This window comes from Ptiloglossa arizonensis, chromosome 12 (genome assembly GCF_051014685.1).
Source record: "Ptiloglossa arizonensis isolate GNS036 chromosome 12, iyPtiAriz1_principal, whole genome shotgun sequence".
Taxonomy (NCBI): domain Eukaryota; kingdom Metazoa; phylum Arthropoda; class Insecta; order Hymenoptera; family Colletidae; genus Ptiloglossa; species Ptiloglossa arizonensis.
Window position 1 is genome coordinate 13,979,901 of NC_135059.1, and position 60,948 is coordinate 14,040,848.

Sequence of the window (60,948 nt, forward strand, 5' to 3'; positions counted from 1 at the left end):
CTCGCGCGCTCTATCGTATCTAATTATCGAGAAAACGACTCGATATCGTCGATAGAACCGGGCCAGCCTCGATCACCGCGACCGTTCTTCCTCGACTCGGCCGTTAGGTGCACGTCTTCGTTGACTTTTACCGCTCGTTTCGTTTTCCACGGGCATCTCGTACGCTCCGTTACGCGTTACCGCGTAATCGATAGTCGGAGCGCAACGAGGAACCTGCTTCGTCTACGCGCAGTGACACGCCGAATGATCGATAAGGTACGCGGTCGGTGGGATCGATAATTGAGACGCCAAAGCGCTCGGCGCTCGAACCGCGGCGGCCGCTTTATCCAAGAAGCATCTCGCACGGTTTATAGAAGCTATACGAGTTAATGGGCAGGCATATCTATCCGGAAGATCGATACCTAATTAGGTCGAGTCCCGCGGGGATGTACGCGCCGTGTACTTTCGCGTATCGGGTCTAATTATCGTGGAAATTGAGCGGTATCATTGACACGTAGGAATAACCCGGCGCTTCGGATCCGATGTATTCCGACGGTTATGACGGTAATTGCGGTTTTCCACGGTAGGTGTTGAGTCGATCTTCGGCTCGTCGACGCCGAAGGAAAAGTAACTTGTTACCCGGCTTAATTACGACCGGGGCATTAAGATACACGATGGCGTTCGACGTATCTCGACGCGCATCTTTTTGTCGACACGCACTTCGGTACACGCCAGCCTCGAGGTAAACGTCGACCCAGATATCCGTTGTCGTACCGTTTATTCGTTTCTTTTTCTCTCTTCGTTTCGCTATTGAGCGTGCGGCGCGCCTGGGTCACCTCGGACCCCGAAAGAACCGTTCAACCTTCGAGCCCGGTACCGCCGATATCGAGAGAGCTACGATCGAGTAACGCTACGTTTCCGAGTTACCCCTCGGACCCGGAGCGCGAGATCTCCTCACCGATCGTTGTAAACACCGCGATCCTCGGTGTCGCGAGTTCGAACGATCGGTGGTAAAAAGTTCTCTCGAGTTTCGTTTTCGCGTCGACTCGCGAATCCTCGTTTTCTACGGGGCGTCCCTCGTCGAGCGCTCGCTCGCTCGCTCGCTCGCTCGCTCGCGTTCCACCGTCGAAAAAGCCCGCGTCCGACGTATAATTTCGTGGGCCGTTCAAACGTCGAAACTCCGGCGAGAGCCACGAGGGAGATATATGACCGAGCACCCTCGTCACTTAAAAATCTTGCGCTAGACTCGGACCTTTTGCGCGTCCGAGAGTTTTCGGCCCCCGGGCTCGATCGTCTCGCGTGCACCCTAATAGGCAACTTCGACGAGGTGTTATTAAAGTACGTTTTAATTGTTCACCCGTATTCTGCACGTGGGAACGCGCGTAGAGCAAGGTTTCTCGAGCCACGTCGAGCACGTTTCCACCTTTCTTCCTCGTACTCGCGAACGAGGGGGACAAACGGAACAAACTACCGATTCCCGTACGATCGAAGCTACGAAATATCCGAGAAAATACCAACCGGTGTTCGACGAATATCGAGCGGCGACGGGCTCCGACCGAGAACGACGCGAGACACCGAGAGAGACCGAGAGAGACCGAGAGAGACCGAGAGAGACAGGGAGAAGACACGGCGAGGAATCGAGCCAAGAATGAATGGACTCGGTAACGTTATACGTGGACCGGTAATTATGACTCCTCTGATCACCGACAATTACCACAGTTACCGGCCTCGCGGCGTTATCTCGACCGGTCCATCTCCGAGTCGCCGGTCGTCTCGCTCCGAGAGAAGGAAGCGAAACGAGACTCTACGAGAGAAAAACGAGCGGACGAACGCGCGGTACGGTTCAGTTGCTGGAATCAATCATACCGGGAAGAAAATGTTCGAAAAATCCATCAATTATTCATGGCGATTGCCGGCAATTAATAACGATTACGCTCGGAATCGTTCGTCGTTCGTTGCCGGGGCAATTTGCATGTTCGATCGTCTACGGGGAAACGGAAAAATTGACGTTTCAATCGGGCCTGTTGCTACCTCGGTGACCGAGTACCATTACGATACGAAATTCCGTGATCGTTTCTCGTAATTTTTTCTTCGAAGTTACATTTTCCTGTTCCTCCGCGCGGTTACGCGAGACATTCGCGAACGAACGAAACGCACCCACCTACGGGCCATCCCGTTTACTCGACCCTCTCGAAATCAATTTCGACGCGTTTCGTCGATCGTTCGACTCGCGGACCGGTACCCTCTCCGATAAAGGAAACGACGGAGGAACTGGGAAAAAAAGAAACTCGATGGGACAGGACCATCTTTTTCTCATTACCGCGACCGGTAATTGGCGAAGAACCTTACCGAATCGAAAGGAAACGAGACTCGTTACGCGACAATAACGAGAACGATTCGTCCGGGTTTTTGCCAATTCTTGCCGACGATTGGTCTTTCTGTCCGAGTTCGAGTTCGAGTTCGAGTTCGAGTTCGAGTTCGTACAAACGAGTCGTACAGTGGCGCGGAATACTTTACAGAGTTCGATCGTTCGATTCGGTCGAACGGAATTGTTCTCGTTGCTGTCCGGTCGTGCGCGAATCGAGCGTCGAGGCGTCGTTTTTACGAGGAATCGCGCGATCGGCAAAGTTTCGAGACAAAGTTTCTTGCGACGAGAATCACTTTCCGACGAACTGGTTCGCTCGATGACCGATCGCGCTCCGTGTCCCTCGACGCTTCTACCGGAAGTAACGCGATTTAATTCGTGTACGATGGCTCGAGGGTTTTATCCGCGACCGCGTCCACCGGCGATGATCCGTTAACGCGATCGTTCCCGTAGAAAAATGTTCGATCGATCGGAAACGCGACGACCGAGCGACTCTTAGCTGTATCGAGAGAACGCGCGTTACCTTACGCGCGCCCCTTTTTACGTCATCGATGTTCCAGATCGGGACGTTACCGATTCGTCGTCGACCGCTTCCGGTTGTTCGTTGGCACGCGCGCAAACCTTCCCATTGTACTCGTGGTTCTTTCTCCGTGTTGCGCGCGTCGATACATTCGAAAAATAGAACGCGCGACGCGACTCGACGGAGAACTTCTCTTGGCTCGGGCGAAAAAATATTTATAAATAGACAGGGGAAACAATAGCGAGGGCGAGCGCCCCGAACGGTGGAAGATTCGAGGGCAGGTTAATTAGACGCGCTGTCAAAATTGTTATATTTTCGCCAGTCATTGCGCCTCGCGCAGCAGCGTTACATCGGTCGAGGGGATATCAGATCGCCACGCTCCGATGTCGGCTATGTAATTCGCTCGGGCGTGCAGGCCCGTCTGGTTTCGAGCAAGAAGAGGGCGCGGGCGGGGAGTCGAGCGGAGGATAGAGGCGCGGGAGGGGAGAGACACGAGGATATTCAAATGCCGCCACTCTTGTATGGAAATACGCGAGATGTAAAGATGACGGTGAGATACGCGAGTCCCGTCGCGGAGATATTACCAGCTGCTAACGCGTCGACTAAATCACCGACCATAATACGATACCCGGCCGGCGGTGTTTGCCACTTTCGAGACGCCGGCCACTTAACCTCGCCTGTATTAATTCCTATAATAGTCGCTGTAAATACACCTTCTAACGAAAATCTCTCGCGGCGTCATTAACGCCGACTCGCCGAGCGGTTTTCGCGAGAGCCTCTCGCGTTCGCTTGAAAATCTCGACCGTCCGCAAATACGACAGCTTCGCGAACATTTTCTCTCTCGCTTACTTTTTTCCCTTTTCGTCGTTCAATTGAAGCGATCTCGCGATTCAGACCCCCTTTCGGAGTCTACGAGTCGTTTCGAGGCCCCGTAACGAGACGGCTGATTATAAAACCGTCGCACAATATGCTCCTGATGAGCTCGCCCCGCTACTCGCGAACACCACCCCTATTCACCGGAACCTACGTCGACCTCGACGACGACGACGACGACGACGACGACGACGACGACGACGACGACGACGACGACGACGACGACGACGACGACGATGCTGTTGCTGGTGGTGGTGGTGGTGGTGGTGCTGCCGCCGCCACTGCTCGCGTATATATAGATGTCGCCGCTGATGACAGAGCGAGGGCAATAATTATTACAGTGCGCGAATCGCGATTACAGGGCAGCCCGCTCGGTCCCGGCTCGGGAGAGAAGAGTCCAGCTCGGCCGACTCGTCCATCGACGTCGACGTCGGTGCATCCAACCGCCGCGACGCGGATGCGTCTCGGCTAGAATCCGATCCCACCTACGTATGTACACGTATCGGCGGAAACGGCACGAACGCGCCCACGTATACCGTCATTTGCGCCTCGATATCGATGTTTATGTACCGATATATCTCGGCCCCGTCTCGCCGGAGTCGAGATTCCCCCTAGAGCGGCCAGCGTCTCTCCACTCGACGCGGCACGGCGTCGTTGCGTTTCTTTACCTTTTTTCTCCGCGTACTCCTCTCCGCGAATGTTGCTTTTCTTTTTTCATGCGTCTCGAGTAAAACGATCGTCGACTCGTCGATTCGTTCGGTTAGAATTTCTTCGGGCGATCTTGAACCCCCTCCGTGGGTTCCCTCGCGATCGCGATTCGCGTTTCCTCGAAATCTCGAAGGCGCCGCGCGAGAACCGGCGGCGTCCAAACGCGCGGTGCCGTTCGGGATCCACGATAATCATCGCGCTCGCGCGAGACCTCGTGGATCGACGCGAATAATCAACGCCCGGTCTACAGATTTAATTCCGTAATGAGAGTAAACATCAATATTTATCGCGCGGTAGCAGGCTCAATTTCCCACAATGTTGTAACGAACACGATCAAGATACGTCGATAACTTCGCCGCTTTATTCCATTGTAGGTAATTACGCTGTTACTCACCGACCATAAAATCCCGATCACGTGATCCTGGTGCGGACATCCGTTGAATATTTTTCTCTCTTCGACCCGTCGGTCTTTCGTGCCTCTGTCTCCGTCTCGCTCCGATCGTGGAAGCACGAGATCTGCCCGGCTTGCAAAGTCTCCTTTCGTACCAGGAAGACAACGGACAAAGTGTGTACTCGCAAGGTGTTGCGAGAGATCACCGATCTCCCGCACCTTTCTCCATTGTCTTCACCTGGATCTTTAACCCCGGCAACATCCACTCGATTTTCGTACCGCGTAATCTCCTCTCCTCGTCTCGTCTCGTCTCGTCTCGTCTCGTCTCGTCTCGTCTCGTCTCGTCTCTCGGCGAGCGAAATCGCAAAATTCGTATCGCGGTCGCGGTGGTTCGCGCGAGAACGAAAGGGGTCCTACGCGTTTCCCTCGCGCTACCGCATCCGAACGATGCGTCTCTCCGGTTGTCGCAACGTAACGTTCCGACATTTTTAGACGGTTCGTTACTCTCCTCGAACGCAATTCTATATTTTGTGGCAAACGAACGGAAAACAGAATCCGCCAACGACGAAACGTTTCGTTACGCGGAATGGGCAATCGTGGGTAAACCTCGCTCGAATTTATACAAACTTTAAGACCTGCCGATTTCAGTGTTATCGCAGACGTAATTGGAAAACGACCGGTCCATTTCGAAAATTGATTCGTGAAAATAGGCAAAAATCGTAAATTTCTATATCCTATATTTTTTGAACAAATTCCGAAGAAAAATACCAACTCGGGCTCGATCGTAACGTAGGTAGTTCGTTTTCGTCGTAATCCGTTACCTAGACTACAAAAAGTGGTCGATTTCGCGTGAAACGACCCACATAGCGTTCACCTGTGAAAAATTCAATTTTACACGGACGGTGTGCACACCTGCGTTGCAGCTACGTAGCTGCGTTTCGAACGGAAATGTATCCATTTTTTGATATCGCGACACGCAGGAAACGCGTCAAGGAAACTTCCGTTCTTAAATCGCTGGAACATGTTTTCGCGTGGACAACTTTTCCGATCAATTTTTACGCCCGAATGTCCTTCGGTGTCTCGCGTGATATTAGATTTGTACGCGTGCCGCGAGAAAATAATAATTTGCTCGAATTTTTTGTTACACCGCACGAATGCGTTGGTTCGTAGTACTTCGAATTCAACGCGGATGTCTGGCGACGTTTATTAAACGAGAACGAATAAAACGACAAATGTACGCGTACACGCGAATTAACCATTTAACGACTGCCCTCGAGATAACTCGGCCAACACGGTCGCCGAATAAACAAGCAAAACTACGCTTAGCGACCGCAATAGTAAAAAGTAAAAAGGAAGAAGAAACGTAATATTCCGATACGATATTGTCAAACGTATTTTCCTAACCGCTTTCAAATGTACGAAAAGTAAAATGAGAAAACATTGGATTTTTCGGATCGACTGCTGGAAAAAAAGAATCGTACAGAAAAGTGGTCAGTAACGCGCAAATCGACGTTGTTTGCGCAATATCGCGGGAAAGGTAAATACACGGATTCACGCATAGTTTGTGCATCGAAGCAAATGTCTCCGATCTATTCGTCTATCGACGCGAGTTTCTCTTTAGACTTTTCATTTCTATAATAAAAAAGCATACGTACAATATACGCGCAGCTCTAATATAGTATTTGCGATCGACGCGTTGTTCGCGATGTTCGAGTAACTAAAACTTTCGCGCGAGTTAAAGCTACGGAACGAATTTAGGTGTTTCGAAGCTTCGCTGCGCGTATCTACGAAACACGCTCGACGATCGAACTTTAATTCAATAGCTCGGATTCGAGGCTACGGCAACTCGAAAGACGGATATCGGTCGAATATTGGCAAAAGTCGCAACAGTTCGGAAAATAATCGTTCGAAAGTGGTGTATATCGATTTTCATCGAAAAAGTTGGGAGAATCGAAAACTTGCGACCGATACGAACACGTATATCGGTTTTAGCCCGTGCTAGTTTCGGTTGCGGTTCCGGCGGAACCGTGATCGAAATTGTTTTCACTCCCCGGTTCGTCGGTGTCTCGACGGACACCTCGCGTTAATTGTGCGCATAAACTGGAACGTTCGTCGGTTGGCGTCGAGAAACCACGGTGCTCTTTTCGTCGTCGGTGGTAGACTCGTGCGCGCGAACGACCCAGGCAGACGTCGGACTCGAAACGAGGGGGGAACGAATTCCTCGGAAGGAAGGGGATGTTGCACAGGGGGTACCGATTTACGAGCTCGCGCATCCGCTTGGCGCGAGCATTATTGAGATTAAGAGGCGTCCGCTCGGTCTTTCGCTTCGCCGAAATGGTTTCTCGATCGTCGAAGGAAGCCTCGCCGATCCGGTCGGAAAAATTCGCGGGACTCGGCTGCACCGAACCGGTGCGGTTCGAATAGCGCGTTCCTGACCACCCAACGAGCATACGCGAAACAACGAATCTCAACGAATCGCAACGAATCGCAACGAATCGCTACGAATCGCTAAATTAATTGCACGTTAACGCGCACCGGTTAACGAGTAACTCTCGATTACGAAGTTTGTCAACATCACGGATTTCGCATCGCGAAGATAATTGCTCGGCGATTACGCGATCGAGTCGACGGTTCGTGGGGTTCGCCGCGACCTGTGCGGTCTTCTCGCGCGCGTTCCTCTCGACGTGGATTTTGCTCGATGGTACCACGATCAACGTTATTTACGTATAGCGCGAAGCGTATCCCTCTTGTCGGCGGAGCGTTACTCCTTACTTTCGACGAAAAAGTGAGCCCGAGCAACATCTCGAGGTCAATGTCCTGGAACAATATTCTTTGTATTCCTTGGAAAAGAATAATTCGTTTCGTTGGCGCGTTCTTTGGTCGATCGATAAAGACCGAACGAGTTCGAATAATCGAAAAACGAAACACGCGCGTAGATGTAGGTACGGATCGATCGTAAGTGGCGAAAGGGTTGACAAGAACGCGTATCATTTTCAGCGAAACGTTCGCGTAGGTAAAAATTGCACGTTTCAAAAATTACACTTTCACGCTCTTTCGTATTCTTCCGTCGAGTGAAATTTTAACAGGTACATCGGATACAGATATCTCCGAGAGAATACCGGTCAGCACCGGTCGCGATACGCGTCGGTATCTCCGAAGGGGTTAAAGGAGTCGCCGGCCGTGTCAACGATCGGTTTACGGAATCGCGGGCGCGCGTGTTCGTTCGAAATTCACCGCGCGAAATAATAACGCCGCGCGGCTACAACCAGGGAAATTTATCCTCGAATTACCAGCGGAGAATCTATCGACGACCCTCGAACCGCGATCGAGCGCAAACAGGTGCAACACCGGGCGGACAATACGTCCGGAGCCACCGGAGCGGATGATTCGTCACCGGTCCTCGCGTAGCGAGTAAACTGTACAAAGTGACGCGACCGATCGGGGATTGGTTTCTCCGTCGATCGCACGGACCGGCCGGTATCGATTTTCCGTCGCGCGTACTCGAGTCGACGCGGCACACCGAAAGCGGAATGTGCGCGCGCGCGCGCGCGCGCGCGAAAGGGTTAACACCGGTTTCGGACAAGCGTGGAAACGATGGACTTTTCTTCTCAGCTGGAAGAAAAAGAAACCCACGAACGTCCATCGTTTTCACGCTCGTCCTACATCGATCCAACTCGTACGGGTTCCGGACCAATGGCGATCCGCGGGAAGACACCCCGAGCGCGCGTCGTCGATCAATTTCGCGGCAGTTTGCGAACCGATCGAAATCGGTATTCGAAACGATCGAATTTTCGTCCATTCGTTGGCCCGACGCGACACCGAGAGACCGCGACCGAGGTAGCGCGATCTTGGATCGCGTTACAGACCGAGGCCAGCCGGCCGGGCCCCTGGTTATTATCGAGATGACAAATAAAGCATTTTATACGCGGCCGATAATTCATCGCGGCCACGGCCGTGGAATGTAGCGAGATGTTAAATCGATAAAGTGTTTCGCGTCGGGGCAAAAGACCGAGCGAAACCGAGAACGGGGGGAAGGGGCGCAGGGAGAGGCGAAGAATTATGAGAGTTATTACGGAGTTCGTCGAACGGGGTCTTACTCGTCCGGAGCCGACCGAGAGATCGCGGCATATCTCGTGCTTCTTTCTGCCCTTTCGAGGAAACGCTCCGACGCGTCCTAGATGCGCTCGCAGTTAACGGATACGGAGTCGCTCGAAGAAGGCTCGCGCGTTGTAATTACATTCATTTGGCGCAACACCATCGCGCTCGGTTATTATCGACGTCGAACGCCGAACGCCGAACGCCGAACACCGAACGCGCGTATCGTACGGAGAAGGAAAGATCGACCCTGGTAGGAATTTCGAGCGGTTCGGTGTTCGCGCGAGCGAGAAAAAAAATTACTCGAACGCGGCTACTTCCAGTTACGGACAGTGCCCTTTACCGGGGAATTGATATTTCTTTCTCCCCGCGATAGCACCGTTTCGATCGCGCGGGAACGAGGAGAAACGACGTTCGTGCGACGCTAATCCCGCACCGGCGGCAAGTGGTTTCCGAGAAATCGGTGTGAAATATGCGAGCCGCGCGTGTGTCGCACGCGCATTCGCGCAACCGTCGAGTTCGTGCGAGGAGGGAATCGCGAATCGGCGAACGAGGGGAGATTTACGGATCGCGTTTATGCAAACAATAATACCGGCCGGCCGTGGAAACGGGCCGAACGGTATTCGAGTCGAGTCCAGTCCAGTCCAGTCCAGTCGACCCGCAAAGGATATCGACGTACAAGAATTGGCGCTGTTGAAGCTCGAACGTCGAGGTTAGGTCGTTCCCTCGATGATTCACCGGATAATGGAGACGAATGCGGCCATAACTCCTCGTCTCTGTGCAACGCGTGTATACCGAAACGCCGGTCTCGCCTATTGGCCCGATACGGTGCACCGGACCCCTGGCTTTTCGATACGCTCGACGTAATTTTCCTCTCGTTTTCTTGTTTCTCGTTCGGGACGTTATACGCGATTAACCGGCACACGGTCGCGATAGGTACGATCGCGTCGCCGTTCAACGAACGAGGGAATCGGAGCGAAGCCGGCAAGGGTCGCGCGGCCGAGACTCGCGCCCCGAGTATTGGTTCGGTACTCGGGGCACGAAGAACGACGACGAAGACGACGAAGACGAGGAAGACGACGACGTACGCTATTCGCGCCCACGTACACCGGAGTACATAGTTCCAAGTTTCCCTTTCCACGTGGCACACTGGTAATTACCGCGCGCGCTACGGTCTAATAACGAGTTGCGCCCGGGATGCCCTCTATTCGCTCGCGAGTAAATACTATAATAATACGACTAATGGCGCGTTATGAATTACAAACCGGACAACGAATAAAGTATATACGTATCTACGTAAGTGTTCGCGGAGGGGTTTTTCGTGCCCCCTGCCCCCTGCCCCCTGTCCCCGTTACGGGGAGGTCTTTTTTGCCCGTATTCAGCGGTACCTGTTGCCCGTTATTGGCTTCCATTACGTGCACGTGGTTAGCGCGCCTACTCGCGGGAACCGAGAGAAAGGTCGAGCAGGTGGCGGTGGGGGGGGGGGGGGGGGGGTTTGACCGGAGGAACGCGATAAAACGGAGAGTTTCGTCGAATCGTTATCGAAGGTCCGTCGAGGGCCGAGGAGCGATCGCGGTACCGGCCACGTTCACCGGAGGATAATCGCCGCGCAATTTCTTGCCTCTTTGCTTCGGAGCGGTTTCACACCTCGGTCGTTCTTTCTCCTTCCGTTCGGGCGTTCTTCTCTCGGTCGGCCGCAGAGCCCATCGAGCTGCGCGGCTTCGAGGTAAAAGGTTAACTTGATAACCACGCGGTAACCGCGGCCTAACCGCCGGCAAGCCCGACGGGCCGAGCGCGCACCGTACGAGAGAGTCCAACGCGAGCCAACACGTACGAGCAACTACCGTAAGAGCCCTCGGTGAGCTACGTCGTGTTTTCCCTTCGCTACTTAGAGCCCGTGATTGCGGTCGCAACGACTTACCGTGCCACTTTAAACGGCTGCATATTCCCTCGGTAATCGCACGGTCCGCGTCTTCGTTGAACAATCCGTGGCACGAGATATCACTTAGCCCCGGCCAGGTGCATCGATGCTCTTTCGCGAGCTGCTGCGCTCCGCGCCGAAAACGGTTGCCGGGCCGTTCGAGCGCCTCGTACCCTCGATACGGTTCGGAAACGAGTCGACGGGAGGAAAATATCGCGCGCCGTCCACCGACCCTCGAACCGAATCCTTCGCGAAACGGACCAACCGAACCGACCGATGGAAAACCATCCCGCGAACATACTCGACCCATTTTACGCTCGCGTTCCCGCGTCAATCTAATACGGATATTATCGATACTTCGTCCCAGGGGGTGTGACGCTCGACGCTCGACGCTCGACGCTCGACGCTCGAGTTTACTCCTCGCTTTCCACTTAGCGGCTACACGATCGTACATCCTGTTGCATTAGCGGCCTATTTGTAAAGATCGAAGCCACCCGCGGTCCAACGGTGCCGCGAAGGTGTGTCCGGCCGGGAGGCGATCGTTCGCAGCGTGCGCTCTCTCGGCGGGGGACCGCTCGTTTCTTTCCTCTCGGTGACTCTACGATACGACGTGCCATCTTCTCGCTCTCGTGCCGCTCGAGACCGCTCCTCGGCCTTGGACTTCGCGCCGTTGCGTTTACACCTAACGGACGATTACCGATCGTGGAACTCTTCGATTCGAGACGTATAGATCTTTCGCCCAACTTTCCAAACTTGCGGTCGAATCGCGCGAGATTTGAAATTCCTTCGCGCCGTTAAACGAGTAAACAGCGATACGATCGAAGGTAAGATCGGCGCGCCCGACTCGGTTTTCTCTATCGTCGGGGACCGATCGCGAGGATCTCGGTACGCGTCGTCGAGAAGGTGGACGCGCGATTCGAGGGAGCGGGTTCGGAGCATCTTCGAGCCGGAGAGTTCTCCGGCGGCCCTGCTCCTCCCCTTTTCCTCCTTCTTCCGGCGCTCTCCCCCGAATCTTCGGCTCAGCCAACGGCTACACTCCGCCTTGGCAAGAACGGTTGTACGCGGGCACTGGGAGTAATCAATTAATTTACCGCAGTGCAGTGCGCAGGCATCGGACCGACACCACCGAGTGGCTCCGATATCGGTCGAGATCGAGTCCGGCGAGCCGGGACGGATCACGGGGATCCATTAGCTTTTATGCGCGCGTAGAGGGCCGTCGTACCTACGTAGATGCTGCATCGAGATAACGATCCCGTACCGTCTCGATCGCTCGAGCGTCGCGATAATTAGAAAATTAAATCGTCCGGTTGGTCCGGGACGCCGAGCGCTCGCTCGCTCGCCCCGGTCCCCCGAAAAACGATCCTCGCACCTGCCGATCTACGGGGCGTCGAGGAAACCGCTGGACCTTCTTCCGGGAGCGTGGCTCGCGCGCGAACGATCGTTGCGATTTACCTTTGGAACCGCGTACCGAATTCCATCGCGATCGGTAGAGGTGCACGACCCGCGTTCCTCGGCCCCGTATTCCTTTCGGCTCGGTACGCTACGCTCTCCCTCGAATTCCTCGCGAAAAGAGTATTCTTTTCGCGCGGTCGACGAGATCCCTTTGCCCGTCCTCGAACCGAAGGAGCGTTCGCGAAACCGGATTTCTTGGCCTCCGCTTGTTTCCCGCGACGTTCGCGCGGAAGGAAGGAGAGAGCGCCGGTAGATTTACTACGAATGCAAAGAGTCTCCCTGGTCGAAAGCCGGGGAGACTCGGCGATATCTCGGCCGGTCCACAGATAGGCTCTGGAGATAACCCGAGGGCTGGTGGGTGGTTGATTTAATGCCAAGGTGGCGGCGGTGTCGGCGGCGTCGGCGGCGGCGAGTAACCCCGAAGCGAGGGCTGCACGGACGCGGGGGTGACTCTCTGATATTTTAATACGACGGGGAGCGTGATGCTCGGTCATCCATCTAACCCCGCGAGAGCGGTCGGTGCGTGTGCACGCTCGGTTTTGCATACACGGATATCACGATGCATTCCGGCGGTAAGAGCTGGCCGTGCGCGGCCCGGGGGACCACCGCTCTCGTTCTGTAACAGGAAGGAAGACAGTTTGTTACCATTATCTCCGTTCCTGGTTCCGCACGTAAGAACGCCGCGCTCGCCCGAGCCGGGAGTTCCCCGACGTATTCTCGAGCGACTCGTTCGCGTCCACGTCCGCGTCCGCGTCCGCGGCCACCGTCGATCCGTAGACTCGTTGACTCGTTTACGAAAACACGCGTCCCTTCCGTTTTACGGAAACGATCGCAGTTTCCGAGAGCGTTCGCTTACTCGTTCCGGGCGAAATCGGTCGAGGAAGGGGCCGTGCGAACCGGCCGGCCTGCCGGGCTGCCGACCGGGGTGGATCCTCGTAGACCGCGTCTAGGCAGAGGAGCGTTTCTTTCTCGATTAGGTTCCCACATATTACCGAGCCACCCCCGCGACGTCCGCGTCTCGGGTTCTCGGTTCGGTACATCCGTGTGCGAGACTCGCTCGCGCCGGCTTAAGCAACGTTTCGACGTTGTTTTTTGTGTCTGGCGGGCCCTTCGCTGGCCAGGTCCAGGGTCCGCCACGATTTAGTGGCCCTAATTGCAGGGTTCGGCTATTTAATTACCGGGTTTGGGCCCCGCCGCGGCCGTCCCTGCCCCCTCCCCCTATACGCCCGGTCAAAATGCGAGTACATTCGTACGCTGGCACACGCAGAGACGCGTCTCGAGCGAGACTCCACCCGCGAACGGTCGGACTCGATCGGCCCGATTCTCTCCTTTCGCGCGGACGCCGCGGAAACCGAGGAGTGAACGGCTCGTAGAATTCTAGCCAGGTTTCTCGGTCCTGGCTCCGTTCCGCCCGGAGGATTCGATATTTTCCAAACGAGGCGTATCGCTTTCCGTCGAACCCGCAACGCGTGTCCATCGACCAGCCACCATTTTACTCTACACCCACGTATCGCTTTACGTGCCCCACTCGTCGCGCCTCCTCCTACCACGAGCCTGCAACCGAACATATATCACCTTTTGCTCGCACCTTGGCCCACCTTCCCGCGAGAGCCCGCTGCTGCACCGCCACCGTGGCTCCGCGCCATTTTGGTACCCACCTCTCGAACCCCGCGCTACGGCGATATTTGCCAACCGACACCGTTCCGATTCAACACCGCGTGGAGAAAACTCGTACGCGTACGAGCTCGCCCGTTCCTTTTACGGAGGATCGAACGCGTAGCTCGAGACACGGTCCGTTCGCGAGAAGAGGGTCGACGAGCGTCGCTTACGTCCCCGCTCTGGTCTCGGGTCTACCGGTTCCCCCTTTGGTTATCGCGCGCACCGTCGCTAGCGACCGAGGACGATGACGAACTTGGACTGCGGTGAATAGCGACGATGCGCGCAACGGGAGGAGAGACCGCTGGAACCGAGGATCCCGAGACACGAGTCACGAGTCACGAGTCACGAGTCACGAGTCACGAGTTTCGACGAATTTCCAAGTACGGTGCACGAAAGCTGGAGCGTTCCGCGCGTCGCGAGCGCGAAGCACCAGAGGGTCGTCGTCTATCGCGAACTCTCGAACAAAGAGGATCGATGCGTCCCACGCGAAAACGGCGCGGCGTAAATTTTACGCGAGCGTGCGGCCGATTCCTCGTTCCGATCCTGGCTAATAACAGGCTGGAAATCGGCGAGAAACGCAGACGGGCGTCGCTCGTCTACCGCGCGGGGCTACCAAACGATCGATGAGTCCATAAAGCGTTCGGTCGGGTCCACCGCGGGTCCTTCGTTCGGTGTTGTCGATGGTGGCGGAACTCGTCGATCGCCCGGGGTACGCGGCAGGGTTAAAGACGTGTGCGTGCCACGGTTTTTTGGCCGCGGGTGACGCGGTGACGAGATGATGACCGACCCCGGACTCGGAATCATCGTGATTACCCCGCCCGCGTAACCCGTAATGCGGACCGAACCACCGGAGCAACTGCCACCGTTGCCGTGTACTCATTTTCCTTTTCTCTTTTTCTTTTCGAGTTCCACCCCCTCCCAGCCATCCGCTCACCCGGTTCCTCGCCGTTCGAACCGGGTTAGATACCTATTCCCGATGCGTTCGCTAATTTATATCGTTAACCCGACGGGAACCGATCACCTTCATTTTTCACCGCGCGAGTCCGCGACGGCTCCGGGATTGTTCCCGATACCCGTGGAGGAGCCACGACGAGTCTTTAGCCGCGCACGAACGGGCCCCGATCAACGCCGCGCGAGACCGAGTCTTCCAACCGGAGAAAGATTTCCCTTTCCGCGGGAAACCACCGCATCTCGATGTCTCTTAGAGCGCCGCGACCTTTCCTCCGAGTCCGTTCTCCCTCGAGGCGCGCGGCACCTCGAGATCGAACCGGTCGCTGTTACCTTCTCCTCCGCGATAGATTTACGCGTGCGTCGATTACATCGGCTCGGTTCGAATTTTTCTACCTCGTTGCACCGAGTCCGCTAATCGCGAGACAGAGAACGAGCCTCGCGCGATTTCGCGACGGTGCGATTAACACGGTTCGCGATCGAGTCCCTCGAAATCCTCCGTGTCGGGGTGTCGGCTCTTTCTCCCTTCCGCGTAATTTATCTTCGTTCGGTATCTCGCTCGATTCGACTCTCCTCGCGATGCAACCTTTCGCGAGTAATCTCGGCGCAAGGTTCGATCCGTCCCGGCGGTCTCTTCTGGCTCGAGCTACGTTTCGCAACGGGGTACTCTCTCGATTGCATTTTGCGCCAACTCGAGCTCTCGAAAATACGTTTCCCGGAGATGATTTTTTCAAATTGTCGCGTTAATCGCGCAACTCTTTCTTATTCAGAGTGGACGTTTCGAGAGCGACGCTTGGATCTTTCGACCCTGATACTCGGACGATCTCGATTTCTTTTCCGGCCCCGTCGACGCAATGCAGGTACGCACCTACGATAATCAACGCGAAGTAATGTCATCGCGACGTTCGAGGTAGGACTTTTCTTCCCATTTCCCGTGATGCGCGCGCGAAATTTCCCTTTGCTCCGAACGCGAGTCGGCAACGTTTCGTCGTTCGAAAATAATTAAGGAACGAGTACCGATGCTCGAAAAAATGTACGGGGAGGTGGAAAAAATTCCGGGTGCGCTCGGCGTTGTACTCGACGTCCTATCCCTCGCGTCCCCCTGGATCCCCGACTCTTTTTTCGGACGTTCTCGGCAAAACGAATGTTTCCCTTTCCGGATGTCGAAAAAGAGGGTTCGAGGCGTTCCGGAGATACGGGTAACGCGTAAATTTTCCATCGAACGATCGCCGGCCAAATAAATTCCATTTATCGTCGAAGAGCTTCGATTCGGTCCCGGTGTCGGAGACGCGGTCGTCCGCGATTCTGGACATTCGGCGAGTCGATTAGCCGGGCGCGGTGCAACCGGGGAGGAAGACCCTTCCTTCGGCCCTTGGGAACGCGCGAGAGTTTTAATTGTAGGCCGCGTCCACCGTAGGGGGAGGCTATTATTCTTTCTCTCGTCGGTAACGCGCCGATCCGCTTCACCGGGACTCGAAGAAAAGAGAAGAGAAACGGGAAAGGGAGAAAGATATAATAACAGAGCGCCGGCCCGCTCTCGCGGCTCGAAAAGAAACGGTCGTCCGTTCTTTTGGTTCGCTACGCTCGCTCGTCCGTCCGTCCATCCGTTCGTTCGTTCGTTCGTTCGTTCGTTCGTCCGGCAGTTTCCTATCCGAGAGAGGATAACGCGCGAGTCCGCCGGCGGCACAATTTTTCATCGTACGGTGCGCGCACGCCCCTCTCCGCCCACCTCGTACCCGCCGATGCCCCTCGTTCGTCATCCCTTAACGCGATCGGCGTTTACTTTATTTCGGAAAAGCCCGGTTGGCGCCACCTGGCCGGATATCGAGACGCTCGCCGGTGGCTCGACCCGCCCGAAAGGGGAAACCATCGCAACCGTCTTTCGAACGATCGAGTCCTCGATTACCTCGCGGTGAACTCGTTCCGTTACCAGAGGGAAACGAGACTCGTTCGACCCTTTCGCCGCGAGAAGGCCCTCTCGACCCATCCGAGACCCCGAAGTGGAAACGCGCCCCGAGGTTCGCGCGTAGCGACGAAACTTTCCTCCCTCGCGATACGCGACGGAACGAGGGGACTTTTCCTCGAAGCGGACTCGGGCGAAGAGAACCATCGAACGACGAAAGAGGACGTCGAACCGTCCGTTGAGAACCCCTGCCACGGAACGATCGGTTTCGTTTCGAATTTCGAACCGAATTTTCTCGTGGATCGTTGCGCGGATGCGCGGATGCGCGGATGCGCGGATGCGCGGATCGGCCTCGAGCACGGTCGGCCGTCCCAACGAGAGGCTCGACGGTCGAATTTTTCTCGCTAAATATCGTTGCCCGCGGAAGCACGGTGTAAGATTACTCCGCGACGAGGGGGCGGCGACGGTACCACCGTGGCTCGCCCGGTCTCTCAAAGGGAACGGAAGGGTGTAGCGGGTGCACCGTGCCCGTGGAAGGCGTAAAATAAAACTCCGACGATCGACCGCGGGCCAAGTTTAAAGAGCGTCTCGGGATCCCTCGATCCTCGGGGAGACGAGAAGAACTTTGTCGGCGGAGCAGCCTCGGTGTCGGCGAAGCGATCCTTTGGGACCTTCCTTTAACGTTTTAGCCGCTGGTGAATGGAGATCACACGCGGTTCCCACTGTATCGAGTTACGGACCAAGGGAGACGCGCACCGAGAACGAGCAAGAAGCATTATGGCTCCGAGGGAGAATACGAATCCATTCACCGGGAATCGTCCGTTCACCCGAGCGTTCGTGCTCGCCGTCTCTCGGATTCCTTCGTTTCTTCGCCGTCGTTGAAACTGGCTCGCGCGACTCGCGTCCAAACGGGAAAAACCGGCGAATCGTTCGAGGAACGAGACAAAGGGAGAAGAAAAATCGAACGATCGACGTTGCTTCGAGCTGGACGTTCCCGGGAATTCTTCGACCAACGATCGCGACCGATCGAGCGCGGAAAATCCTGCCCGGTAGAAAGCGAGGACGATCGTCGGTCGAACGTCGCGATTACGATACGCGGCGCCGTGCCTCTCGAGCAACGGCGTGCCGCTCGAACGTTCCCTCGGCGCTGTTCGAGAACGCTCCTCTTCGATCTCGCTTCGGAAAGGAACAACTCGATCGATCGAAGATCCAAACGGAGCGAAACCGAACCGAAAGTAAAATCGTTCCCACGCGGGAACAACGATCGAATCTTCTCCCACCGTTTTCAAACGCGAGGAAAAAACGCTTCGTCCTCGCGAGTCACGGATTCGCGCGGAGCAACCGTCCGGATCGGTGGGCCGGTAATTAATCGAGGAGTTCGCGATCCCCGGGGTACGATCGTTGCATCGGCAGGGTGCGCGCGTATCGAACGGTGAAAAGTCGCGCGCATCGACGCGGCACACGTAGCTGACTTACGAGCGTTACGGATAGACGACGCGTACGCTATCCTGCTATTACGTTACGCTACGAGTCACTTTATCGCGTTGATCTCCCGCGTACGCGGCCGCGATTTTTCCGAAAGGTTCTCACCTGCTTTTCAATCGAAGCCGTAACTCCTCGCCGTGGGAGCCCACCGATGCATCGGCCCTCGTCGTTCGACTCCTACCGGCCCGATAACCGGCTACTTTCCAAACCGAACCGAATCGAATTACCTCGCGCGCCCGAGACGCGGCGACGAACGCTCCGAGTCGATTCGATAATTGAATTTTAATTGCCGGGCTTCGCCCCGGTGAACGATCCCGCGCCGTGCGAACAGGATACGCTCGACGCGTGCTTCCTACCCCTCTCGAACGGACGATACCTCGTTAACCGGAATCACCGCGGTTAGTTTCCAGCGGAGCGACCACCTTCGCGGAATTTCCATTAAACTCTCCTCGGTGCCGCGCACGGAACCCTCTCTCCCGGATCACGAAGAATCTTTCTCGAGCGACGGACGCCCTCCGAACGCTTTCCGAGATAAATCTGGAAACTTTGCCACGGAAATCGCGAACCATTTTCACCTCGACATCGGCCCCTAAAACGAAGCGGTTCCGTCGCCGGCCGTCGAGGAGACGGACGAGCAAATTCCCCGCGCTCTCGAGGGGTTCGCGCGCCCCTGCGACGATCGCCCTCCAGAGAACGAACGACCGAGCGAGAGACCGAGCGAGAGAGAGAGAGACTACGCAAAATCGAGAATCCCGTCCCACCTTCCCCGTTGGTCGTAACGACGCGCTAATACCGCGGACCAGCTCGACGTTATCCGACCAACCGCCTCCCACGCGTGACCCCGAACGAGTATCGGACGCGAGGGGGAACCAAAAGAAAAGAAAGGCGCTCTACGGTCGGAGGAGAAGGGAGAAGAAGGGAGAAGAAGGGAGAAGAAGGGAGAAGAAGGGAGGTAAGGGTGGCGGAGCTCGAGGGCCAGAAGGAAAAGCAACGGCAACGACGATCGAAGGGAATCCCAGTGGAGGAGGAACCAACGAGAGGAACAAGAAGAACCCGAAGAAGCCGAAGAAACCGAAGAAGCCGAAGAAGTCGAAGAAGCCGAAGAACCGGGAGAACCAGAAGAAGAAGAAGAAGAAGAAGAAGAAGAAGAAGAAGAAGAAGAAGAAGAAGAAGAAGAAAACGACGATGAAAAAGAGGACGCGACCGCGGCGGTAAACCACGTGATCGTAGCGCGTTTTAATTGGTCGGGAGCGCGGTCCGCGGCACGATGGAGGGAGGACGCGGCGCACAGGGAGAGAAAAAGAGGGCCGTGGGGACGGAGAGGGTTCGTTAGGGTTGCCACGAGGATTAGACAATCGCGAGGTTGCGAGGGCGGGCGCTGCTTCTGCCCCACCAGCAACACCTTCCACGATGGAAACACACTTGTGGAGTTCCCCGCGGGACGCGCTTCTCCCGCTGCACGCACTCCGCGTATCCGGAACCTATACGCCAAAAGACGAGAGCCTCGACGGCGGCGGCGGCGGTGGCGGAGGTGGCGGCGGTGGCGGCGGTGGCGTCGTCGAGGTAGGGACGGAGGGAGCGGGAAACGGAGAAAGATCCGCCTCTACTCCCGGCGGAGGCGCTCCTCCGCTACGTGGGGGACGAAAAAGCTCAGTTATAATTGTTGCACGCCGCGAGCTGCACCTTCGAGAGCCACCTCGCGATTTAATTGTAACCTCCTTCCGCGTTGCACCGGACACGCATCGCGAGTCGTCCTGCGAGTCGTCCTGCGACTCGTCCTCGACCGACCTCCTCCGTTTGCCTCGCTGCGGCGAACACCCGCGGAGAATTACTGTGATTACCAGGATATACGAGGGGCCGGGGCAACCTTCGAACGGACTACCGATGCCGGAGAGCGCTACCACCGACCGATCGAACGGACTCTCCGCCGGACGCTTCGAGGATCTGTAACGGGAGCCCGATCTCTTCTCCCCCCTTGGGAACAGCTCCGATCCGCTCGCGAAACGCTCACGAGGTCCACGCACCCGCGCGAGACATGTTCATCGAGCGCTGCTCCGTTCAACGTTTCACGGAAACACGCGCTCCGAATCACCGCACGCGGAGCTGACCTGTGACCGTCGCACGCGAAACACCAGCCTCTCGACGGACCGGTTCCTGCGCGAACCGTGCCGAACCGTGGCGAACCGTGGCGAGCCGTGGCGAACCATCGCCCTCGAACTGAAACGAGACCGCTTGGAAAAGGTGTTCGACATGAATTGCGCGTATCAGTACTCGCTGCCCGCTCACCCGCAGAACGTCGTCGCCATGCCGCCGACGGCTGTCCAGCAACCTCTCCACTCAACGGACACCGAATACCTCGAGGTAACGTACGACCACTTGGACTCGTTCCTCGATACCCCTTTCGATCTTTTTACCCTCGACTAGCGACGTTTCGTCAAACGGTCGGAACGATCTCGCCAACCTGGCCGCGACGGTACCTTCGCGAGCCTCGAGCCAACGACATTCGTCCCGGAACTTTCCGTCGCGCTGCTCTCGTCGTCTCGTCGTCTCGTCGTCGTCCCTTCTTTCGACGACATCCTGGGCGGTTCCGAAACATCGGAACCCTCCCGTTAAATTGTTCATCTCCCGAAGAAGCGAGAGAGGCCAATGCACGGGGCCACGCGCACACCCGGGATTCTCCTTAACGCGTTGCCGATTCATCGGCTCTCGTTGGAAAATTCGATTCCCGCGATTGCCAATCGGATCTCGGAATTCGATTTGCGCGAAGCTCCTCGCTCCCCGAATCCTAACCGTACGCGGTTCTCGGCGGTGAAACGAAACGCGGCCCGGTCGCGGATCGAATCGCGGCTCGATGAATTTGCGAACCGGCCGCGAAACACGGCGTCCTCCTGACTCCGAGGCCCTCGTTAACGAACAAAACGATCGTTCGCGGGCAACGATAAGTAGGAGTCGATCGGCTCGCGTGAAAGGTCGAGGAAGAAACGTCGACTTTTGCGCCGGCGAGGCGAACGAACCAACGAACCAACGAAGAATCGACGGGACAGAGAGAGAGAGAGAGAGAGAGAGAGAGAGGGAACGAAAGACGGAAAGAGCGACGTAGCTGGGGGATATTAATATAAGGGCTCGATACGTAATTATAGTGATTACCGTATTGCCAGGGGGCGGACGAGGGCGTCCCTCAGTTTGCACGTCATTTTGCAATCTCAACTTCCAACGAACATGCGCGCGAATTTGTCGGCGGTCCTCCGCCGGGCTAATTGTTTCCCCCTTTTTGCGCTAATTCTTCACGCTCTCCTCTCTCTCTCTCTCTCTCTTTCTTTCTCTCTCTCTTTCTGTCTCTCCGCGGTCCTTTTGTTCGCGAAAACGACGGTGCATCCTCGCGTCACCGAGCGCGACTCGCGATCGAAAGGACGACGAGACCCCTAGCGGTTGGAACCGCGAGCCGAAAATATCGAGCGAACAATTTTCCGCGCGCCGAGTCGCGAACTGGAAAGAGTCCAGAGAATTAGAATACTGCGCGCAAGAGGATCGTGGACAAGGTCGAAAAACTTTTCTACGATTTGTAATTCCCGACGTCTTTCCAGCTTCCCGTGGTACGTACGGCGCGGAGATCGTTGCCAGTGTTTCGACGAAAGAGAGGCTGGATATTTGTACGGTTCGTTGAATCGGCGACAACGGTAACGAAAATATTGGAGCGCGCGTCGAGTAGGTACAGTATACACGTCGTCCTGCATCGACGCGATCGATCTCTAGATCAGCGGAATCGGACACGTGGGTTTACGATTGCTCCGTAACGACCAACGAATCGATACGTTCGCTGTACGCGGAACGAAAAAGTTCTCGTACCTTTCGTAACGCGATCTCGATAAATCGTAAGCGACGATCGTCGAGAACGAGTCCGCGATTTCGTGGATTTCGATAGGGGTATTCCAATTTTCTGGAACGCGAGCGCTTATCGGGCAAATACGGGTATCCCCGGTGGGGACACCGGGTGGAGCAAGGGCCCGGTTGGCTCTGTCGTTCGCCGTGCAGAGACTCCGAATCTCGGTATCTTCCAGCGTTGCGTTCGAGCACGTTTTCGCCGCGCAACTTCTCCATGTTTCGCATAACCGCGTGGTTCGTTACCGTCGCGATGCGTTTTCCCCGAACGACCTACAATTATTCGCATTCCCGTTAATTACACCGAGTACGCGTACACCGCGTCGTTTTCGAATTATCCCGTCGCGTCCACGGGCGCTATCAAACCCTCGTTTCCATTGTTCGCCTAATAGCGTTGTTTGTAACGGTGGCGAGGAACGCGTGAGTTTTTCACGACCGTTTATCGCGATTATTCGCCGCTCGCGTTTACGCGGCGCAACGCGCCCGATTCCGTGGCCGTCTTCCGCCGCGTCGCGGAGCACCGAGAGTTCCTTGTTTGCGGATTACGCGCCGACGGAACAACCGAGGGCACCGTGAATTACGGAGGATCGGGCCGCGCTACCCTCCCCGTGGAACACCCCATAAATCTGCTCGGGAGCGTCTCTCTATTCCGGACCGCGATGTAGACGGAAACGCGAGCCGTACGCCGGCCCACGGCCGGGCCAACGAGTTCGTAAATCACTCCTAGACAAGTTTCTCTTCGCCTTGTTTCGCGGCGAAACGCGTTGCTCGACCTTAAAAGCCTCCGAGAGGAGTGCTCCGAAACGCGGCTCCGAGAGACGGATCGCCGAGGACCCTCGAAACGGGCACCCGGTGATATTTATTCGCCCGTGGCCGATGTATCGTTGCGATTCTTTTCGACGATCGGAGCACCGTGCGCCGCGACCGGAATAACCAGAACGATGAACTTTATCGCGTACGACGAGCCGCGTGTCCGCTCGAGAGCAGAACCGTCGCGAGTCGGTCTCCGGAGTGTCCTCGACGCTTCGAAAATGGATTCCCGACTTCCAGTTTTCCTAATTCCCGAAAAGTTTCTCGAATCGAGTCTTTCGTCCTATCGTACGGACGTACGTAAACGTTTCCGGGCAACGAAACGACCCCGAGAAATCCTCCAGTCGGTTGAACACCTGCCGTTCGGCTCGAAACCGGCTATCCGCTCCGAGGAGGAGCGAACCTTTCTCGTTCGCGACTCGACGACTCGGTTCACTTTCGAAAAAGGCTCCCCGATTCACCGTGTCATTCCACTTTCAACGAAAAACGTCCCGTCGAGGTTACGGTACGGTTCAGCCTCGTAACCATCCGGGCGTTCGAGCGTCACTCGATGCTAAGAAAGTTGCAAAGATCCGTCTCGTTCGTTGTTTCGAATCCGGGGGGATTTCGCGTTCAGAAGCGAGTCCACCGCGTCCACGATGAACCTTCGAACGAAACGAATCTCTCCTCGACGCGTGTACCGTGATCCCGAAAACGTTCGCCATTGGAGAGTTAACAATCGCGTGCAACGAACGAAGCATCGTACGGCTATATCGTCCGAAGAATGTTTGCGCGTTATCGCGCGCTCTTCCATTACGTACTCGGCGCGAGTGTTTGATTTATGAAACGAGGATCGGAACTGGTGGACGCAACATCGCGCGTCGACCAGGTAGGTTGTTGAAACGCGGCTTTTTAACCGCGACTCGACTATCGTCGGTCCGTGTACGGGTTCGGAGAGGGAGAGGGAGAGGGAAAGAGAGAGAGAGAGAGAGAGAGAGAGAGAAGCACGTTGGAAACGTTCCACGATCGTCGACGGTTTCGCTAATTGCACCGATTTGGAGATCTCGCGGTGGCGATAAATGGTAAACGCGTCGAAATCGTCCGCGTGGTAACGTAGCGGCCGTTCCGTCTCAACGAACCCGATAGCGATAGGCCAAACAGATACCGGACACGGTACGTGGTTATTAAACCCGAAGCACCATCCTCCCCTCTCGTTCTCCCTGCCCCCCTCGAGCAGTCTACCGACGAGCTTACACAACGATACCGGTACGGCTCTTGGTCCCGGTCCGGTCCGGTCCGGTCCGGTCCGGTCCGGTGAATCTTCATTTTCGACGGTCCCAGCCGCTATACGCGAAGCTGGTTCCTTGGTAATTATTAGTCCATCAGCATCTCCCGATGGCCACATGGCCGTATAAGAGGCAAACCCCGAGCTGGTCCCAACGCGGACCATCCTAGCTTCGCGAGGCCGCCCTGTCATTATCCGCCCCCGTCAGGCCCGTGGGCCCCATTTCCCTTTCAACCCCGTTCGGGCCCAATCAGCGATCCGTCGCTGCGCGTCGCGCAACCTCGTTTCGTCCCGTCGATATCGCTCGATCGGCTTACCGAGAAAATCGATTCGTCGGCCCGATCGACGCCGGACACTTTTCCTACCTCGGTAATCCACATGCGTGACCCCCGTAATAAATTACCAGCCTCGTTTTTATCCAAAACGAAAATCTAAAGACCGTCGCCGTTGCGCGAGGGACGCGGCCCTCGATCGACCGTGTCGAAGAAAAAAGAAAAAAGGAAAAAGAAAAAAGGAAAAAACCACCCCTCGAGGAGATACCCGCGCACCCTCGTTCGCGCGATCCAATGCCGTTTGCTCTTTCAAAGGACGTTAACGCCCGGTTTCTGCTCCGTTTTCATTGTAAAACATCCCTCTCGCGCCCGTTCACCCGTAACAGTGGCCGGTTCTCCTCCGACCTCGGGGAGGTGGGGCGGATCGCACCTTTTGTGGCCCGATCGCACGCGATCTACGCATCATCGTCTCCGCGAGTCCCCCCGAAGCGGAGAGGAGGGTTCCTCGATAATGCCCCCCGGCGTACGGCGAAAATATTTCCTCGCGACTTTTTATCGATTCTCGAACGCGAGCACGGACATTGCGCGAACTCCGACGCGACGCGACGCGACGCGACGCGACGCGACGCGAAATTTGCCAAATTCTTTTCAAACTTGTCTCGAACTTCACCGAGACACCGTTCGATACCGCGAACAGAATTCCATAGAACGGTATTCCAACGGAATATGTACAATGTACGTCGCGCGTGAGTCAACGTGGATAGATTTTGTAAATTTCAACATTTTTTCGTTTCTTCTTTTCCAAGTTTTCCGCACGATCGTCCTTTACCGAGACGGTTGAACCGTGAACGAAGAATGAAATTCGCGTCGCTGGATGTACGCGTTGTCGTCTCCAACGTACGAGTCGCGGTAACACGCGAGGGAATACCGCGCAGAGTTCCGCAGCTCGTACGCCACTGTCTCGCGAAAATGGTCCAACGTTGAGAAAGGAACGGTCGCGAGCGCGTTAGGAGGAAATTGGTCGCGGAAATGTTGTACACGAGTCGAATAACCGGGCTTCTTTCTCCGAGGACGAAGGGCGGTTACGAATGGACCGCGATTAGACGGTCGCCACGGTTCGCCTCGGTTCGCCTCGCCGAAGTGGCGCCTCGATCTTCTTCCATTATGGAAAATTAGGATCCAACGCGGCCGTTCGCGGGCAACGGCGTCGAGAGGCTGGGTTCGTCCCGCGATCGGTATCGAGCCGCCGCCGCCGCCGCCGCCGCCACCACCGCGCAATTGGCTCGCCTCCGTCACCGAAAACCCGAACGAGTTACGCCACTGGCTGAATCGGGCCCGCCGCTTCGTACAGCCCGTAGTCGATAGGATTTGAAATTCAAACTCCTCGATTAAAATCACATTAGACGCTCGTAAGACGGTATACCCGTCATCTTCTTGCGCTCCCTTTGCATGGATCTCCCGGATCCAAGGGCAGCTCGCTCGCAGCGTCGCAAATGTCGCTGTAGATTAAGCGATAATTTATTTCGAGGGGGGGATAAAAAGACCGACGAGAATCCCCTCGCTGCTTTTTCCAGATGCGTTACGAGCGAGCGACGTCGTTTGGCGAATCGGCGTTCCACTTTTGAATCGCGAATCTCTACCCCTCGAGTTCGTCCCGCGACCCGTAATTCGCGCGCCAATTAAATATTCTCGGTACTCGGTAACGACCACGACCAACGCTTTTCCGCCCTTGTTGCGAAAACGATCGATCACGATTTTGTCTCCGAGAACGCCACCGTGACGAACGAGCTTCCCAAAGAGGTAGGTACTCCGATTGTACTTTGTTTCGTCGAAGAGCGTAAAGCGAAAGAAAAGCGAGCAAAACCGGGCGATGCTCTTCAGGGCCCTCGAACGTACGTTACCGGAGACTCGGAATCCGAGTTATTTCGCACCTCTGTAAGTTTTCGACGAAATCGAACCGGAATCGACGAAACGACGAAACCGAAATTAATACCCGTAATTTTTTGGTTTCCATTCACTTTGCACGATCTTTGCGTAACTTCTCGACGCGTCTGGCTCCCGTGCGGATCGTTTCGCGCCTCTTCGTTCGCATCGCGGAAGCGTTCTCGGTTGCTCTCGATCGAGTTTCTTCGAATTTCTGCGCAAAACGTACGGACCTTCGTTACTTTCTCGTCGCGGAGTTTCGACGAATTTCACCGTTTCCACGAAAGCAAATTTTCGCGAGAAAAATGTCCGCGTGCGAGTTCGAACACAGGTTTGCGTTCTTTCGCCGACGTTTCTCGTTTCTCTCTTCGAGCCGCGGAAGAACGAATACCCAAACACGCGCATCAATCGACAACGTCGTCGGTGAACAACGACGCGAGTCTCGCGGATCGTTCTTAGACGGTGGTAAACTGTGCCTGGAATTGTAACGAGAACGCGACCCTGTCCATTTCCCAGGTACCGCACCTTCGACGCCGTTCGAAGGTACCTCCGGGAACGTTTCTTAGCGCGATACGCTCGAAAAGAATTTCCCCGATGGAGAAGCACCGCCGAGACGACACCGATCGGCATCTCCCGTTCTCGACGCGTCGATGCGTCTCTCCGGTTTTCGTATTTCGTCTCCCTTCGGTGTCTCGATTCCCGCGATCGCCGCCAGTGGAACGAGGAACGTGCGTAGGCGGACGCGCGATCGCCTCTCTCGCGTTCCTTCTTTCTCGTTGCTCGAGATTCGATCGGAAAGTCTCGTTTCGACGTAAACGCGAGTCTCTCGTCCCGCGATAGGAAAAATCGAGGCGCGAGCTCCTCGTCCGAGAACGTGGATCCGGATTTGTGTATCAATTACGCGAGAGCCAGGTCGATGAACTTTGCTCGTTTCGCCGGTATCGGATAGCGGCGTGTCGGTATTTAAATACCAACGGCGCGCATACCGTTACGTCGAACAACGAGGCTGAAGCCTAATACGACAACTTCGGGTCACGTAAGCCTCGTCCTGGAACAAGAGGAGCCGGAGAGAAGGGGGTTAGAGAGCGCGAGCGGCGGCGGTGGCGGCGGTGGCGGTGGCGGTGGCGGTGGCGGTGGCGGTGGCGGTGGCGGCGGCGGTGGCGGCGGCAGCAGCAGCGGAGGGGTTCCAGGGTTACGTCGGGGTACGGAGGGGCGCGGAGGTTTACGGAGGGGAATGGTGGGGTCGGAGGGGTCGGAGGGGTCGGAGGGGACGGAGGGGTCGGAGGGACGGGAGCGGAGGAAGGACGAACGCGGAAAGACTCGGCGAAGCCGAAACCGCTCGAAGAGAGGGCACCACCGAAGCGGTCGGGCCGTACGCGTGCCACCTCTTCGCGAGCGCGGCGGTGCGCGCGCATTTCACGGTTAAATCGGCCGTAGGGGAGGGCTGCGCGCAAGTCGAGGGCGATAGCGAGAGCGAGAGAGCTCACCGTGGCGAGAAACGACCGACCGACAGAGAGGAGAGGAGCCACGGGACGAGAGTGGGAGGAAAATCGGTGGGGATAAATAAAGTAAAGAGGAAGCGGGCACGGCACGGAGGCGGTCAGGGGCGGGGACCGGTTAGGCCTGCGTACCGCCCAACGGGCTCTGCCCCTTTTTTGCCCGGGGGCCGAAGTCCTGGCCGCTTCCCTACTACCATTCCCCTGTCTGGTCGGGGCGAAGCCGATCGGATAGCCGGCAGTCTGTCACGGGGCGAAGAACGGGAACCACGTTAACCGGTTTCCCCTAAGCGTCGCAAACACTCGTTTTCTCGACCCACTGGCTTTTTTTACGCACACCCCGACGGCCGTGGGGATCCGACTCCATGACCCTTTCCCTCGTCGCACGAACAACCGAACTACGAATCCTTCTACTCCGGTGATACCGCAAGTGAAGTGCGCGCCGATACGACACGCAGAGAGCGAGAGGATCGCGAGAGGATCGCGAGAGAACCGTCCGGTGACACGTCCCAGGGAGCAGAGTCGGTTCGAGGAGAAGCAGCCCGGAACGAGAAACCGACGGGATTCCTCGAAGCGTCGACGAGATGTTGACCGACATGACGCCGGCAGCGGCTGGTCAACTTTATCCGCAGTTACAGTCGATCGCCAAGTCGCCGGTCCACGGACATGTGGTGAGTCCACGATCTTTCATCGACCAGTCACCTCGGCTACGATCTCCGATCGCGTAGATCGCGTAGATCGCGTAGATCGCGTAGATCGCGTAGATCGCGCCCCTGGCCCGGTCCAGGGGGAGCGGACGCATCGAGAATCGAGTGTCGAGCAATGGCCGGCGATTCGTTGGCCGATCGGTGACCGTTCGAGACACGGATCTGCCTCCGGGGCAAGGGTAGCTGTCAACCGTCGATCTCCTCGGGGCAAGGTCGATCGCTCGGCCTCCTCTCAGATAGGGATCTCGATCCGTCCAGGTAGAACACGAACGGTCGATCTCGCGGATCAGGTGCTACTGTTCGCCTCGTCACCTTCGACGAAGAGGCCCTCGTCGTCGGGGCCCGATAAAATCGAAGATCCCGACGCGCGGCTAAATCGGGGGAATTTTCGACGATGACTCCGATCGATCGGACAAACTCCGCGTACTCTTGGCCTCCCCCCCCCCCCCCCCCCCCCCCTCCCAGCCATCTCGAGTGGAACGATTCACCTCTCGAGAGAAGATAACGCCTCGGTCGTATCCGGGCTGGATAAAACTTTTCCAACGCCTCGTTCGCGCGGATACCGATTTTCTCCGTTCTCGTCGCATCGATTCGTAGCTCGGCTCGACATTGTCCAGGCGCAAGGATCCTACGGACTGACCGGTTCCGTGCAGAATTGTCCGTAATCCGGCGGATCATCCCGGATGATCCATTCTGTTTTGACAGAAGCGACGGTCCCCGAGTTCGCTCGGCGAAACCTCCGAACCGTTGCCTGGGCCCGGCTTTTGTCCCTCTGCTCTCCTATCCGGATCTCTCTCTCTCTCTCTCTCTCTCTCTCTCTCTCTCTCTCTCTCTCTCTCTCTCTCTCTCTCTCTCTCTCTCTCTCTCTCTCTCTCTCTCTCTTTTTCTCCCTCTTTCTCTCTCTCTCTCTCTCTCTCTCTCGCTCGCTCCCTTGACGGACAACACGTGTTTCCAAGTCGCTCCGCGCGCGCACACTCGGCCCTCGAAGCTTCTTTTTTATTTTATGACTCGGCAAGAAGGAAGGACGCCGCGCTGCCGTGGCCTCGCTGGGATGATTTACGAGTCGATGTAAAAAAGTAATTAAATCCGTGGCATCGAAAAAGCGACGCGCACGAGTATTAATTAAGTCAGCAGAAAAGTTTCCCGTTGGTGTGCGTCGCACCGAAAATTAACCTCGCTGGAAAGTACGGTGTCTTCCTGCTCTTTTTACGCTTCGTTGTCCCCTCGCGAGTTTTCGAAGTAAAAAATTCGTCTCCGGAAAATCGAAACCGTTCCCGTTCGGACGCGAGGTTGCGACTCGCGGGTATTTTTCGAAGGGAACGATCGGCGTCGGAGGTTCGCTCGTTTCGCGACGCTTCGTTGTCTCGAGGAAACTCTCGAGCCGTTCCCGGGGACCGTGGCGAAAGACGCCCCCGCGAATGTTGCGAACGGTTCCGTTCAGTTCGGCGTTCTCGTTTCTCTCTTTTTCCGGCGTTCGGGTCGCCCGAGCACCCGATCCCGATGTATCGAGTATCCTTCGCATAATAACCTTGCGCAAGGTTCTCGGGGATCAAAGGGACTGCTGTCTACCTGTGCGCCCCGAGAGCCAATTATTCGTCCGCTCCTCTTTGTGCACCGAGAGGATCCACTTGACAGGATGCGTGGGACGGTAACACGATACGTACTTCCTCTCCGAATCGTCTTCTTATTTTTTTTCTCCGTCCCCCCGTGGTTGTTTCTCCTCGGCGTCGTTCTTCGTCGCGAATTCCCACTTCCCGTCGCAAAATCGCGTCGAGGTACTATATTTCAGCTCCGAGAAGTTTCGCCGACTCGTTCTCGCGCCGTCGGCGAATGCGGTGCTCGATCGACGAATTCTCGTCGGTGATTCGTAAACCGAATTAACGGCGGGCGTCGCTCTTCGACGCGAGCGTAACGCGCAATGATTCGTCTCCGTTCGCGTACGCGTTCTTTCGTACTCTATTTTACTCTCGATCGATCAGCGACAGCTACCCTTCGGCCCGCGCGACGCACAAAACTTCCTCGAGGATCCTCTCGAAAATCTCGCTCCACTTCACTTCCACGCCGGTAATCCGATAATCCGATTCGTGGGGCAAGAGTGTCCTTTTAAGCGACGCCCCGTTGACATTTTCAAGGCCGACAATGGACCGCGAACGGGCCCCGGGTGTACGACGCGTTTGTCGCAAAAATACGACCTTCGTCACGCGCCGGTGGGGATAAAAGCTCGGCGCGGCCTTTTTACGCGACCTAAGAGGATTTTACCCGGAGGACCGGATGCAACCAGGATGTCGACCCAATTTGTTCCCTCTCGGGGGAAATTTCCCGAACGAACCGGGTCTCCTCGGCCGACCGCGAACGCTCGCTCTTGCGCGATATCGTTCGTCCCGTCGACGAGGAGGTTTACCCGCGAGCCCCCTCGAACCGAACCATTTTTTAACCCCTTTCTTTTCTCTCTCGTCGTCGACTCGGAACGTTCGCGATATCGATTCCGCCGCGAGGAATAAGCGAATTCGACGCTCGGTCTCAATGTCGACGAGCCGTACGGTCGAACCGTCTATAAACGAAACTTGAGAGCTTTACTCTCCGTTCGTCGTCGATAGCTCGGGGAACGAACGTTACCTCGGCTCCCGCCACTGGAAAATTCACCTCTAGAAACCCAAATCGTCGATACGCAACGAGTACCTCGACGTTTCGTGGAATCGTAACGGTGCGGATAGCGATCGATCGATCGTTTCCGTTTCCTCCGCGCCACGTTGCGCCTCGTGCCGTCGATTCTCGGCTCCGGCGGTTCGATCGAGGCGAAATTGTAATACCGGTAATCGTTGGTCGATATCCACGGGGAAAAGAACCCTTCGTTGCGACAGAAATACGAGACGCGTGTGCAACGAGAACCGGTTTTTCCGAACAGTCGCGTCTACACCCGCGAAGAACGAAAGTTGTCGCGTCGTCGACGATTTCGGGGATTCATCGTTTCCGCACTGGTCGCGGAAATATTGTCTCGTGCCCGGAGACTTTCGATCGGTGAAATGAAAAAGGATCGATTCGTACCGTCGATGGAAAAAGTTTGATCGCGCTCGAGGATGTACTCGGCCCCTCGATCGAGAAACTTTACCAGCCGTCGAGGGGAATTCCAGGAGGTTCGCCGACACCCGTGTATTCTCCGTAGGAGAAAATCCCTTCCGATCGGCGTCACGCCCACCGCAGTCGGGTTAATGAATTATTTTTGTCGAGCGCGTCGCAAGTCCCGACGTGTAAACACCCTTTCGAAAGCTCGTCGGTACGCCGCGTCCCGTTGGAACCGCGGGGACCAAAAACGGCAGATGTTCGGGGCGACGACACGGCCGGCCGGGCTTCGCTCGATGCACGCGTCTCGGGAAACGGTTTTCGCGCACGATCGATCGATCTCTTTCCTCTTCTTCGTCGCTGTTCGCTTTTTTCTTCGGACTCGTTGTTCGTCGAGCGTGGTCGGTCCGGCGGCGAACGTCGGATAAAATCTCTTCGCGGTACGTTCCCCTAATTGGAGCGGCGGTTTTCCCGTGGAAAAGACGCTCGCGCAATTACGAGCGAACCGTTTCCCGCGAGGAACTCGAGCCCCGGTGTATTCGTAACGCGCCATGCTCGGTTTCCATTAAACGGTCGGAGATGCAATTTCGCAGTCTCGGTTACGGGGCGCACTCGAGGCGGAATACACGTACGCGAGTCCAGCGATCTGCATCGTTATCGCGGAGAAGGTCCGATAATTGAAAACCCTAGCCGCCCCTTCGGTCCGTAGACGGTGTTCCTATTGCACGCGCGAGACTCGGTACCTCGAATTATCGGTCGTTACTCCGGCGCGGTATCGGTCCTCGACGGAATTATTCGTCGAACGAGAGTGGAATTTTCCCCGTGGAAAATGTTTCCGAATCGGTCGCGGAGACCGAGTCGGAAAATCGTGGAAACGTTCGCGTCCCCGAGGACGCGTTTCCAGAGGACCGCGTCTACCGAATCGACGAAAGGGCCGAGCTCCGCGATACAGAGCCCGGCTCGAGGTTCCAATTTCGCGCCGATACACCCGTGCGTGTGGGTTTACCGGCCGCGTGCAACGACTCGCGTACACGACTTCCATCGACCATCATCATCGTATCGCTCGGAGGTTCGATAATTGAAAAGCCAAGAACTTCTCTCTCTCTCTCTCTCTCTCTCTCTCTCTCTCTCTCTCTCTCTCTCTCTCTCTCTCTCTCTCTCTCTCTCTCTCTCTCTCGCTCGACGTTGTATCGTCCCTGCGAACAATATTCCTCGTAGAGCGAGCGGGCACGAGCCCCCTCCCGAGACGGTACGTCGAATTACCGGCCATTATCGTGACGTATCATCGCGGCGAGCGTCATTCACCGGACCATCATGGGAAAGATGAACAATACTCGATCCGGTCAACACCTCGAGGCCTTAACGCGCGCCACTCGAGCAAAGTGGAAGAACGATTATCAACGACTCGATTCTATTAACCCGACTACTTTCCTCCTCGTGCTAAACACAATGCAACATTTTTCACCCGCGGAGATTGCACGCTCGAATCGGTTCCCGAGCTTACCGCCATTACGGACGGGAGGATCCTTTTACGCGCGGGATTCTTAAAAATTTCTTTCCTTTTCCCCCCTCTCGGTTTCGTTTCCTCCATCGATCGATCGGCGATCGAACGGCGCACCGCGACTCGGAAACGATTTTCGAAAATTCGCGCGATAGGGGTTTGCGTCCGAAATCGTAGCTAGCCGAGGATCTCGCGCGGCGAACACCTCGAGGCTCGATCGAATCGCGGCCGATCTCCGACCGGGGGGAAAAGAAGCGTGGCAACAGCGGGGATCCGCTGCAGGGGTGCCGATCCCCCGCGGAGTCGGAACCAAAATACCAAACGTTCCCTCACCGGGTACGCTGCGCTCGATGATTTATCGACTGCGCGTTATGCGTCCCATCGAGCTCGAATTTCTTTCAACGAGACGCAACAACGGTCGCGCTCGAGATCGACCGATGTTTGCGCTCCGGAAACGCGTCGACCATCCCCGGCAACCTGTTCGCATCGACAGAGAAACAGAAAATATACCCCCAATTTACCGTTCGAGTTTCTTCGCGTCCCGACGGTCTCGACGCCGCTCGGTAACCTCGCGGTGCCGAATTAAAATTCTACCTCGAAAACGCGTAAACAACGACGATCCTCGCGAGTCGCGATGTTCGATCGCAGGCTCCCTTCCTTCCCTCCCTACGACGAGAAACTGGTATTTTCCCGAGAAAAACGTCCCGTTCCTCCGGGTCTCGATTCTTCTTGTTTTCAACGCGTAGCCATTCGCGCGGGAACTCGTCTCGCTGTGTAATTATAACTGCGATTCGCTCCGAGTCGCGATGTTCGTTCGACCGAACGCCGGAGACGACGCGACCTACCCGTACGTCGATTGTACATTGCCGAAACTTGCGCGACGCATCGATACTCGTTTTTCGGAAAACACATTTTCCGTGTCGACGACGACGACGACGACGACGACGACGACGCGACGCGACGCTAGGCTCTTTCGCTGGAAAGTTAAGATCGCCTCTCACGACGTGTACGGAGCCAACGACCCTTTGCGAGCAACGTAAAAACTTCCGGTATACTCGGCACGAGAAGAAGATACAGCCGCGATTTTCCCTTTAGCGGATGCATATGGCCGACTCGCAGCTTGCTCCTCGCCCCCTCCGCCCCCCTCCTCGCCCCGTTCGGGGAATGCGCACGATCGTTGCGTGCGCCTCGCCGAGCGAAAGAGGAACCGGCGAGTTTTGAGCGACGCCTGGGATAATTGCGAGGGACGGTGGACGTTTACCGAGGAATGCCACGGAATCGATATTACATCGACTCGACTCGACTCGACTCGACTCGACTCGACTCGACTCGACTCGATTCGAGCCGCTGAAACCGTTGCTCGAAGTTGCGCAAACATTCCGACGGCACGCGTCGAACGTATTTCGATGGTGCCGGGTCCGTCCACGGTCCGGCTTTGCTGTCCGCCGTCTTCGTTGTCAACGATTCGATATGTGGTCACAACGGGCCCAAATACCTCAACATTCGAGGGTTATTTTCGCAACGCGTCGCAGATTTCGAAGCGGTCGTCTGTACGCGGTATCGCGTTGCATTTTTCCAACGACAACTGTCCTGCCCGACCCGACGTAAATAGCTTACCGTCGCAGTTAAACGAGTCCCGAAAAACGTTGCATTCGAAAAAGAAAACGTCGAAAACTTGGATCGATTTCACCTCGTTGAAAAAAATTGGCCAGGTAAGAGCAATCGTTCCTCGTTCCCGAACGCTTATTGGCACGGCATCGATTCCTTCGGTGGAACGTTAACCGTCGTTAGGTGGACCGTTCCGAGCAATCTTCAACGATTTCGCAAAACCGGGCTCGTCGTTTCTGTACGCGCATTCGGTAGTTTGCGATTCTTTCCCGCTTCTTCGCTCAATTTCGATCGGCATCCGTCGATCGAGGAACGCCGCGCGATAATTTCTGGAAGGTCGCGCCGCGTTCGCGAGCGCGCATCGTACAAATGTTTGTTTCGCGCGCGCCTATTCTCGTGAAAACGTTCCAGGTGGCAACGAAACCGTGGACGAAACCGTGGACGAAACCGTGGTCGAAAAAGGTGGCCCGAATCGTTCGCCAACGAATCGATTTCCGCGCCGATGCGTCGACGTCGACCGGCCGGATCCCCGTACGTACGATTACGTAAGAACGAAACGCAGCGCTCGAACCGGCTAGTCGAACCGGAATGGCCAACAGTTCCAACGAGATCCCCTCAATTTTCTGCATTTCGCTCTCCCCGCGTCCTTGCGAGCGGATAATTTGCATTTCGGTGCCCGCGTCCCGTATCGCTATCGCGCTCCTTCCCTACGGGGACGAATTATCCTCTCGACGTATCGCGTAACGAACCCCGTCTTCGTCCTCCGTTAGATCCGCAGATTGGACGCTTCGTTAGAAGCCCGCGACGACGTCTTTCGATCTCGCGAAACCTACGACCGACCGACCGACCGATCGTTATCCGATAAATCGGCACGTACGAACGACGTTTGCGACCGAACCGCGGTGGTCGTTGCGCGAACGATTCGGCCAATTTCAAAGCCGGTTCCCTTTGTCGAAGAAACAAAATCGAAGAAAACGTCCGCATCGTTGCATCACCATCGATTGGCCCGATCGGTATTTCGATCGCATTTTCGTTCGGGCGGAGCAAACGCATACGCTTCTTTCCATTATTTATTTATTTATTTATTTATTTATTTATTTATTTATTCGTTTATTCGTTTATTCGTTTATTCGTTTATTCGTTTATTCGTTTATTCGTTTATTCGTTTATTCGTTTATTCGTTTATTCGTTTATTCGTTTATTCGTTTACGCAGATTACGGTGAAACATTGTTACGGAAAAGCGCGGTGCAAGGATCGTTTCGCGGAACGAGAAGATCGAGGAAAAGAGTCTCGGACCGTGTGCTCTTCGAGGGCGATCGTCTTCGGGGCTCCCGTGATTCGCGGGACCTCGAAGAGCTTTGAAAAATGTAATTCGTCGAGCAGGCTCGAGTCGACGAGAGGCTTTTGCGCCGGTCATGAATTTTTACGGAGGGGGAAACGGTTTCCGAGTTTCATGGGAATAAAGAAGGCCATAAATCGTCGCGGAGAGTAACGCCTTTCTCCTTAAGAAAGTGGATGGTCGCGAGAGGTTGTCGTCGTTCTCGCGAACCGCAGCTGCCGAGGACACGTCGCTCGTACACGATCGCTCCGTCCCGACCGTGTCGAGCGAGTTTCGATCTCTCGCGATGTTTTCGCGCGGACGATAATTTATTTACGAGGTCTCGACCGGAGGGTGAACGGTGGCGGCGGCGGCGGCGATGCTTCGAGCGACCCGCGGTCGATCCCACGGACTCGCTCGGCCACTAAATCGCGAAACAATAAATCCGGGAGCGGAGTCACCCTCTTTACGGGCCTCTTATACGGGGATGATGTCCTCGGGGGGTAGCCTAATATGTCACAGTCCGTTGCAGCGATCTCTCCGACGGGGCTGTATCGTCGCGAACGAGGGTGGATCCGCGCGAGAGAACCTTTTCCAAGGGTTACCGCTCACCGAGGGGTTGGATACGCTTCTAATGGAGTGATTCAATAGCGGCGATCCGATAAACCGATCCCGCGGTACACGCGTCTTCGTGAATCGAATTAAGCGGATCGTCGTTTTTCAATTCGCCGCTAATCGACACCCTTCGCCGCGCGAACCGGGACAGTTCTCGAATCGGCACCAACGCCCGTACGAAATTCCCTCGCGTGTCACCGGAGCGGAAAACGCGACACCGCCGAAATTACTCCTACGCGGTGATTGCCTTTAAACCGGACAACACCGAGTTTCTTACATCGCAGCGAAAAATTTCGAAGCCAAGTTTCGGTAACGTCGATCGGGCCCTCGGACGATCCACGAAGAGAGGACTTTTTTTATTTATTTACACGAATCGCGATACTCTCTCTTCGCGTAGCTGGAAACGACTAGAAATTCAACGCGCGTTAGGTAGCAAACTTTGGGCCACGTTCGCGCCACTCTGGACCGTACGCGCACGGTACGCATTCGGAGTAATTCGGATCGCGCTCGTTCACTTTTTCTACGACCGACCGAAATCGAAAACTACCCGAAACGATACGGATAGTCCTTCGGCGACGGTCCTTCGAATATCTGGTAAACGCGATGCGCGTAAATACGCGAACATCGTCGACTCGTCGCGACCGCGTATCACGAGGATTACGAAACTATTATCCGGTTTCCTGTTCGTTCTAAATGCGAAGTAACGTCGGAGAGAGCAGTGCATACATTTTTTTCATTTCCATCGTACGAGTTACGTAATAATACGCTCTACTTAGATAACGAGTACGTACGTTCCGATATTAAATACGGTTAACTCGGCGTCCGATCGTAGCGCAGCGGTCGATTCGTTCGATCCTTCTTTCGAGATCGATAACGAACGGACGGAACGTTCGCTCTTATCGAGCACTTTCGGAGAAATTTCATCGTAGAAAAGCGAACGAAAGCGAATCGATTCGTACGCGGTTGATTTCTTCTCCGAGTAACCTTCGCAAGAACACATTCTACGGACGGTTGCGTTCCGGCGTCGAGATCGTTCGATAACGCGATCCATCGCGTATTCCTTTCGTCGCGTTCTATTCGATATTTCAACGCGTAAAAGTACCGTGAGAAGATCCGATCGACTCGCCGCGCGTACAATCGGTATTCCTCTCGTTGCGTTTCACTCGACCGTTTCGACGCGCGAAACTACTGCACGAAAATTGGATCTACTCGCGTTAAACGTCGTTACCGGCCCGCGCGATATTTAAACGTAACTCGGAAGTCCGCTCGAAAAGCCGCCGACGGCTCGCACACGAGCAAATTGAAACCGATTCTATCGCAGGGTCGATTACGCGATCCTCGAACTTTTGTCGCGCGTTTGTGCCTTTTCATCCCGCGAAACTTGGCTTCAACGAGCGGACTCTTCTAAACGAGAGCTCGCCGCGTGTTGCCGTGGAAGTTAACGAACGCGCTTTAGCCGGAGACCAGCACCGGGCTTCGTGTAGCACGTACGCCCGAGCCGAGAGCCGCGTTATCGCTCGGGAAATCGTGATCATTACAAACGAAACATGACAGCTGAAAAATTATTATAATCTTTGGCGGTCGGGTTAACCGTGGCGATTTGCATAATCTCGGAACGCGGCGGAACCGTGCATCGAGGAAAAGCTTGCTACGACCGCGTGCTCCTGCTCGTGCTTCCACTCGTGCTCGTGCTCGTGCTCGTGCTCGTGCTCGTGCACGCGCGTGCGTAGGATATATATCGCGAATCTACGATACGAAAGCACGATGAAGCTATAAATTGCGCGAGCTCTTGGCGGAAGACACGCGAACCAATTTTCCCGAGATCCAGCCGTGCGCATCGTTTCGCCGATAATTGCTCCGGAGGATATTTCCGCGACACAGAACGCTCCGGCTCGGTTTCCGTACGATCGCGCGATCCTTGCCAATTATCGGGAAGACGTTTTCTCCCGTAACGCGAACGTTACACGAGGTTGATTTTGTTCAACGTCGGTGTACGAGTGCCGGCTCGAAGATTCGTCGTTTTTTCGATCTCGGTCCGCGTTCTCGGGGTCCCTACCGCTCTTGGATCCGCTCTTGGATCCGCTCTTGGATCCGCTCTTGGATCCGCTCTTGGATCCGCCGCGTACCGGTCCACCATTCCGCGTTGCCGTCCTTTCGAAACGGCAATCTTACGATTTCGATGCATCTTCTCGTATTTTTATACATCCGAAGTGACGACGTATCTTCGCTACTCTCATCGGGACGATTACTCGGCACTCGACCCGTTTGGAAAACGTACAGCCGCAGCTACCATTTTTCCAGCGTTTTTCTTTATTCGTTCCGGTATAATTACTCGTTTCTAGTTACCATTTCACCGTAATATTTATAACGCGTGTATCTAATCTAAACAAATGCGCGACACGCAAGGACGTTCGCGTAAATGAATTTTTAAGATAAACGCGTCTAGAATCGAGAAAGAATACTTGAAATTTGCCGAAAACTTTTCGACGAGCACCTTCGGATACGTTACGCAAGGAATAATCGATAATCGTCCGTTTCGTTTCGTAACGTTGATTCGATCGATCACATTTTCCATTTACCGAATCGGCCGACTTACGAACGACAATTATTTATTCGCGACCGTTTATCGCTACGTCGTAGGCCAATTTATCAAACCTTTGATCGTTCGCGGTAGGAAAATAGAGAATTATTGGAAATTACGCGCAATTACTCCAACGCGTTATTATTTCAACCTGTCATCGGAGACGTTCGATGTCGTCTCTTCGTTTCAGCACGCGCTCGACGTTTTCGTATCGTCGCAAACATTTCTCTCTCGTTTTCGATCGACGTTCCATTCGTATTCTCGAAATAGGCTGGAAAATATGCCCGAGATGAGCGCCTCGAGCTTTTCAAATATCGACCGAAAATAATTCTACAAAGTTTAACTCGCAAACGGTGAAAGCCAGGTGCCTAGGAAACACTTACAAATTGAAACAATAGGATACGATAATTCTTCGTTTTCCTATCGTAACTAATGAACAGGCGGGTATAGATAAGGTAAGTGCTTCGACACTGACGGAGTCAGGGACGCGTACAATTTATTTCACGAATAACGATTATTTACCAGTTTGGGGAAAGCATCGCGTCTTTTATTTCCAGTAAACGGTATACGAGTGCTTTGTATGTACATCGTTGCGATCGTTACTCGAGATACGACGAAGCAATAAAATCGCGAACCAATAACGATAGCGTTCGACACGACGATCTCGACGATCTCGACGATCTCGACGATCTCGACGATCTCGACGATCGAGACGATCGAATTCTCGAAAAATTGTTAAGAATTTCGTTCGAAATTGAAAGAATCGCAGCATCGGATACTCGTACGTTGGGATACTCGTAAACTAACTTACGAACGAAAGATTCACGGGGCACGCGCACATTGTTTCGATGTCGGTCCCGTTTGTAAATTGTAACGGTCCTCCTGCTTTCGGTAGAAAAACATCTCTGTACGTTCTCGACTCGTTTCTTCGAACAGATTCGTTCCGTTTCGGGCGGTTCGGACGGTTCGGGCGCAACACCCTGTACATCGATCGAGCGTTCTTTACCCAATTCGGGGAGTACCGCTAGTTCGGGAAGATCGTAACCACCTAGTTACAAACGGTTGGCGTATTTGTAGAAGCGCGGTAATCGAGCGTGTCCACACCGCGGTGGGAAGGAAATTAAACGGTCTCCGTGGTCCTCCTTAGCGGTTTCTAGCCGGCCGCGTTCGTTCGTGCTCGCTACATGCGCGTAATACCTATAATCGTTACGCGTATAATTCGCGCTCGGAGAAAGCGCGCGGTCTCCTAGTTTACCGGTTACGAGCTGGCCGGGAGCGCAGCTTTTTCGGTTTCTCGGTTCGCGAGCGAACAACCACGCGGCAATTAACCACCGCGTCCTTTTCCCAGAATCTTGAACCAGAAGCGTTCGACTACGATGCAAATGCTTCCCACCGTGGTGTTGCGAGTACTGTAAGAAGTTACGAAGAACGCCTCTGAGCGATGTTCACGACGCGAGAGAAATCCGTCTTTTCGCCCATAAATTGCGGTTTCGCGATGGTAATGCCGTTAGTCGTTAGTTTACGTCAGTATTCTTCGAAGCGGTGGCCACGACAGGGGAACGGTTTCCAACGGAAGGGGAGACGGCGTGACGGTGTGACGGCGAATTTTTCGCGCGGAAAAATCTCGACAACTCGAACGTTCTTTTCCAATGTTCGATGTTTCGTACCGGTTCGAGTATTTGTTCAAACATCGTGGTATTTTCGATGTTCGAACGCTCGGCCGGAATTGGATTCTCGGGTCTCGGGTCTAGGCGCGGTACCTACGTCCGACGAAACGTACGGGTTCACGGTACGCCAAAGGTGATTTAGTGGCAGTTCGTTGCCGCGAGTGGAACGAGCGGACGCCGCGCGCGTACTTGACGGTGACGCCACGGAAAAGTTCCATTCGGCCCGTTGACTCGAGCGAAACGCGAAAATAAAAGCGATCTCGGACAGTTCTTGTTTCGAACGCGAAACCTCCTCCGGAGGTCGTCGAGAGCTCCCGGTACCACCGACTCGTATCGCGCGCATCGTTTCCAGCGATCCCGTTCTCGGAATTTGCCGGTGCGTTCGGTGACTCTTCGGTTCGAACGCGAACGATTTTACCGATTCACCCCCGGGGATTTAAAGGGTTCGTGGAAATCCGTGCCGAAAAATGCAATTATTTTAATGCGAGCCAATTGGCTTCGATTCGGGAGTAAGATCCTCGTTAAGGTACCGGGCCGAAATTGGAACATTTTTTGCCACGGAGGGTAGAAGATTGCGAAAGTTCTCTCGCGGCAGGTGCTCGCGGCAGGGCGAGCATCGTCCCGCGGTTTCGACACGCGACGCGGTCTCCGCTCCGCTCGCGAGGAGGAAGACGTCAACCGTGACTCCGGAGCCGGGACGCGGACCGGGACTCGAGCAACCCCGTGCTCGTTCGGGTCCATTTAGATTTAGCCGGTGTTAGGTGTTTACGAGTTTTTAATTGAACGTAAATATTCGCAGGTGCAGACCGCGTCTGGTACGCGGTCTCTCGTCTCCGTCGGATTCCGGGACGTAATTACGAAGAACGAGCTCGCGTCTATATCGGGCGTATCTTGGTTTCAATGTAAGCATCTCTCGTAAAAGGAGCACTTGGGTCGTTAGAAGTATGCCGCGCGGTGTAAATTTATCAGCTCGCGCGCGTTCGCTCGTTCGCTCGTTCGCTCGTTCGCTCGTTCGCTCGTTCGCTCGTTCGCTCGTTCGCGAATTTCGCCGGGTTACCGTTTCGCCTCCAGCCGGCCTCTTCGACGTCTCGTAAAACGCGGTCGCGGTTAAATTACGACGGCCTCTATCGGCGTTCCTCCCGTATCAACGACCGTTTCGCGAAAACGACGAATAAATAATATCGACCGGGCACAGGTGAGACCCGCGTGTGTGGCCACTGCCAGGAAACCCGGACCTTGGCTCGCTTCGGCGAACGTTTGCGCGTTTTCGGCACCCCGAAGCGTTCTCCGCGCCCAGGCCTCGCCCTCCTACGGTACCGTTTTTCCCTCGGCTTTCCAACCGTCGACGTCGACGACGACGACGAGGACGACGACTCGATCGATTTAGCCGGTCGAGGGGCACGACAGTTGGCCAAGCGTCCCGTCGTCGAGGTGATCGTTGACAGGTGACACAGAACGCGGCTTTTTTCAGCGACGCGAACCGATCGGCCCGTCAAAAGGTTCATCCATCAGCGGCTCGAACGGCTCGAACGGCTCGAACGGCTCGAACGGCTCGAGCGGCGCGTCGCGGACGTTCGTCCGGGCCAGATGTCGCCTCCTCGACGGAACTTCTCACAGCGTCGAGTTTTCGCGGTAATTGTGCGGGCATCGCGTCCTCCTAGACGACGAGGGTCCTCGAGATCAACGCCGGATCGTTTAAATGCTAATACCGGGGTTAATTTATCGTCCTACGATTCCGTTTCCCGGGTCCACGGGACCAACGCTATTTACTTAAACTTTCGTAATTGAAAGAAAGCCGCCGACCGGGACCACCGTGCAGCAATGCCGATAAAATATCGAATATACGGGGACGGCGAGGAGATCCTTCGGCGGCCTGATCTAGCAGCCGAATAATATAATATATCGAACGATCGACCACGTTGCTCTACCCGACCGAACAATAAAGACACGCTCGCGACTCCGCCCCTGAAGCGTCCCTCGGATCGCGATAGAACTTTTCGACAAATGGCGTGGAAAATATCGCCGCCACGGATCCTCTTCGAGATACAGGCTGAATCGGAAAATCGACCCTACCCCCCCCCCCCCCGTCAGGGGGTAATTCTACGTAAAAGGAAAAAAACTTTACGTTTCCTCTTATTTCTTGTCTCTCTTTTCGCCCAGAATTACCGATTCTCCACCCATCCTTTGCAGACGCCTAGAGAGCGAAACGGCACCTGGGAACCGTCTCTCGAACCGTTTTCCCCGCGTATCGCCGAGTAAAAATAACGAAAACGAAAATAGGAAAAATTATTCGTTGCGCGCGGAACACGCTGCTGGTTCGTAAGTCGATTCCACCCCTAGCTCGCGCAAATAGGTCACCGCGAACGGTGATAGCGATACGGTCTTTCCACTCGACGATGGAAATTCTTCTTTTACCTCGATACAATTTTTCTCAAATCCACCTCGTCGATAACGTCGCGTAATGCACATTTACCGTTTGCGCGATATCGCGCAGACTGTCGCTCGAAAAATTTGACGCGCTTCGAAGGCACGAGCGAAGCTGGCCGAATTTCTACGACAGCGTTCGATCGTTTCGTCGTAGCTGTAGTTTGGCGCTACGTTTGGCCATTTCCGAGTAAAAGTGTCGCGAGAGAAAGAGTATTTTCGAACTCGATTTTCTCGAGGAGCATCGAAGCGGCGGTTTCCACGGCTCGAATCTCGAGCGTCGATTCGTTTCGTTCGGGTGCTCGCGGACGGTGAAAGCGGTGCTCAAAGCTCGCGGAAATTCCGCGATCTGTTTACTCGGAGCGCGCGAGGGATCGAAAGAAAGGGAAGGCGAAACGGTCGAAAAGTAAGCAACCGAGGCGCACGACTTTTACTACCCTCGTAAGGTTAATTTAATTGAACGCGAAAGCAAGGTTCGCGTCCGTTGGTCGGGACGCGGCCACCTTTTCTGCGAATGTTGAATTTTATGTCCGGCTGTCGTTCGTAACTACCGGTGGAGCTTGGGGCTCGCACGGGGGAGAGGCCGCGGCAGTAAAGAGACGAAACTGGCCGTCGGTTTAGGTTGGACGTCGAAAGAGGATCCACGCCGGCTAAAGGGGGTCACCTTTCCGAAATTGGAAGCATTCTAGAGGGAGCGAACGACTAGCCGGGGCGATAGATCGGACACTCGGCCGCTAATTGGCTGCAGAATTTTATGTACCGCTAAATTACTCGATGCAAATGCCGACTGCTTCCGTCCCTCGGCTCGAGGGGCAGATACTCCAGAAGCACGCGCAACTCCGCGAACCGGTAAGATTTACGCCGGCCTCGTTATCCTAATGAAGACGTAACGGTCCCGGGGAAACGGGTCGCGATTTTTGCCCGAAAACCGATCGCCCCCTCCCCTCGAAAGAGCCCTCTTCTCGCACCGAGACCAACTCGATTCAACCGTTCCCGTTTCGTGGTTCGTTCTCCTCCAGCTTCTACGATAAAAAGGAACGTATCGCGCGAACGGCGTACGAATCACGCGGAATGTACTCGTCTCGTTTCACGAGTACCCGAGGAAACCGTACGAGTTCGGAGAACGCGAGAAACGCGTTCGAAATAATCGGCTCGACGAGATTCGGGTCTTCTTACCGATCGCGTTTCGATGCGAATCGATTCGGGTTGTCGGGTCGGTACGTTTCGACCTCGATCCCGCGAGACACGGCACGGTTTCGTTCGGTAGGTACTTTAGGTGACGTTTACCACGATCGTTCCCCGTTCCCCGTTCCCCGTTCCCCGTTCCCCGTTCCCCGTTCCCCGTTCCCCGTTCCCCGTTCCCCGTTCCCTCGCCGCGGTTTCGTCGATTCGTTTAGCCGAAACGACGAGACTCGGTGTCACCGACGCGGTACCAACGATCGCTTTTCCCGCGAAACGTACACGGCCGGTGTTTCGTTTCAGGGATCCACGGAGCGATTCCGCTAGCGCCATCGGTCTATCGTAACGGCGCCGACGAACGCGATATACCGATCGATCGAACAATAATTTATTTACGAGCTCCGGAGCCCGTTTGTCCGAACGGACGCGAAACGGAACAATTTACGTACAAAGAGAAGAGAAAATCAGTCGTCCCTAATTTCTCGCGGAAACAAAGATTCGTACTCGATACATTTTTTTACATTATACGCAACGGAAGAGTCTTTTATCTCCGAAACGATCGTTCGTCGATACGGTACTTTGCGTTCGGAGAAGCATCAAGGATTAACTTTGCATCCTCGAATCGATATTCGTCGCTACGGAACGATGAATCACTTACGCGAAAAATAAACGAAGGTTCGTTGGAAAGAAATTGGCCGCCTCGTAGGAGGGTCACGTGCACTCGGAGGGTTAAAACGATCGTATTCGACGGAATATGAAAATATTGGGTAAACGATATAGGTATTCCGGCAATGTGGGTTATACCTGTGTCAAGAGCCAAGAGACGACCGCAAATATTTTATGAATACAGAGAATACGGGGGTAGAACCTCCATTATCCCTACTAATAGAAAGACAAGGCGGTTCGGTTGAGGGAATTTTCCGATAATAGAACGCTCGTTTTTCCGACACGAATAATTCCGTATATCGGATAGAACGCCGTCAACGTCGATAACGGAAATGCAAAGTAAAAAATGTTACCTTTGGAAGGTTCGATTTCGAACGTGGATCGCGTTCGTAATTTTTATCGATTTCTTCTTCTCTCTCGAGATCGACGGACATGTCGATCGACGGACGTGTCCAGTTTGACTCGACGAACTCGTAATTGGGAAAACTTTGGTAGTTGGTTGGCGATAATCGTTCGAATCGGCGCAAGAATTCGGTAACGCGCGTTGTATTCTTAGATTCGACCCCGTTGTCCGTCGCTCGCGCGGCAACCGCGGCAATCGCGGCAACCGCGGCAACCACGGCGCAGAATCCGAAGCGATCGAGGTTAGCGACGCGACGCGACGCGACCGAACGAACGAACGAACGAACGAACGAACGAACGAACGAACGAACGAACGAACGAACGAACGAACGAACGCGCACACCGGAAGCGATAAAAGGTACCTCGTGTCCGAGCTCGTGTATCTCCCTCCGATTCGTCCGAGGGTCCCGGGAGGACGTACGGCGCTAAACCGACCACGAATTATAACCGACCGATAATGCCCGCTTAATATTCGGGCTGTCGCGCGCGACAGATTTACGAGTGCTAATGAATTGGTAGCACCGGTCGACGAGGTTCCTCGAGGCCGTGCGTTCTCCTAGACGTCGTCGTCGTCCTCGTCCTCGTCGACATCGTCGAGCGGGCAGTTTCGGTCCCAAAGCAGTCCCCCGCTCGGTCGCGCGCGGGCGCACGGACTCTGTCCCTCTGTACCCGGAAATCATTAGGTCCAAGGGCAATTTGAAATTTGTCTCGAGGGAAACGCGGGGTTCTATCGGGGCCAAAAAACTCTCCGCGTCCCGAGCGGCGCGGAAGGGCAAAAAGAGGGGCGACGGGCCGGGGGGTCGGAAGAAGGCGAAGGCGAAGGCGAAGGCAAAGGCGAAGAAGAAACCCCCGTTGCTCCCCTCCTCCCGAGGCCAGGGTCGCTCGATAGCCGAATAAATTTGGGTAGCTCCCTGTTTTGGCCCCGGGCCACGGTTATACAGCGAGAGAGGTAGACTTTTTCGGATATACGATCGGACCTTTCGTAACGCGCCGGACAGAGGCGATAAAGGGAGCGGGGACGCAGGGACGCGAGGACGGGAAAGAGATACCCGCCGGAGTCGTTCTCTCGCGATGGATTTAATTAAAAAACATAATTTAGAAGGGAGGATAACAGGTAGCTGCCGTTTGATGGGAGCTAACGGAGGACCCGCGTCGCGATGCAGCCTCGGTTCACTCATGAATAATATTATTAATCCAGCGCGTTCCGAGCGAAAGCTTCTATCCGTCCCGTCTTCCCTGTCTCTTCGTTTCCCAATAGCCACGAAACGGGCCGTGTCTCGACCCCGATTTCGAGTTTCGTCGACGCGACCCCGAACACCGCCCGAAATACCCTTTCCTCGCGATATCTATGCTCGCGGAACACCGGCGGAGGTTTCCTCTCCCTTTGGTTTCCGCGCGAGGAAATTCGCGCCTCGAGAGGAACGGTTGATCGCCACTGGGCACGCAAACCAGCCAGCCGCACGGTCCCGACTTAAAAATCCATTTGTCGAGGGGGCAGTGTCGCGGCGCGGCACAACGCGGCACGACGCGGCACGACGCGGCACGACGCGGCACGACGCGGCACGACGCGACGGTGCCCCCGAGATTAAAAGAGAGGACACCGACCGGCAAGAAATCGTAGCGCCATCTTGTTCGGTGTCGGGGGAGACCAATTGCCGGACCGGGCCGGGCCGGGCCGGACCGGACCGGACCGGGCCAAGACTCTCTCCCTTGTCACGGTAGCCGGTTGCGTGCTAGTTTACAAATTCATTTCGTCTCGGCCCGCAAACGATTCCCTTCCGCCAAAAAGTCGAGATCGACGGTTAAACGCGCGGACCGCGAGTAGCGTTCCCAGTCGAGACGATTCCATCGACGATCGCGCGATGCGTTCCCGTTCCCGTTCCCCGTCGGTGATCCAGACGGTCCAAGGATCACCTTCGAGTCGAGTCGAGTCGAGTCGAGTCGAGTCGAGTCGAGTCGCGAGCCTCCGTCCTCGCCTACCGGAACGAGCGAAACCGAGCACATTTTTTCGATCGACGTTGGCTCTTCTCCTTTCCTCGGTCCCGGGCTCGGGGCCTTCGCCTCGTTTCTCCAACGGCGATCGCTATCCGATTAGACCCGGACGCGACGCACGAGCGAGTAATAAGTTGCGCGAATAAAGAGAAAGAGGGAGGGTGGGTAGCGACGGTTTATCCGGGCGAGCCGTGCGTGTCGACGCAGTTGCATGCGGAGACCGATAAACAAATAATTAGCATCGAGAGCGAGCCGCGCGGCGGTCGTGATATCCCCGCGATCGCCGCGACGCGGCGGCCACCGGTCGCGACGACCGTATTTGCGACAACGACGTCGCGACTCGACGGTACGCGGTAACGACACCCCTTCACCGGCGGCGGCGGCGGCGGCAGCGGCGGCGGCGGCGGCAGCGGCGGCGGCGGCAGCGGCGGCGGCAGCGGCGGCGTTCTCGTGGATATGCCCGCGGGGGCCGTTCCGTCTCTCCCGCCAAAGGGCTCGCGGGGAAGGGGTAACCGCGGGCAATTAACAGGAAATACGAAAAATGTTCGCGCGGGGGGGCAACCGTTGCACACGCTCGGTTTAATTTAATCGCTCGCGGCCGTTTTTATTGCCGCGCCAAGTTGTTACGGAAGAGCTTATTTTTACAACCGGCGCCGCGTTGCTTTTATAGGAACACCAGATCGATATTAAGATTGCGCGTGGCCCGTTCGGCCGTGGTATAACGCCAGGGACCGGGCGATACGAGCGCGGCGCCCAGGAAACGAAAAACCTTTATTGCACGGTTTATGGGTATTTCGCGGCGGTGTCGAGGGGTACCGACGGGTCCCGTGGAGATAAGTCCACGGGTACGCGACGAACGCTCGGAAAAACGTTTGCCTCTAGAGTCGGTCGGTCGGTCGGTCGGTCGCTCGCTGGCGCACCGTCGGCGCAGGTGGATCCAATCAGAAAAGCAGAGTGTCCCGGAGGCAGGTGCCAGCGAGGCAGCGGTCAATGGCTCCCGAGAACCGACCGACGCTTTTTACACGGAAACCAGAAAAGACCGCCGACTAATTTCGCGTCCAGCTCTATTACCGGACAAAGACCGACCGACCTTCTTCTCAAAGTTTTTGCCCCCCAACCGCCCCCTCCACCCCCGATGTCTCGGTTTTAATTGTCTTTTCGAGGGAGCCGAGATTCTCCAGTCGTAACGGAGAACTCGATTTCGGAGGATTCGCGTTTCGATCGCGACCGTCTCTCACTCCGAAACGGCAATTTTGTTCCCGGGAACGAAAGAGGACTCTATTTGCGGCGAAGCGGACACGCGGGCCGATACGCCGGGCGAAGAAGCGCGACGCGTAGACGTCGGATGCGGTTCGCCGCAAGCCCCCGTTGGATCGACACCCCACCCGGTTTACCGGGTTCGCACCCTCGCCGTCGAGCGAACCCCGCCGTCTCCCCCTACTCCTCTTCCTCCACCTCCTCCGCCTCCGCCTACACCTCCGCCTCCGCCTCCGCCTCCGCCTCGGCCTCCGCCTCCGCCTCCGCCTCCGCCTCCGTCTCCGTCTCCGTCGCCACCGTCGCTTCCGCGCCCAGCTGTCGCGTGGCTACCGCCACCAGCCCCCGATACTGGTCCGGCCCGTTTTATTTTGCCGGTTCACGGTACCGTTTACCGTCCAACGGTATTGCGCGACGAGACTTTTCTTCTCGCGTTTCGACTCTTCCGAAAGAGGGGTGGGTCGATTCTTCGAAACGTATCGAATATCGCGGTCGGTCAACGACGCGATACTTTATCGCGCAAGAGTACTATTTTCGCGTTCGGTAACACGAACAAATTATCGTAACACGAGATTTTCTCCAACCGGTCGCGAAAACGGATCTTCGACGCGTCGCGAAACCCGTTCGTTGCACCGTCAACGCGGTTCGACGCGCATCGGCGGTCAACTCGAGCGTAAAATACCCCGAGAGGACATCTCGAACGGTGCGCAAACTCGAAAGACGGCCCAAAGAAGAGCATCGCGACTCGAGCGTCCTCGAGCGTCCTCGAGCGTCCTCGAGCGTCCTCGAGCGTTTCGCTACCCTCGTCGCGGAAATACGCCTCGCGTCCACCGGCTCTTTACGAGCGAAGATTCGAACGACGTCGGTCGCTCGCTTCTCGGAAGGTAGCCAACCGAGAGGCGAGGGAGACAACGAAGCTACCCGGTTTTAATTTATGCGCGGCACGGCCGAAGGCGTTATCGGTCCTGGCTCTGACCGCGATGGGCGTGACGTCACGCGGCCAAAACAGAGGACTCGAACCGTCCTCGAGCCGCGATGGATCTCTTTCGACCGTGCCGACGGGAGCCCGCGAAACTGGCAAACGAACCGACCTAGCCGGAACGAGCGGTCGAACATTGTGCGCGGAAAATCGACGAAGACGGCACGGACACCGCGGACCGGGTAACGGGTGTTTACGTTGCATCGGTACCTCTGGTACGAGACGCAAGGGTTGCAAGCTTGCGTAAAAAGTGGAAGAAACCAACGGAGACGGACCGGGAGAAGTCCGTGGGTTCGATCCTCGTACGCTCGGGGAGCTTACGCGGCCAAGAACTAATCCCGTTTCGCGATCGAGGAAAAGGCATTGTAGAGCCCGCTGTGTACGCGCGCCCGGCACCGTGCATAAAACATAAAAGCTTCGCGAAGAATGGCGGTAATTGACGGAGGACAGGTACCCGTACAGAGGCGAGCCCGTAAGTCGAGTAAACGCTACGTATAGTATATCGGCCGACTCGAAGGCGCCTCGCTCGTGCTGCCGACACGCGATAACGACTTCTTTTCGTTCTGCCTGCGTAATTACAGAGCGGCCAGAACCAACGGCTAATATCTCTCTAATCGATAACCCTATTAACGCGCTCTCCGCGGTTTCTCGTTACCCGATCGTCCGGAATAAATCCGTACGAACGAGCTGGAACGGCGAGTCGTATTCCCGCGCGCTCGTCCAGCCACGGAGCGCTGCCCGGATCGAGCGCAGCCTCGATCGCCGTCCAACATCGGCCTACACCGAAAACCGAACCCGGAGGAGGCTAATCGAGAGACGACGTCGTTGTCTCCACCGGGCCACTGTCATATCGTTCCGACGGATCAATACGTAGCTTGCCTACAACCTGCACTCACGAAGCTCGAAGAGGGCGTGGTCCGTACACCACCGGTCGAGAGATTCTCTCTCTCTCTCTCTCTCTCTCTCTCTCTCTCTCTCTCCTCTCCTCTCCTCCTCTCTCTCCTCTCCTCCTCTCCTCTTCTCCTACTCTCTCCCTCTCCCCGGGCTCGCCCTCCGTCTCTCCTCTATCTTCTCTCCCCTTTTCGCCGGGCTCTCGCCCTAACCGCGCGACCAGGAAGAACGATTTTGTCTTTCAACCCCTCGCGGCGCGAGCCACGACGCACAGCCGGTCGAAACTCACCGCCACCTTCCTATTCGTCGACGACTCGGGAAGCGGCCCGTTCAGCGTTCGACACCCTCTTCCTCGAACCTATTCGGAAGCTCCGGAAGCGTTTCGTCGAAAGACTCGAAACCTCGCGAACAAATTTATTTCGTTCTCAACGTCGTGGCGACGAAGAAAACGAGCGAGCGGGGCGCGAGATTCGAGTCGACGACCCGTTTCGAACGACCCCGGGACTTTTTTCAAAGAACGGAACGAGCAAAGAGGTCCGCGTTCGCCGATGACCGCAACCGTGGTTATTACCCTGGCAACCTTGCCCGAAGTCACGGGACGGGGTGACCACGGATCGGTAGGGCTCTCTCTCTCTCTTTTTCTGTTCCCCTCTTTGTCCCTATAGTCGAAGGGTGCGTTGTCTTTGGTCGGTGTTGGTGCAAGGTTGAACCGTGTGGGGGCGTGTCGCCTCGATGGCGCCGGCTGCTAATGGCTGCGCGGCCCGCCAGACTTTAATTTCCTGCCGCTTCCGCGGACCCTTTGCCTTTACCTTTCCACGTCCGAATCCGCTTCGGACCCTTCCCAGCCTCCAGCCTTTCGGTAGCCACCGACCGTCCGCTCGTCTTTCGTCCCTCGAAACGACGTCGCGACGATTCGCAGGAGGAGGAAACTCGCGTCGTCGCCGTAGTCCGTCGCGTATCCGGTGCACCCGATCGAACTCGCTCGAAATCGAGTCGCGTCGTTCGGTCCTCTCCCCGGTCTCGTTTCTCTCGGGCAATCTGCCGTCTCTTCTAGGATAGGAGCGGCAATTTAGTGTCATTATACACCCTCGGGGAAAGACTCGGTTCCGGCGAACGGCGAACGGCGAACGGCGGCCGGTGGCCGGTGGCGAGCGGGGCCGTGTTTCTTTTTTGGGTCGATTCGGCCGCGATTATGGCCCGGGCGTACAGCGTTCGTTCGCCGTATTTCGATATTACGAGCTGCGTTACCTCGAGAAACCGTCTCGATCGGGCGGGCTCGATTTCGTCGGATCGATACGCGCGGACCGAGCAGCGAGCGCCTAATTCGCGAAGCCCGGCTCGAAACTCGTTATTATCGTCTTGCGTAATCGTATCGGGAAGAGTCGAGGGCCGCAATTCCGTCGAGTAACACCTGCTCGCGGTGAACGCGTTTCGTCGTAACGAAACGGTGTACTCGAGAGAGAGAGAGAGAGAGAGAGAGAGAGAGAGAGAGAGAGAGAGAGAGAGAGAGAGAGAGAGAGAGAGAGAGAGAGAGAGAGAGAGAGAGAGAGAGAGAGAGAGAGAGAGAGAGAGAGAGAGAGAGAGAGAGAGAGAGAGAGAGAGAGAGAGAGAGAGAGAGAGAGAGAGAGAGAGAGAGAGACCGAGCCGAGTGGTAATACGATCGTTCGTTTTTCTCGTTTCAGGACCATCCGGGGCTACGGGGCACACCGTTGGCGATGCTGGCCGCTCAGTGCAACAAGCTGAGCAGCAAGAGTCCACCGCCGTTGGCCGACGCCGCCGTTGGAAAAGGTTTCCATCCGTGGAAAAAGAGCCCGCAGAGTAGCGGGAGCTCGCCGCAGCATTCCACCGGTAGCGGTGGAGGCGGCGGCAGCGGTGGAGCAGGAGGAGGAGGAGGTGGCGGCGGCGGCGGCGGCGGTGGCGGCGGGGGAGGCGGAGGAACCGGAGGAGGCGGAGGAGGAGGAGGAGGAGGAGGATGCACTACGACCGGAGTCAGTCAAAGACCAGCCGCGACGAGCAGCGCCGGGAGCACGACCGGTGGTTACGCGAGAGCGCCGGTCACATCGTGCGCGTCCACGGCGCCCCAATACGGCAGCGACCTGTACTTCCCGGGTACGGCGAGCGCCCAACCGGCGAGCGATCCGCACCACCATCAGAGCAGCCTGCTAGGGAAGGTCGAGGGAGCGACCTTGGGCTCGGTGTACGGTCGACACCCGTACGAGTCGTGGCCGTTCAACGCGATGCCCGGCGCGACTCACGGTGGAATCAAAGCGAGCGACGGCTGGTGGGACGTGCACGGGGCCGCGACCGCCGGCGGATGGCTGGACGTGAGCAGCACGGTCGGTGTCGGCGTCGGCGTCCACGCCGCCCAAATGGCAAACTACTCGGCCGACTACTCGACCAGTCTGGCCCTCGCCGGGAATCATCTGTTGACCACCGCGACCACCGCCGGTCACAATCTCCTGCAAGACACGTACAAATCTATGCTACCGGGTGGCCCGCCCGGTTTCGGGCTCCATCATCACGCGGCCGCGACCGCGGGCGCCGGCGCCGGTGCCGGCAGCCCCCAGGGTACCGGCGGTGCCGGTGTCGGTGTCGGGGTCGGCGTGGGCGTCGGCGTCGGCGTCGGGGCTGGCGGGGTCAGCCAGGCCCCGTCCCCTCGCTCGCAAAGACGTTACACCGGCAGGGCCACCTGCGACTGTCCAAACTGTCAAGAAGCCGAGAGGCTCGGTCCGGCTGGCGTGCATCTCAGGAAGAAGAACATCCATAGCTGTCACATACCGGGATGCGGTAAGGTCTACGGGAAAACGTCGCATCTGAAGGCCCACTTACGGTGGCACACTGGTGAGCGACCGTTTGTTTGCAACTGGCTTTTCTGTGGCAAGCGGTTCACACGTTCGGATGAGTTGCAGCGGCACCTTCGAACCCACACCGGCGAAAAGAGATTCGCCTGCCCGGTCTGCAACAAGCGGTTCATGCGCAGCGACCATCTCGCGAAGCACGTCAAGACCCACAGCAGCAGCAGCAGCAGCAGCGGCAGCAAGGGCAAGGGGGGAGCGGGGAGCTCGTCGGCCGAGTCCTGCTCCGACAGCGAGGACAACGGGAGTCAGCAGAGTCCCACTTCCAGCTCGGTGCCGCCGCAGCCGCAGCCGCCGCCGCCGCCGCAGCAGCAGCCGCAGCAGCAGCAGCAGCAGCAACAACCGGGCCAACAACCGGCTCAGGCTCAACAGCAACAAGCTCTGGTGGCGGCGGCGGCAGCGGCGGCGGCGGCAGCGGCAGCGGCGGTGGCGGCGGGCCAGGACACCAACAACACCGCATCCCAGACCACCACCAGCCTCGGCCATCAGCCGACAACGCCCATGACCCCAATACAGATGACCCCGCCGCCTCTGACCCCACACCATCCCCACCACCCGCATCTCCCTCCTCTAATGCACCATCCGCATCATCACGCAACATCCGTGCCGGCGGGATCGGCCCACCACCCGCACGCGGGGATGAGCATGCACTGAGCCCGGTGGGGCCCGGAGCCGGTGCCTGCAGTTCCGCTGCCGCAACGGCCCTGGGCTCCCCCCTATCCTACCCCCTCAACTTGAACCTCGTGCAGAATCACGCCACCATCGCCCATCATCACGCAACCGCCCACCACCAACACCAGAACCACCATCATCATCACCATCACCATCACCACCATCACCAACAACAACAACAACAACAACAACAACAACAACAACAACAACAACAGCAACAACAACAACAACAACAACAACAACAACAACAACAGCACACCCGTCAGAGCAACTCCTATTCCGTGCAACAAAATCCTGGCACGCCGGGGACCGCGCAGACTCCCTCACCCTCGTCCCCCGCGCCTGTACATAGTCTGTAGGTTGACGCTTCGCCTTTCTCGGCCCCCCCCCCCTCTACCTCTCGCCCAACGTCCTCCATTAACGACGATATCGTCGCGCATTCGCGTCGCTTCGATCCCGGTACGCTCGTTCTCCTCGATCGTCTCGATCCTCCGGGATCGTCGCCGACCACCGTCCTCGCCACCCAGCGACTCCCCACCAGTCCCTTTCCCCTCGGCCGCGTACGGTCCTTTCGTCGCACCCGTTCGTCGGCAATCCGAACCACTCCGAGCACCCGAAACTACCAACTTTCTTACTTGTAAATACTATACATAGCGCGTGAGAAAGATATTATATTAATTAAGCGGTGTAATGTTGTAAAAATTCTATATAAACGCACTGTCGCGCTGTACCATACACCGACACGTAGGACACACGCAACAAACGCATAATTACGAAAAGGCGCGCGCAAAAAGTCGCCAACTCGCCCGTTCTCGCGTTCGTGTTCGTTCGGTGGCAGAGTCGACGAATACAAAACGCGCAACGTTCGCGTACGATCATCGATCACGGGCCGAAACGATGGACTCGACTCCGAGGGCACAGAGTTCCAAACGACGACGTCGATGGCTCCCTTGAAACGCGGCACTTTCATCTTCGCGTATCGACAATTATCGTTCACTCGCCGTTCCCCGTCGAATCGACGACGCGAGGCGACGCGAGGCGACGCGACGCGTTTGGAACTCGATCGTTCGCGGAGCGCGTCCGCGTTCACCGACCGACGACCACGACGACCTTCTTCGATCTTAATATCACGATACTATGAATTAATTAATTAATTAATTATTATTATTATTATTATTATTATTATTATTATTAATTATTATTATTAATTATTATTATTAATTATTGATGTATTATTATAAAGATTATAAATTCATTTTGAAAGAGATAAAGAGAAAATAAACGATGCTTTTGTGAGTAACGATGTGCCTGGATGATGATTCCCTTCGCGATCGTGTTCTTCGCTGAAAGGTCGCTTCGAAGATCCGCGCGCGATTTTTCCATTAAAACCTTTAGCCGACACTTTCTCCCTGTGTCGGTTCGCGGAACGGAACGGAACGGAACGGAACGGAGGGTCCGGGGCGAGTTTCTCTCTGTTCATTTTTTCCCTCTCCAGCCGGCGATCTCCTTATCTCGATTAACCCGAAAAGGGTTTTTATCTGCCGGACGATACTCGATTTCCGTTGGCCCGTTTCCGTCGGTCCCGAGAGCGCTCGCTACGCGTCCGAGCACTCGACGTTATTACCGAGAATGACTCGACCGGTTCGAGAACCCTGGTTCGGCCCTCCTTTCGCTAATGCCTAAATAATGACGTATATACGCGACACGCGGCTTTACGAGCTTCGATAAATTTAATTACCCCCGGTTCCCGCGCGGTCGCGCAATTTTCCTTTAATCGCGACGCCGCCCCGTGAAAGGGGGCCGAGGAGAGAGACGGCCCGCGCTCGGTGAATCGAATTATTACGAAAGCGGTCCGCGACAAAAACTACGGTATGTTTATTCGTTCTCCGGTTCGGAGCGGGCCAATTATTTCGAAAGCGTTCTCCGACGAGAGAAAATTGAGCGGTCCGACGACGACGGACCGTAACCGAGCCGTAAGCGATCCCCGTTACGCGCCCGCCAAATCGGATCAATATGGCAGAGATTACGGGATAAGATCGTTACGCGAACCAGAGACCGAGGGTCCCGGAGCGTCGCGACGCCACGATTCGCGGGGGGTGCGGTTTACGTCGAGCAGCGTACAACCCCCGGGGATGGCTTTTTCGGTGATTTAACCAAGGAGGGTGAACGTTTGTTATTCAATTTGCGACCCCCTCGGTACCAGCCACTGTTCACCCTCCCCACGGATCATCCGCGCCTTTACGAGCGTCGTGCTCTTTCGAACTCGAACCGCTGCCTCGTTCCTCGGGAGATACGATCGCCATTTATTTCTCATCCTCCCCCGCGCGTGCACGATCCCCCGTCTTCCCTTCTCCCTTCTCCGTTCTCCCTTCTCCCTTCTCCCTTCTCCCTTCTCCCTTCTCCCTTCTCCCTTCTCCCTTCTCCCTTCTCCCTTCTCCTTTTTACCTTCTCCCTTGCCGCGCTACACGCGCGTTGGTACGGCAACGCGGTTCGGGACGCTACCCGCTACTTTACGCTACGCGAACTCGAGCTGCCCGCTAGAACGGAACGACCTTCTTTATTTACTTCCGGTGGAGAGGACGCGGCTCCTACCGTACCGAGAGCTTCTTTCGGAGCTAAATCGGAACATTCTTTTCACCAATCGTTTTCTCGACTTTTCGAGAATCCCGTTTGGTATTCGTTCGGGACGAGCCGCGATGCGAGAGGAATCGATACTTTGCTCTTCGACCGACGTTAATTCGTTCTTCTTTCTGTCCCAGGTAACGGCGGACGACGCATCCCCGAGGAATCCTATTTCCGTTTGCGAATAACCTTGTTCACTTTCGGGACCAAGTAGTATCGCAGGGAACGATCTTTGCACCGTACGTTCGATCGAGAGAAACGAAATAAAGAACATTTGGAAAGTGGCTCTGCGATCTCGAAACCGTCCCTCTTCCTCCTCCGTAAGCTCCATCGCAACGCAACGGGGAAAAAGAATATATTCCGAGCGTTGCCACCGCGCGAAGGGGCCGCGGTCGTTAAATTCGTACGGTCTATCGTCGAACTTTCAACGACGATAAATACAGGGGTGCTCTCGACAAAGACTCGTCGCGCGATTAATTTCACGATCGCGCGCCACCCCTTCCGCGGTTTCGAACGCAACCGTAGCTGCCGGTGATGTTTACCGCCGTCGAAGCGTTCGTTTTACCGCGCCTTCGACCCGCTCCGTGTGCCTTTCGAACCGCCGATTTGAAAAAACGGAAATTTTCGTTCGACCAGCGACCAAGTACGAGAGAAAACCGTGGTAAGAACACGGCCGCTGCTACTTTGAAATTCCACACCGCTTCTGACGTCGGCGACAGCCAGAAGAGAATCCCGAGGAACGGTCGAAAGGCTCGCAATAAGTATCTTCGGCGGCCCTACCGGCTCCGTTAACGAACCTCGTGAAACTAACGACTCGGCCCGGTTCGGGAACGCCACGGTTTCGTATATACAAAAGCTGACCCGCCCGCTCGCTGCCCCCTTCGCCCTTCGGTACACTCGAAAGGGAAACACCGTGTCCTTCGACGCGTTACGACGAATATTTCCAGCCTCGATTGAAACGTTTCGCTCGGTTCAGATTTTTAAGCCTATTTTTACGGAGTACGAAACGCCTCCGCTCGGAAGGACGGGATCGAGTATCGTTCTCGGACACCTAACCGAGCTAGATCTCAAGTAAGAGTCTCGGAAACCTCGGACGGTGTTACGATAGAAAATTCGTTACGCGAATCAACGCTCCTTCTGCTTTCCTTGTACGCACATTCTATCGTTCGCGTTCCACCTTCTCCCGGGTGGCCTCTGTGCGGCCATTTTTCTATTTCAATTACTACGAATTCGATAAATACCTACGAAAGGCTCACGCGACGATCCAACAGTTTCAGTCCGAAGAAAGAAAGCGATCTACTCGAACCAAATTTTTCGACCATCGAACAAATAATGTCCAATTCGAAGCCCAACGCGCTTTTATTAAAATTAGATACATTTCGAGCCTCGTAAAGCACTTTTTTTTACTTACCTTTACATTTCAAAGTCTTGAACAGTTTCTTCACCGGTCCCAATATTTGATCCAAGTTCTATTCAAATACATCGCGGACCTTACCGAAACGCTATTCAGTATCGCGACCAGAATTCCATCGAATAGTTTACGATCGGTTTAACAATCTCGATAGAGTGTACATTAACGTTAATAGATTTTATAGGTTTCTAAATTTCTTCGCTTCTCCTACTTCTTTGAAAAATAATGTTACGCGACTCTTAGCCTTCTACGACGGTGCTGTATAATTTTTAAAAATTATTTTTTAAGAAAAGTTTCTCCGGGCCCGAAAAGTGTCAGGCTCGGCGCAACGAAAACGAATACGTTTCTGGAAAAATTCCCTCCCCGAAATGGTCCGGTACGATCCTGGAAACGAGTCGTATTCCACACCCGTTCGTCTCGGACCGCGACTGCCAGGTCTCGCAGCGGCGCGCATTATCGACCGACTTGCGCGAGTACCTGCAAATCTGCGTCGAAACGGAAATCCTGACCGGTAATCTCGGTGGCGCGTAACGAGCGAACAGATTAGGCTGCTCGTAGGATCCCAACGATGTACCTAATAAAGGAGGCTAACGAGACCGAGGGCATGTGGTTAACGACAATCTATCCAGACCACGGACCGAGTCTACGAGACACATGCGTGGGATAGCTTCGTGTACGTTCTCTCTCCGTGGAGAGAGCGCGCGCCTACTATATACGGATTCGAGATGCACACACGTGCAGCTTACCGAAAGGCACGCGAGTCTTGTTACCAAAGTGCCGCGCAACCTCTCGGGAAACGATCTCGATCCGCTCGGAAAGGGCTCGGTATCTTTTTCGACTCGTAGAGCTCGACGGACGAACAGATTGGGACACGGTGCTGGGATTTCGCTCCCCGAGTGGATTGCCCTCGAAAAGTCGCGCGTTAGTTATCAGGGAATTGGTGCCGGTACTTCTATTTCTATATAGTATATCACTTGGCCACAAAAAGAGACGGTATCTATAACGTTGCATTGTGTACGTATATTCGGAGACTTTGTGGTTTTGACATCACGACCATCGGAAGCGAGTAAGTCGCGAACTTCACTCGGAACGAAATATTGCTCAAATTCGGAGAATACTATATTCATTTTTCAACGGGTGCTTACCGGGACTTCTCTCTTAGATTTCGCAAGTACCGGTTGCTTCGAAAGTCCTGGTATATTCAAATTTTGAGAATACATTCAACGGTGTATTCAAACGGTCGAGAAGATATTCCTATTTCACGGATTCTTGGAAACAACGCGATTCGATCGCCGATAAAGCGAGTCGTAGCGATGCAGGTAAGGGACAAGAGGGTTGAAATCGAAACACGATCGAGACTTACCAAATTTTCGTTTATTCAACGAAAGGTACATATTTACTTCGATCGTACTCTTATCTTTCATCGAAATATTCCAAGTATCCTCCGTCCACAGAGACAGAGATAAAATACCTCCGTCCGTTATTCGCCACGTCTTCCTCCGGACGCACCAAAAGAGGTCCACGTACGGTCCGATGGTCGCTTCGTTTTCCAACAGTTGAAACTGTGGAAAAGTGCAGCGAGACGTAGCTAGACGATGCGCCATCTACGATACGCGATTGTTCTTTTAGACGAATAGGCACCGATTAACGCGGAACGTAACGCTCGATTTAACAACGAAAAGCACCGTGCCTTGTCGCGACGAAGCGTCTGCCGGTTCCTCGGAACTTTCGCACGGTCGTTTTCAATATGGTATTTATCGAGAGGAACAAGAAAACAAGTACAACACCCTTGATAGCGGTTGTACGATTCGTTTATAATCTTTCCACTGGATAAATACGATCGCAATAACAGTAAACGAGACTCGCTCGGAGTTCGCGTACGTATCCCGTAATAGTCGGTTTGCGCACAGAATGATAAATCGCTCGTACGTTACAAGCGAAAGACGGTCTCTAAACGTCCAAATGGAATATTTTCTCACTCCAATAAACGTTTCGTGGAACGATTTAACGATACATTGGCCAACTTCTGGATCGACGGGTAAACGTTGCGCTCCGCGTGGTGGAATAACGCAACGGTCTTCGAATCGATTCGGCGGTTCATCGAACGCGTCGCGGCATCCTTTCGATGTAACGCATTTAGTTTCTCGTTAACGCGTTCGCTCGCGAGGAGAAAACCGAAAACCGAAAACCGTAAACCGTGACACGTTTTTCACACTTCTGCTCGATACGTCGCAGATGTTTGTCAACACGAGAGTTTCCTGTCGAATTCAAAATACTTGAATAATCGAAAGGGCGAGAAACAAAGTCCAAGTAGGATGCGAGGTTTCTCGAACGGTGATAAGTCGAGATTGGAGAGAAGTCGCGCGTAATAGGTAACGATCGGTGCGAAAAGCGCGTAAACGTAAAAACTGTTGTTGGGTGACAGAGGGCTGGGATCGAACGAGACGGATACGCTTCGTAGGTCCGGCTGCGTTCTCCGCGATACGAGAAATCACCGAGTAGGAAAAAAGTAAGGAAGGAAGGAAGGAAGGAAGGAAGGAAGGAAGGGTCTTCGAGCGAGAAACGGTGTCTCCGGGTGAAAAGTTCGGGGGAATCCGGCG

General features: G+C 55.5%; 1 protein-coding gene across 1 annotated transcript; it reads left to right on the forward strand.

The window, feature by feature from the left end:
• Positions 1-20,420: 20,420 nt before the first annotated feature.
• On the forward strand, positions 20,421-54,803 carry Sp1 (transcription factor Sp8). The gene is made up of 4 exons (XM_076324606.1): positions 20,421-20,660; positions 52,471-52,681; positions 52,733-53,629; positions 53,698-54,803. The coding sequence occupies exons 1-4, from the start codon at positions 20,550-20,552 to the stop codon at positions 54,672-54,674; spliced, it is 2,196 nt and encodes a 731-aa protein (XP_076180721.1). The 5' UTR covers positions 20,421-20,549; the 3' UTR covers positions 54,675-54,803.
• Positions 54,804-60,948: the final 6,145 nt, after the last annotated feature.

What these genes read in the sequence shown, in the direction of transcription:
- Sp1 (XM_076324606.1), top strand. Translation starts at nt 20,550, where the DNA reads ATGAATTGCGCGTATCAGTACTCGCTGCCCGCTCACCCGCAGAACGTC. An exon ending in TGGAGCAGGAGGAGGAGGAG is followed by an intron (nt 52,682 to 52,732) that starts GTGGCGGCGGCG and finishes GAGGAACCGGAG; the next exon opens with GAGGCGGAGGAGGAGGAGGA. An exon ending in CCACTTACGGTGGCACACTG is followed by an intron (nt 53,630 to 53,697) that starts GTGAGCGACCGT and finishes GATGAGTTGCAG; the next exon opens with CGGCACCTTCGAACCCACAC.